Below are 72,089 nucleotides of genomic sequence, written 5' to 3'. Positions count from 1 at the left end.
AAAATTTTCTGTGTAACAAAACACATAATCAAAGTGTAATGAAAAGCACAGGCAAGTTAATAAAAAGATGGCTACAGTATGTGAACAGAAACTCAAGGGACTAGGAAACCCAAATTATTAATAAACACAGGAAAAATGTTCAACTTTATAGATAACTAGGGAAAAAAACTATTAAAATAACAATGTGATACCATGTGTTACCAGTTGAGGGTTAGCATGAAAGTTGGAGAAAGGTAAATGTCTTAAATTATTAGTTTGAATATAAACAACTGTACTCACTTTTAAAAAATCTGGAAATATCTTGTAAAATTTTAACAACTGCTAGGTTTGTAAGAACTCTTTTATACATTCTCAAAAAGGCACATACATAGATGCTCATGGTCACATCATTAGTAACACACACAAAAAAAAGAAGAAAGAAGACATTAGACATTGGGAGAATTGAGACCATTTCTGTAAATGGAAAAGACATCAAACATATTGTATGCTTAACATTTTTACATAAAAATGGTCATTTATAATATTTATGCAAAAGTATAAAATAATTAGCTGGAAAGACACGATTTCATAGCTGGCCTCTAAACTACCCCCAATGACTCCTGCCTCCTGTCTGTATGCCCTTGTATTATCTCCTTCCTTTTGATTCTGGCCTGGATTTTTCAACTTGATGGTATGAACAGAAGTGACAGGGTATCACTTCCAAGTTTAGGTGTAAAAAACTGTTGGCTCTGGTTCTTCTAGCTATGAAGAAATAAGCGGACATGCTTTGGGCTGCTCTATGCAGACACCGCTGTGACAAAGAACTGAGGGTAGCCTCTAGCCAAGATCCAGTGAGGAACTGAAGCCCTCAGTCCAACGACTCTTGAGGAATTGAATCCTGCCCACAACCACTGAATGAGCTTGGAAGCAGATTCTGCTGCCAGTTGAACCTACAGATGACCGAAGCCCTGGCCCCCACCTTGACCTTAACTGACCTTAACTTCCCAAAGACACTTACCCAGAGAATCCAGCTACTCAGATGCCTGATTCACAGAAGCTGTGAGATAACAAATGTTTTGGTCTTAAGTCACCAAGTTTTGGCACAATATGTTACACAGCAATAGATACTAATATTTATACCAAATTATGAGTGCTGTGGTCTGGATTGGGAAGGAGCAGGAGCGAATGGGATTAGAGGAAAGATGAAGAGGAATTTAAAAAATTATTTGTATAAAAAAATGTTTTATTTGTTTGTTTGTTTGTTTATTTTTGAGACAGAGTCTTGCTTTGTTGCCCTAGGTAGAGAACTATAAGTTCACAGCAATCTCAAAACAAACTTCTGGGCTCAAGCGATCCCACCCGAGTCAGCCACCCAAGTAACTGGGATTATAGGCATGGACCACTAATTTTTCTATTTTTTCGTAGAGACAGGGGTCTTGCTCTTGCTCAGGCTTGTCTCCATCTCCTGACCTCAAGGCATCTTCCTGCCTAGGACTCCCGAGGTGTTAGGATTACAGGCATGAGCCACAAATCCTGGCCCCTGGCATATTCTTCAAATTACTATTTCACTTATTCTCTATATAGGTAGTTGCAGGAGCTAATGAGAACAGAGTGAGGCCTTCAAATTCTAAATTCAAAAGGACCAGATTTTTAGGAATAATGACCCTATAGAGAGGCGGAATTAAAAAAGGAAGGAGAATTGATTTATTTTTGAAAATTATTTCATGCTGTTAAAAATATAAATTACTCAAGCACATGCCAAAGAGATGTAATGAGACAAATGTCACAATTATACTACAATTCAGACAAAATCTCTCCTCCATGAGGAAGCAGCTTTGGGCTACTTAGATTTTTGGTTCTTTCTTCTTTTGACTGTAAGGTAAACCAACTTTAAAATATAGTTGCTTTTTTTTCCACAAGGATTATATATATATATATATTTTTTTTTTTTTGAGACAAAGTCTCATTATGTCACTCTCAGGAGAGTGCTGTGGCATCACAGCTCATAGCAACCTCAAACTCTTGGGCTTAAGCGATTCTCTTGCCTTAGCCTCCTGAGTAGCTGGAACTACAGGTGCCCACCACAATGCCCCGCTATTTTATCTTTTTATTGTCGTTGTCGTTGTTGTTTAGCAGGCCCGGGCAGGGCTCGAACCCACCAACCTCAGTGTATGTGGCTGGCACCATAACCACTAACCTATGGGCGCCGAGCCTCACAAGGATATATTTTAAAATTAATATATAATAAAGTAGCAACTTAAATTACTAGATATGTCATTTTTATTACATGTTGACCCTTAGTGGTCCTTGAGTTCCTCAGGCACTGGGGTGATAGGCAGTACATCACTAATCACCCATAGTCCTCTGGGTCTATCAAAAAAGATATTACTTGTGATCATTTTTAAATTATGCAAATTCAAATGTTAGGATTTAATTTTAAGCTCATTTCCACATAGTTTTATTCCTTTTCTATGGATTAGCCATTTTATGAGGGCCATCTTGATTTCCTCTTAGACAAAATCCAGTATAACAGCATTTCTTTCATTTCATAATGAATGGTACAATTAAGATTTAATTAGAAGCACACTAGTAAGGGAATTGACAACGACTCAGAACCTGTAAATGCAATGTTACACTTTAAAATTGCTCACATGTTGCAATTCACAGTGCTTAAAAAGCTACCATATGTAAGCTTCATTTGAATTGGAGCTTTATAAAATAATATGATTACTTGTTACATTGAACCTCTTCCTTGTCATGGGCCCACCAAAAAAGCTCATCTCGTCTAAAGAAGACTCACAGATGCTTCAAGGAAGAAAAGGAGAATTTTCAGTACATTTGCTTTACATAGAACATCTGTGCAAGCATTTATGGGTGAAGGGAAAAAGATGCTACTCTTCATTAACGTATGTCCTAACCACTTCTCTGCCCTCTTTTACACAGCCTCACAAAGAAGCACATTTGGGAAGTGACTTGTCCCCATCCCACATGAATTGAATTTTTTTTTTTTTTTGAGACAGAATCTCACTCTGTCACCCTGGATAGACACCAATTATGGTGTCATCATAGTTGACAGCAACCTCAAATCTTGGGCTTAAGAGATCCTCTTGCCTCAGGCTCCCAAGTAGCTGGTACTACAGGCACCTGCCACAATGCCTGGCTAGTTTTCTATTTTTTTTTTTTTTTTTTTTTGAGACAGAGTCTCATTATGTTGCCCTCGGTAGAGTGCTATGGTGTCACAGCTCATAGCAACCTCCAACTCTTGGGTTCAAGTGATTCTCTTGCCTTAGCCTCTCAAGTAGCTGGGACTACAGGCATCTGCCACAACGCTTGGCTAATTTTTTTGTAGTTGTCATTGTTGTTTGGCAGGCCCGTTGAACCTGCCAGCTCTGGTGTATGTGGCTGGAGCCCTAGCTGCTAAGCTACAGGTGCCGAGCCCTTTTTCTTTCTTTCTTTTTTTTTTTTTTGGTAGAGATAGGGGTCTCACTCATGCTCAGGCCGGTCTCAAACTCCTGAGCTCAAGCAATCAACCCACCTCGGCCTCCCAGAGTGCTAGGATTACAGGTGTGAACCATCACACCTGGCAGACATGAATTGATTTTGAATAAATTTGTAGCTGTGTATTTAAATGATGTTTTTAAACAACTAATACTTATTTGAATTTGGGTCTTCGTTATCGCTTCTAATCCCATTAACTTTTTCTGAAATTTGGCTATATCATTTCCCCAAGACTAAAGTAGAGGGTACATTTAAAGGTGATTTGCAATTATAGGCCTCTCATTTGAATTTGGATTAATTACTTTCCAGAAAGGTGGATTGGAATAGCAATTTAGGGCAGAGCTGTGAGCCTTGGTGAGGTAATAAGGAAGAGTTCAAGGTTGCTGAAAGTGACCTTTTGACATCACTTTGCTATAGGAAGAAGGAGTAGCTTTGCTCGAAAGTAAATTTCAGACAATTATGTATACAACTGACTAGGGGTTGAAAGGTTTCTAACCACTGGGACTGTAAGTAGGGAATTAGTATCTTAGAAATATTTCCTACCCATTTTGTTCTGAGCTGAGTCCAGAGGGTCTAATCTTGGGATGCAACAGAGAAATATACAAGTGTTGTGACCATTGTGGAGGAATTGCAGGAAATCCTCAACATCTAAAGTTTTGACATTCAATACCAGGTGTTGGGGTGGGGACCTATAATCCCAGCTACTTGGGAGGCGGAGGCAAGAGAATCACTTGAACCCAAGAGTTTGAGGTTGTTGTGAGCTATGACGCCATGGCACTCTACCCAGGATCACGTGAGAACCTGTCTCAAAAAAAGTTTTTTTTAATTAAAAAAAAAAGATTTTAAAGTTTTGACATTCACAAAAGATGACCCAGAATTTACTGTCTGCTCTAATTCTGGAAACAACTTATTATCCACAGGTCTCTGTCATTAAGACAATGTATTATCCTAATCAGTACGACTTCTAATAATGGGGTAGATGACATTTTTAATATATTTTAAGAATAAAGTGGAAGGATGTTCCACAGGTAATTATTTTAGAGAGATGGCTAATTATCTCACGTTTAAAGACTCCAGGAAATATGACTTCAGTAACCTTAAGCCTTAAATTTTTTTTCTATAGTCTTCAGAATACAATCTGAATAATAGTGGCCATGTGTAATTTCTCCTAGAATGGCATGAAATCACATTTCTTCCAGAATAACATACAGTTGCCCAGAATTTAAAACCAAGGATATATGCGTGTGTGTATGTGTGTGTAAGTATACCCCAAGGGCCATTCAGACCACAGGGAATATTGAAGAGACACAGAGAGTAGAACAAGGGCAGAGAGACTATCTGGTGCAGACTTCCAGTCTCATCCTGAGACACGGACTTGGCTTCATCTTTGTATTTCCTACTTTCTGCTTAAGTTAACTTCTTAAAACCAAGAGAGCCTTCATTTATAAGTGACATATGTTTGTAATTTCCTTTTTATAATAATATATTTTCTCCAATTTTAATATCAGGTGTACCCAGATCAAGTAGAATGATTTTGAAGTATTTCTTCTTTTTCTATTGTCTATAAGATTTGGCATGATCTGTTTTTTGAAATTATCTTTTACTTTTATTTATAAATATTAGTTGTCTATTTTTTGAGACTTAAAAATAATAGTAAGAAGTTAACTGATGACTCCATACTGAATTTCAGAGTCAAAGCATTTTCTAATAGACATACTCCTATTTGGCAATGTGAATGTTACTTTCTTTGCATCATCATCATCATTATTATTATTGCTTAATATTTCGATGTAGCAATTGTCTGATTCCTTTTCTGATTGTATTTATGTTCGTTCGTTCTTTACGAGGTTTTTGTTTCTAGTCCTTATTTAGACATTGTTATTGTTATTAAATTTTAAGCCTTTTTAATTTTGTGAAGGCAAAAAAATGGAAACCTAATAAATACATGTATATGTAAAAATATAAAAATAAAATAAAAAAGCTCATTAATTTCCAAATCAAGGTGATTAACTTTTGCATTGTGAGGAAACAAAGAATCTATTACAGGGCGGCACCTGTGGCTCAGTCGGTAGGGCGCCGGCCCCATATACCCAGGGTGGTAGGTTCAAGCCTGGCCCTGGCCAAACTGCAACCAAAAAATAGCCGGGCGTTGTGGCGGGTGCCTGTAGTCCCAGCTACTTGGGAGGCTGAGGCAAGAGAATCGCTTAAGCCCAGGAGTTGGAGGTTGCTGTGACCTGTGTGAGACCACGGCACTCTACAGAGGGCCATAAAGTGAGACTCTGTCTCTACAAAAAAAAAAAAAGAATCTATTACAAAAAAGAAAAGTAATAATGTCTGTAGAGTTTCTCAGGGACCATTTTAATTTCTAAGAGCATGAACTAATATTCAGATATTCCAAAGTACAGTTGTCCCTCAGTATCTGTGGGAGGTTTCAGTACTTCATGAGGACATCAAAAACCACAGATGCCCAAGTCCCTGATATATAATGCTGTAATATTTGCATATAATCTCAGCACATCCTCCACTATACTTTAAGTTATCTCTAGATTACCTGTAACACCAAATTAAAAACAAAAAACAAGAGATCTGACAGACAGGTTGTCTTGATGAAATTCCCAGAGTCTCATTATTGCCTCTACCAAATCAGCCAGTAGTTATCCTCAAATGCACAGAGAATCCAGTCTCTGAAAACTTTCGAATGTAAACAAGGTACTTCAGGAGAGTCCAAATGAGATCTGGGTTTACATCTGACTAGTTTAAGATTACATAAATGTAGACATGTGTACCTATTTCTTTGCTATAAAACCAAACAATTAGTTTGAATAGATGTCATAGTCTTTAAAATGTCAGCAGACTAATAAAAGGGAATTGATAGGCAACCATCCCCTCCACCTCCCCATGGTATGCAGAACAGTAGAATGATTTTGAGGAATATTCATTTCTCTATTTTTTCTGGGGAGGGGAGAGAAAACCGGCCCTGTTAGTACTCTTATTCTTCGAGTACATAAAGCATAGTTTTCAATTGCATGAAGAGCTCAGATGACCCCAGCTGGAAAGAACTAGATAAATTAAAATATCAAGTAGAAGAGGGGAGATTAAGTGACTTTATTTGAATAGAGCAATTGGGCAGAATTAGAATTGAAAGGAAAATAAAATAGCTTAGAAAGAAGTAAACATGTTAACCCTGCCCCAGTCTTCAAGTAAGCATAGGATAAGGATGATAACAAGTGGTACTTCTCCAAATGTTGCCATAGGTAAGTTCAGGAGCATCCACTTATCTGGGACATAGCCTTTGTATTATATACTTCATCTTGTCTGCAACAATTGCTTCCTACTGCTTCTGTCGTGTATATAGCGAATATGGAATACGACTTATTTATAAAGAATATTTAAAATCTGACATATTTTTTTAAAGAATACTATATAGAAATAGCATCTTGTTGATTTTTCTAGTAATCTATATATCGTAGGAAATTAAATGGATAGTAAGCAATAAACAATAATATACTTTGAAACTATCAAAAGATACATAAAATCCATATGTGGTATTAATAACCATTGAACAATTAATAAGATTTTAAATAGTGCAATCATTTTTTCCATTTATAATTAAGGTCTTGTTATGTATTCAGGCAGGGTTTTCCAGAGATACAGAACCAATAGGAGATATATATATATATATTATATTATATATATATATATATAATTGGCACACATGATTATGGTCACAATCAGCAAGCTGGAGACCCAGGAGAACCGGTGTGTAGTTCTAATCCCAGTCCAAAGGCCTGAGAACCATGAGAGTTGAAAAGAAAAGTTCTAGTCTGAAAGGCAGCAGGTTAGAGACCAGAAGGAGTCAATGTTTCAGTTCTAGTACTAACGCTGAAAAAAAACTAAGTCCAGCTCAAGCTGCCAGGCAAGAGGATTTCCTTCTTATTCAGCCTTTTTGTTCTATTCAGGTCTTCAAAGGATTGGATAAGTCCACTCATCCTTCTACCCATGCTAGGAAGTGCAATCTGCTTTACTTAGTTTACCAATTCTAATGTTCATTTCATCCAGAAACACTTTCACAGATACACCCAGAATAATGTTTGACCAAATAATTAAACATTATAAGTTTAGTCCTTATTAACTTGGCACCTATATGTATCTCCAATTAAAGACAAGATCATAATTCCACCCAATAGGATACGACTATCTTCATACAACTGAAAATGCACTAACCCCTGGTCCTGAAGAGAGATGAAGTCCCTGAGTGATGTTTACCCATCACAGCTCACAGCAACTCAATATCCCATGACTTAAATTGTATGATATAAAATTAACAATACTGCTCACGCCTGTAATCCTAGCACTCTGGGAGGAGGCCGAGGCGGGTGGATTGCTTGAGCTAAGCCTAAGCAAAAGCAAGACCCGGTCTCTAAAAGAAGTTGTGGGATATTGTGGCAGGCACCTGTAGTCCCAGCTACTCAGGAGGCTGAGGCAAGAGAATCGCTTGAGCCCAAGAGTTTGAGGTTGCTGTGATGTCATGGCCCTCTACCAAGGGCATCAAAGTGAGATTCTGTCTCAAAAAAAAAAAAAAAGAAAATAGAAAAAAAGAAAATTTAAATGTTAAATATTACAAAGTCATTCTACTTAGGTATGCAAAGTTTATGGATATCAGGAGTTAACTTATGGTGTTTTTTTGCCTATTAAAGAATTAGAAAAATAAAAATATGTTTTCTCTGATATAGTAATGTAAAAAGCCCTTAAAGCAGATGTGTATTTGCATTACATAAATTCAATGCAACGAATGTACTGAGTGCCTTCTATATGCAAAACAGAAGGCCAAGTACTTTTGAGTATACAAATATAAATAGGACACAGTCCACATTCTCTGTGAGATTATCATCTCATGGCTGGAGGGAGCATAAAATACACATTCTAACTGTTTTTCTTTTTTTTGAGACAGAGTCTCACTATGCCGCCCCGGGTACAGTGCTGTGGCATCACAGCGCACAGCAACCTCAAACTCTTGGGCTTAAGTGATTCTCTTGCCTCAGCCTCCTAAGTAGCTGGGACTATAGGTGCCCGCCACAACACCTGGCTATTTTTTTGGTTGTAGTTGTCATTGTTTGGCAGGCCTGGGCTGGATTCAAACCTGCCAGCTCCGGTGTATGTGGCTGGCACCCTAGCCGCTGAGCAACAGGCGCCAAGCCTACATTCTAACTGTAATAAAGAGTGAGGTAAAACATAGAGGAGAATGCTATTTAAGACAGCAGGTTGAATGCATGATTAGATCCGCTCCTTCCTGAAATCCCAGCAAAATGACAGTAAAAGGATTTTTTTTTTAAAAGACAGAGTCTCACTCTGTTGCCCAGAGTACTGTAATGTTAGCCTAGCTCACAGCAACCTCAAACTCTTGGGTTCAAGTGATCCTCCTGCCTCAGCCTCTCCAGCAGTTGGGACTATAGGCACTGGACATGACACCTGATTAAATTATATATTTTTAGTAGAGACTGGGTCTCCCTTTTGCTCAGGCTGGTCTTGAACTCCTGAGCTCAAAGGATCCTCCTGCCGTGGCCTCCCAGAGTGGTAGGACTACAGGATTGAACCACTGTGCCAGCCAGTAAAAGGAACTTTTTTTTTTTTTTTATAAAAAAGACACTTAAGGATATAGAAAATAGGAGAGGAGAAAAAAATAAAAATATTGGAAGCTGGTGAGCAGATGGACTACCAACTGACTTAGGAGAACCAGGAGAGCTGATTGCTAAGCTTGTAGTAGGAAAAAAGAAAAGCAACTGAATTATAGAACCCTCAGATGCCCCAGGAAGTGAGGGGGACATCAGGTACCTCTGAAAGTGCAGGTAAAGGAAGAACCAAAACAGAATGATTGAAGTCTGTTTACAATATCCCCTGAACAACTTTGTGTCCCACCTGGACTCCAGCAGAATACCACTGAAGTCCTGATCTCTGGAGAGACTGAAGCAGAGGGGTTCTGGACCAAGAGACACAAGCATATTTAAGGGCAGGATATTTTGCTTAAATTCAGCAGATTAAATAAAAGTTTATTTACTAAAGGTTGACTGCCAGCCTTTTTCTAGGGCCAGGATCTGAGATTACTGGTGGTCAGACAGTCCATTGGCATAATCTTCTCTGGAGAATATAACCTGCTCTAGAGGAAACTTTTTTTAACTTAGCAAGACCAAGTATAACAAAAGGTTATTTTTTTGGTCACTTTTTGGGGGATGGTTTGTTTCAGCCATAGTGTCAGGAACCCAACTTAGGCACATAAAACTCCCCAACCCTTGTCTTCCCTAGGGTGACGTTTCAGCAAAATGACCACTGTCCATCTGCCTTGCCCTAATTTTCATGGCAGATTATATATAAATAGTATGTATGGCATTATATGGAATGAACTTTAGTATTAGCAGATTTTGGTATCTGAGGGGTTCTGAAACCAATTGACCATGGATGTTGATGGACAACTGTGTATTTTAAGCCATGAGTTTGTGCTAGTTCTTTCTTTCTTTTTTTTTTTTTTTATGAGACAGAATCTCACTCTGGCACTCTGGGTAGCTCATCATAGCTCACAGCAACCTCAAACCCTTGGGCTAAGTAATTCTCTTGCCTTAGTCCCCCAGGTAGCTGGGACTACAGGTGTCTACCACTGTCTGTTCTATTTTTTATTTATTCATTTATTTATTTAGACTGGAGTCTCACTATATTGCTCTCGATCCGTGGCGTCACAGCTCACAGCAACCTCAAACTCTTGGGCTTAAGCGATTCTCTTGTTTCAGCCTCCCAAGTAGCTGGGACTATAGGCTCCCGCCACAATGTCTGGCTATTTTTTTGTTGTAGTTGTCATTGTTGTGTGGCAGACCATGGCCGGGTTTGAAACCACCAGCCTCAGTGTACGTGGCTGGTGCCGTGGCTGAGCTACAGCTGCCGAGCTGGTTTTTCTATTTTTATCTCACTCTTGCTGGGGCTGGTCTTGAGCTTGAGCTCAGGCAATCCACTCCATTGGACTCCCCAAGTGCTTGGATTACAGGCGTGAGCCACCTTGCCCAGCTGTGCTGGTATTTCTAATTCTAATACAACTTACAGGATTCATTTCTCTTTTCATATTTGCAATTCCCTTCACTAACAGAAATTCTTAAACCATTTGGGACCCAATACCCTGTAACAGGCTGATGCTGCTTCTCTCCCTCATATGAATGCCTTCTTCAGTTTACCTGTACTCTGACACCTCTCTCTGGGCTTCTGACATTCCACCACCACCAAACACAGATGCTTACCTTGCTCTACATGACCTTCAGGACTGACTTGTTCCAGGAAAGGAAGGGCAAAGGGTACATGATTTCTTTAATATGCCTTTTAAAGTCATCCTTTTACTATTACATATAATATTGCAATGAACAACTATATTTACACAAGGTTAGTGTATGTTTATGATATATTCCTAGAAATGAACTTCCTGGCTCAAAGAGAATGTTGAGCATTCTTGGTTCCACTACGATGGTTTCCACAGAGGTTTAACATCCACCGGCAACATATGATAGTGCCTGAAAGAACTTAAAAGAATGGCAATTCTAAAACCCAGAAAGACCTAAAAGTTATATAATGACATTTGCAAAAACTAAGACAATTTGCTTTCTTTTTGGAAATACATTTATTGTTACATGAAATTGTCTACCATTCAGTTCCTTGGTAACAAAAATGAAACAAAATTTAGCTATTACAAGCAAATTTAGGAATATAAGACAAACAAATTTAGTAACCAAACAGATGCTGTAAAAAGTAACTAATAGAACCCTCATGCTGGGCCTAGCAGTACACCCTTTGTAGTCCCAGCTACTCAAGAGCTTGGGGGCCAGGATGTCTGAGCCCAGAGTTCCGGGCCAACCTAGGGAAAATAGAGAGACCCAGTCTACAAACAAAAACACAGAGTTCATGAAGAACCATAAGAAACATAAATGAGGACCCTAAGCTAAACAGGATTAGTGCAGTAATTCTGCAATTTACAAGGCAAAAATAACCCCACAAAGCAGGATGACACAGAATGGCCATTAAGTAATTTTCTATCAAATTTGTCAGACACTTATCAGAAAACTGTTGTTCAGGTCATGAGCTCAAATTCTTTTTGCCAGTGACAGTGGTGTCAGGACTCTTGTTGGAGGAGTGTCCCCTACCATTGCCTTGGGCATGTCAGACTGGATGATGGGAAAAATTTAGCTATTACAAATGTAGCCGTTTGAAGGTGGGCAGTTTGTCCAGGGCTCTTAGCATTAGATGTGCTGCATCCCAGGTATTCCTTCAGTTCCAAACAAACTTGCACATTGGCCACCCTGGGACTAGGTCTGTGTCCAGTGCAGTTGTCACCAGCCAGCTGTGCCTATTTTTTTTTTTTTTAAAGACAGAGCCAGGCCACTCTGTTGCCTGACTAGAGTGCCAATGGTGTCATAAGAGCTCACTTCAACTTCAGACTGCTGGGCTCAAGGGATCCTCTTGACTCAGCCTCTGGAGTAGCTGGGACTATGGGAGCCCTCCACCATGTCCACCTACTTTTCTATTTTTAGTAGGGGCAGATGGGTGTCTTAGTCTTGCTCAGGCTGGTCTCCAACTCCGGAGCGCAACAATCCTCCATCCTTGGTCTCCCAGAGTGCTGAGATCACAGGCCTAAGCCACAGAACCTGGCCTTAAATAAAATAAAATTAAAAATTCAGTTCTTCAGTTGCAATAGTCACTTTGTAAGAGCTCAACAGCCGCATGTGGCCAATGGCTACCCTTTTAACACAGATGCAGAATATTTTCATCATGGCAGAACGTTCTATCCCAAGGCATTGACACAACAGGGTTAAAATCCAAAAAAACCAAGTAATTGACTAAACAAAAAAATCCCAAATCAAAAAAAGGCTTGGGGCTTGGTGCCCGTAGTTCAGGGGCTAGGGTGCAGGCCACATACACCAGGGCTGGCGGGTTTGAACCCGGCCCAGGTCTGCCAAAAAATAAAAAATATAGCCCGGCGTTGTGGCGGGCGCCTGTAGTCCCAGCTACTTAGGAGGCTGAGGCACGAGAATCGCTCAAGCTCAGGAGTTGGAGGTTGCGGCCGAGGGCGACACAGTGAGACTCTGTTTCAAAAAAACAAGGGCGGTGTCTATGGCTCAAAGAGGGCGCCGGCCCCATATGCCGGAAGAGGTGGGTTCAAACCCAGCCCCGGCCAAAAACTGCAAAAAAAAAAAAAAAAGTTTGGAAGCCAGTAGGCTCCATCACCAGTAACAACCAAGGGACGTTATTACTCTCTCCAAATAGGATCAGAGAAAAAAAATCATACAAAGAAGTATCACTAAAAAAACCAGCCGAGGCACCTGCCGGCGGGTCGTCTCGAGGAAGCACTCGACCTAATTTCCGCAGCCGAGGCCGTCGGTCGCGCGACGTGAAGAAACGCCACAGACGTCAGGAGCAGGGACCTCCCAAAGAGGGGGGCGTTCGAGGGCCGCAACCCCGGAGGCGTAATTGTTCCAACTGGCGAACGCTGAGCCCCCCAGCCCACCAGCTTCCGCCTGGCCCGAGCGCGTCCCCTATCCCCAGCCCCCGACGCAGGCTCGGAGCGCGAGGCCGTCGCGCGCTCCCGCACACGCGCCGGCCTGCGGCGCTAGGGCTCCCGGCAGCTCATGGGGCGGGGCGCCGCGCGCGGGGGTGGACCCGTGACGCGCCCGCCGCCTGACCCGGCTCTCGGCCCGCGCTCGCGGAAGCCGGAAGCGGCAGCTGTCGGCTGTGCCGGCTGTAGGCGCAGGAGTGGCGACGAGTGCCCGGGAGTTCCTGGACCCCGTGATGGATCCGGACCCGATAGTCGCGCCGCGAAGGTCGTCGCTGCTGTTGTGGCTACTCCTGGCGCAGCTGCTGTGGTCGCGGCTGGCGCTGGGCGCGCTCCCTTTCGGTAGCAGTACGCACAGGGTCTTCCACGACCTCCTGTCGGAGCAGCAGTTGGTGGAGGTGGAGGACTTGTCCCTGTCCCTGCTGCAGGGGGGAGGGCTGGGACCACTGTTGCTACCCCCGGACTTGCCAGATCTGGATCCCGAGTGTCGAGAGCTTCTACTGGACTTCGCCAACAGCAGCGCAGAGCTGACAGGGTGTCTAGTGCGCAGTGCCCGGCCGGTGCGCCTGTGTCAGACCTGCTACCCCCTCTTCCAACAGGTCGTCAGCAAGATGGACAACATCAGCCGAGCCGTGGGGGTGGGTAACGGAGCACACCCAGGACCTATGGCGTGGGAGGGTTGCAAAAGGAGGAAAATGTACTGAGGGTCAATTCTGGCGGCCTCGGGTTCCCTAACTGTAAGAAAAAGGGGTTGGACTGGGTCTCTGGATTATGGGGCATCAGAAAAAGGGGGTGGCATTATGGGGTTTGTAGTTTGGATTTTTGCCTCCATGAATGCTATTGGACATCTTGGTACACATTTGCAGTTAGGTATGGTTGGATTGGGGGGACTCTTGCTATCTAAACTCTGTCATCCTCCCCTCACTCCACCACAGCTTCTTCTCCTCTGCACCTGGAGTTTCCAGAAAGGACCCTTTTCTGAAACCAGCAGTGGAGTGGAGAAACTGGGTAGTGGTTAGGAGCTGGAGCTTTGCAGCCAGAAATGCTCAAATCCAACACTCTCCCCTGTATTAATTATCTTTTCAGAGCTTTAGTTTCATTTTCTATAAAATGGGAGAGAAAAAAGCTGTTTAAGATGGCTGTTAGGATTAAAAGAGAAACTGTGAGTTCATCTTAGTGATTTAGACAGACTGGAGATAGTTGGCCAGAGTCCAGTTCCACTCTGCTCATTAGCAGTATACTCTGGGCATGTTACTTATATTCTCAATGCTTATTTTCTCTTCTGTAAAATGATGATAAAGGAGGTCTTGGAAGACTATTGACACATGGTAATAGTTCTCTGTAAATGGAGCTAAAATTGTAGGAAATGATAAGTCTGCTCTTCATTTTGGTATATTCATGCAGCAGGCAATATGAGGGACTTCATTAAAAAATAAAAAAGGAAGACACACTCTCTCTTCCTAAGTGCTTATAGACTAGGAAAGGATTAGAGTGTCAAGGCTGGTGGGAGTCATGAGATGAGGGCTGGATATACTTGTTAATGGAAAAACTTGAGGAATAACTTTGGGATTGGGAGGGGTAAAGTTCCTCTTGTCTTGGTGGAACAGCAAGTAGTCTCCTGAAAATGTGATTAGAATTATTTCATAAATCATAGTGGATTTGATTAAAACACAGTTGCATCCTGCTTGAAGTCAGCCTGATATTACTTAACATAAATCTATTATTTTACATAAAAGGGGGATTTATTTGCATTAAGTAAATTCTGTGATTGAGGTAGTTTTCCAAGTAGTTTAAATAAATTTAAGCTTACATGCAGTATTTTCCAGGCATACTTCCATGGCATATAACAAGATATACAGAAGGTGCCAAAAATATATATACATGTTTTAACAGAGGAAAAAATAACTGTACTAAATTTGTAATACTCAAGTCAGATTTGACTTCTGCATGTATAGGAGGCGCTCCACGTGACTTGTATTCATCTTTTGTTATCAGTATATGTTGAGTATTACAGTTTTTGTTCAGTTCTTTCATTTCTTAAAATGCATATACATTTTTTGGCACCCTCTGTGTCTGTATATGTGTTATTATATATCTTGTGTCTTTAAAGTACCCAAGACTTATTCCTACCAACTGTTGCAGGGTATGATGTGGCCTTATATTCAGTTTTGAGCAGTTAGGTGACTTATTTTTAGGGTGCCGTTTATTCTGAAGAACAAGTTACTGTTGTGGGTAAAATGACTATGAATCATGATGCAAAGGTTGGATCTTTTGAGCTTTTCTCATTTGTATAGATATTGTGAAATTGAGGAGAAAAATACTACCTCACAATCTAGTGTTCAGTACTATGGGCACATCACTCAATCTGTGTATGAATTTCCACATGACTCCTTCACAGCCTAGGGGAGGTGTCCCATTGTCAGGGTTGCAGAAACTTCATTCCTCTCCCTCAGATTTCACCAGTAACCTGAGCATCCAGCTAATCTCACCCTTGTATGAAAGGAAGAGGGTAAAGGGGGTGAAAAGAGGCAAGAAAATCCTTTCCCCAATCTGGATTTCCTCTCCACCTCATAGTAGACCCTGTTCTCTGTTTTTCTTTCCCCAGTAGAGGATATAACGTTCATTAGCTCAAAAGCAGGATTTCCACAGTTCCGAGATACTTTGTGGGTTTAAAAGGCTTTTATGCATTGGTTTAGGAATTGAACCATCATGTATAAAAATGTGTCTTGAGTTTCTTATGAGTGAACTTGAAGGAATATGTTGTCTTTTGGGGGAATTTTATTTCTCCAGAGTATTGTATTTTTTGTTGTTGTTATTGTTGATCTCTTAGATGCGGCTTTTTATTTAAATAAGTTTAACTAGCAAGCACCTACCATTCTTGAATTTTGGGCTGCTAAAAGGATATAGAAGGAAAAGGAGGATAAGGTTCAGGCCTCAAACTATCCATGCAGTTCAGGAAATAAGTGTTAGAGAAAAAGACAAAAGGAAAATATTAGTGTGTTATAAATTATATATAAATTAATAGTAATTTAGAAAATAAGGGAGGTCATTAAAGAGGAATGTGGGACTTAGGGATTTTCTTTCATTTCTTTCTGTTTCTTTGTTCCTCTGTTCCTCTTTCTCCTCTTTCCTAAGATGGGAAAGAGCTGAACATGTTTATTATTATTATCTTTTGTAGAGTTGAGGTCAGCTATGTTGTTTGCTCCTGCCTCAGCCTCCCAAAGTGCTGGAATTATAGGTGTGAGCCACCATGCCTGTCCAGAGCTTAACACAGTGGTTCTCAACCTTCCTAATGCCACGAACCTTTAATACATTCCAAAGGGGTGACGACTCACAGGTTGAGAACCGCTGGCTTAACATGATTAGACTTTGAAGAGAAAGATCCTATAGAGAAGGTGAATAATCCTGTAGGAGGAAGTAGGGAAATAGACAAGGCCATTTTCTATTTACCCATCTTCTGGAGAAAGTAGGGTAGATGGGATCTAGGGCATCCGGGGAGAAATGGGCCTTTCATTGATAGGGGCAGGCACTTTCTCCACTGTGATGTGAAGGTAAAAGGAGAGGTTGGGTATGTAGGTAGGGAGGTCAAAGTTTCAGCTCCATGGCTTCTGTTTTCACTACCAGCTAGGAGACTAGGTCTCTCTCTTTCTGTTTTTTTCTTTTTAAATAAACAGAGTCTTGTTCTGTCACCCTAGGCTGGAGTGCAGTGTTGAGATCATAACTCATTGAAGCCTTGAACTCTCCAAGTAATCCTCTTGCCTTAGCCTCTCAAGTAACTAGGGCTCTACAGTCACGCACTACCAACTTTTTTTTTTTTTTTTTAATTTTTTGTAGAGACAGGTGTTTGCTGTTCTGCTCAGGCTGATCTCAAACTCCTGGCCCGCCTCACCCTCTCAAAGTGGCGGGATTACAGGTTTGAGCTATAGCATGAGACTAGATCTTCTCTTGAGTGGAAGAGTAGGAGGGAGATCAGAGTTTCAGGGAGAGTGAGGGAAGATTTAAAATAATGGTTGTAAATGGATGTAGAAGAGAATGACAAGCAGGAAAGTGAGGAATGTAGTTTGGGTTGATAGCTTTATTGTAGGAACAATCTGTTATCTGTTTTTTTTTTTTTTATTGTTGGGGATTTATTGAGGGTACAATAAGCCAGGTTACACTGATTGCAATTGTTAGGTAAAGTCCCTCTTGCAATCATGTCTTGCCCCCATAAAGTATGACACACACCAAGGCCCCACCCCCCTCCCTCTGTCCCTCTTTCTGCTTTTCCTCCCCCCCATAACCTTAATTGTCATTAATTGTCCTCATATCAAAATTGAGTACATAGGATTCATGCTTCTCCATTCTTGTGATGCTTTACTAAGAATAATGTCTTCTTGCCAACAGCTCGCAGCTTCCTGGGGGTAGGGGTGAGAAAAGTGGATAGTTGGGTTCACAATGTTTAGGGTTCTGCCAAGTGATTATAATAGATTTCATATTGTCCCACTTTATTATTCTAATTTATTTATTAATTACTAACAATTTATTAATTTCTTTAAAGACAGGGTCTTGCTCTATTGCCCATGTGCTCATTGCAGCCTCAAAACCCTAGGCACAAACAATCCTCCTGCCTCAGCCTCCTGAGGATCTGGGACCACAGGGTGTACACTACCATGTCCAGCTCATTTATTATTTTTTTGTAGAGACGGGTTTCACTGTTTTACTGGCATCAAGCAATCCTTTCACCTCAGCTTCTCGAGTAGCTGGATTATAAGTCGGAGTTAATCGTGCCTGGCTATCAGCAATATTTTAAAGCAAGAATTCTTCCTTGAAGCCTGCTTTCCCTCTTTTCTCACCCAACATGGCTCTTCAGTCCTTTCCTGGAATTACCACTCTCTAATTACTCATTTCACTGTAGAACTCCTTATCTGTGTATCTGTAGGGGAAGTTCTTAAAGCCTCAGTTTTGATGACATTCTTTTACACTTTATTTTTTGTTTTTTAAAATTTTTATTTTTTCTTTTATACTTTTTATATCCTTAGAACTCTAGGATTCCTATGGTACCTGGTAAATGGTAGAAGTTAAGTACCTTTGAAAGCATGAAGGGCCAACAGGACTTAGTTCCTTGCTTGGGGTACAAGGAAAAAGGAAATAGAAAAAAGAAAAAGGAAATAGATAAGGATCAAATAATTTAGGAACTTGGATTTATTATTTGCATAGAATGAGTTTCTTTTGTTATTAAAATTATCTGTGGAAAGTAAGTTTTTCAATCTGAGATAATGCTATTTGGGTACAATCTGGATGCCTCACATTTTCTTGTGGATTATAAGACTTTGAACCAAAATTGCCCAAAAGATGAAATCTAATGGTTTTATGGGTTTACTTACCAAATTAAAAAAAATATATTGGCTCGGCACCCATGACTCAGTGAGTAGGGCACCAGCCACATATACTGAAGGTGGCGGGTTCAAGCCCAGCCTGGGCCTGCTAAACAATGACAACTGCAACCAAAAAAAAAAAAAAGGAAAAAAAATATAAATATGTTCATTGTAGAAATATTTTGACAATATAAGAGAAGCAAAAGTGAAATGAAAATCACATTTCCATTATCCAGAGATAACCACTGCTACATTTTTGTGAATAGCGATCCAGAATTTTTTCCTATGCATAAAAAGTGAGAAATATGACACATAGGCAATTTGAACCTAAATACAATAGAAGTTATATAGTTAGCACCTCCCTACACTGACCACCTCCTCAATTTGACCTAATTTCATAAACAGGACAAGTACCACATGTACTTAATGGAAGACTGACCTCTATATGTTGACCACCTCCATTAAGTTGTATCTTAACTGCTTGGACTATAGCACACAATATTAATTTATCCTCTGTAACTTGACCAGGAGTCAAGGAGTAGAAGGTGTGGGCTTTGTTTTTTATTTGTATTATTTTTTCTTTAGTATAAGTTCTTTTTCCATGTTTTGTTATTACCACATGTTGAATTAGGCCAACATCCTATTTATCATATGTTGTGGAAGATTTTTTTCAACAGGAAGGACTGGTTTGAATTGTAAGTACACCCTACAATTACTGAAAAATTTTATAGTTAATCAAGAGATGATGGTCCTAAGGAAAGAGCTGACATTGAAGGAAAAGGCATTTTCCGGAAAGCAGCAGCCAAAGAAAGACTATACTTAGCAACGTCCAAAAACAAACATGAACACTCAGAGAGAGATAGTAAGGAAAGTGAGACCTACAGTGGAGAGGGAGGAAAATTTCCTTCGATGAAGTCAATGAAGCTGCGTTATGCTGGTTCAAACACGGCGGTGCCCATAGCTCAGTCTGCAAAGCGCCAGCCACATACACCAAGTGTGGCAGATTCGAACCCGACCCCGGCCAGCTAAAAAAAAAAAACAAAGCTGGTTCAAACAAATGAGAGCGGTTAACGGTGAATCTCATGGTCCATGATCTAAGCAGTTGTTAAAAAATTCACATAGGACAGAAATTTTGGGTGGTAGATTTCCAAGCATCATGTGGTTCATTTTTTAAATGTAAACTGCAACACAAGATCTCCCAGAAAGTCTGATGAATCCACTGAAATTTCAGTAGAAGTTGTGGAAGGGTTCATCAAAAAGTTCACCAGAGGCTTCAAAGATGATGACATCTTTAATGCTGACAAATGTGGACTCTGTTTTCAAGGTGATGCCTTGAGAGGAGCTTTTTCATGAAGGGTGGCAAATAAAAGAGTGAAAAACTTTCCAAAGAATGTTTCACAGTTCTGCTTTGCGCCAGCTCACCCAGAGAGAACTTAAAGCCCTTGGTGATTGGTAAATTGTCAAAGCCATGCGCATTCTAGAACCTGAAGCATGAAGACCTCCCTTGGAGAACAGACAGATGTGCATGGATGACTGGCACTCTATCTGAGGAGTGGGTAAGTGGTGTCAACTGAGAAATAAAGAAGAAATGGTTTGTTCATTCTGACAGACAACTGTCCTGGCCACCTGGATGTGAATCATCTCACAACTGAGACAATGAAATTTCTGCCTCCAAACACGACTTCAAAAATTCAACCTCTGGACTAAGGCATCGTAGGAGCGTTTAAAATTCACTACTGAGCCCAGCTTCTGTAGTGGGTCATTACTAAAACATAAATTGTTATCTGCCTATGGAAGCAACTTCATCCGCTGCATCAGTTGATGCTCTAAATGCTGTCCCCTGGATCAGTTCTGCATGGGATAAAGTTCAGCCAGGAATGATACAGAAGTGCCTCAAGGTAGTTGGATTTGTTGCAACCCAAGAGCATGGTATTTTGGCTCCATCAGATAGTCCATCTCCCATGGCAGAATTTGGAAGGAGTGGATTTTGGAGGTTTTGTTACAGTGGATGATGAGGTGGCAACCTGTAATAAATCTGACCCAGGAACAATTTACTTTTCTTTTTTCTTTCTTTCTTTTTTTTTTTTTTTTTGAGACAGAGCCTCAAGCTGTCACCCTGGGTAGAGTGCTGTAGTGTCACAGCTCACAGCAACCTTCAACTCTTGGGCTTAAGCAATTCTTTTGCCTCAGCCTCCCAAGTAGCTGGGACTACAGGTGCCCTCCACAATGCCTGGCTATTTTTTTTTTTTTTTTGGTTGTAGTTGTCATTATTGTTTGGCAGGCCCAGGTTGGATTCGAACCCTCCAGCTCTGGTGTATGTGACTGGTGCCTTAGCCACTTGAGCTACAGACCCCGAGCCAGGAACAGTTTTCTAAGTGGTACTGACTGGCATAAAAGTGCATGAAGCATCTGACAAAGTAGAGGGAGCAAATGAGGAAGACACAGAAATTGTAGACTCCCAAAGAAGAGGATGTCAGGCATCTAATGATACAGTTGAAGTCATTTGGAAAAATGCCCAGGTATGCTGAGTGGTGTAGCCAGCATTGACAGGGCTTACTCCACTTAAGTTTGTAATAAGAATAAGAAACAGACCAAGATTAATTCTTTTTTTTTGGAAAGAATGATTAAACCATGAGAAAAAATTAGATGTATTGATCTTGTATGATACCGCGTATATACGATTTTACTGTGTTTTGATTATGATTTTGTATTCTCTAATAAAATCCATACAAGAAAGTAAAGTAGATGTACATATTGGTATAATAGGGCTACTTCCTTATGTTGACTAGTTTGTTACAGTCCCTTGGGCAGTAAACTTGCAGAGGTTCTACTACAGTTGAGATTATACTATACATTGTAGAAGCAAATACTTATTTGAGAAGCAAAGCTTTTCTTGCCTTGCAAGTGTACCGGGTCCCAGTAAATATTAGCTGCTAACAGTTTTATTACCCTTGTTATTAAGGGTATCATTACCTCATACTATCAAACAAAATGTTCAAAGATTTATAATAAATATTTTAATTATTTTTATAATTTTTTTATTGTTCTTATTTGTTTTTATAATGTTCTTGCCTGAAGTAGGTGTTTGGAAAATCTAAAAATACTCAGATTGTATTTTTGTATTCTTTTTTGTTTCAGAACACTTCAGAGAGTCACAGTTGTGCCAGAAGTCTCTTAATGGCAGATAGAATTCAAGTAGTTGTGGTACTCTCTGAGTTTTTTAATACTACATGGAAGGAAGCAAATTGTGCAAGTAAGTAATTTCATTTTCATTTTGCATTCATGGTTCAGTAGTATGGATGTCAGATTTATTTTAGTGAATTTTGGAATCTTCGAAGCTGGATAATACTTTTTATTTCCAAGTTTACACGAATAGTTATTTGTGAATAACTATTTTGAAAATTTGAGAATTCAGTGAAATAAATTATATGAAGCACTTAGCTCGATACCTGACATACAGTTAATGTTTAAGAAATGTTAACTGTTTAGGGGCTGGGCGTGGTGGCTCATGCCTATAATCCTAGCACTCTGGGAGACCAAAGCAGGTGGATCGCCTGAGCTCATAGGTTCAAGACCAGCCTGAGGCAGAGGGAGACCTCATCTCTGAAAAAAATAGCTAGGTATTGTGGCGGACGCCTGTAGTCCCAGCTACTTGGGAGGCTGAAGCAAGAGAATCACCTGAGCTCAAGAATTTGGGGTTGCTGTGATCTATGATGCCACGGCACTGTACCAAGGGCAATGAAGTGAGACACTGTCTCAAAAAAAAAGAAAAAAAGAAATGTTAACTGTTTAGTGTAATAATGTTTATAATAAACTGTCAAATGTTGTTGAGGGGGTGGGGATGAGAAACATCTGTACTACCAGCTTTGCAGGTTTGTGCAGAATTATGTAATAAAATAACATCTATTTTTTGATATTGTCTGGAAAAGTTAAAATCACCATTCCAATTCAGATGTGTTTTTTTTTGTTTGTTTGTTTTTTGAGACAGAGTCTCACTATGTTGCCCTCGGTAGAGTGGTGCGACATCACAGCTCACAGCAACCTCAAACTCTTGGGCTTAAGTGATTCTCTTGTGTCAGCCTCTCAAGTAGCTGGGACTACAGATGCCCGTCACAATGCCCAGCTATCTTTTTTTGTTACTGTTGCAGTTGTCATTGTTGTTTAGCAGGCCTGGGCTGGGCTCAAACCCGCCAGCCTTGGTGTATGTGGACGGTGCCCTAATCACTAAGCTATGGGCATTGAGCCTCGGATGTGTTTTGAATATAAACTATATACTAGGCAGTTTTTATCTTCTAAGTCTTATAATTTAGTGAGAGAAAAAGATAATATTTATAAATTCAGCGTGTCTATGAAGTTCATGTGCAATTTAAATTGAAGGATATAACCTAGGGCAGACAAATAAATGCTTTAGTAAAGTTATAGAGTGCTTAGAGGAAGTAGAAAATAGGCCTTTACAATTGGGCATGATTTCAATAAGTAGAGATGAGAGAAAGACACTGCAGATAGAAAGGCATCATGGGCAGACGCAGAGGGCTGGAGCACAACAGGAGATGAACTTGGCAAGGGAAGAAGAACTTTGACTGATACAGTAGTTTATTATTTGGGTCAACGTTTTCCTTCCTTTCTTTTTTTTTTTTTTTTTGAGACAGAGTCTCACTTTGTCACCCTTGGTAGACTGCCATGGCGTCACAGCTCAGGGCAACCTCCGACTCCTGGGCTTAGGCGATTGCCTCAGCCTCCCCGGCAGCTGGGACTATAGGCGCCACCAGAAGGCCCGACTATTTTTTGTTGCAGTTTGACCAGGGCCGGGTTCCAACCCACCATCCTCGGTATATGGGGCCGGCGCCCTACCCACTGAGCCACAGGCACCACCCATCAACATTTTTCTTACTGTTTAGAATACTAGTGTATTATTAAGAAAGTGTTATACAGTGGGTCCTCCTTATCTGCGGTTTGCTTGCAGTTACCCTCAAGCAACTCTAGTTCAAAATTTTTTAATGGAAAATTCCAGAAGTAAACAATTCATAAGTTTTAAATGGCATGTTGTTCTAGTAGTGTGATAACTTCTCTTGCCATCGTGCCAGGTGGGTGTGAATCATCCCTTTGTCTAGCACATCTCTACCATATGTGCTCTCTGCTTGTTAGTCACTTAGGAGCCCTCTTGGTTATTTACATTGACTGCACAGTATCACAGTGCTTGTGTTCAAGTAACCCTTATTTCACTCAATAATACTTTACTAATAATAAGTTAATTATTAGTCATTGTTGTCAATATTTTTACTGCACCTGATTTATAAATTAAATTTTATCATGGGTATGTACGTATAGGAATAATTATAGTGTATATATAGGGTTCAGTACTATACTTTGTTTCAGGCATCTGCTAAGGGACTTAGAATGTATCCCTCAAAGATAAATGGGGAGTGCTACATACTGTAATACCTTGGGCATTTACAATGCATCTGGAATATTAAAGGCAGTGAGGATTACACTAAAAATAGGTGTTTTAAACATTATTTAGCCTAGCACTTTCCAAGCTTTTTAAAAAAAAAACTACAAAGACCCTTTTTTCATGGAACCCCATTAGAATAGAAAGAGAATCTATTATAATAGTTTAGGTAAGAAACAAAGAAAATGTGAGGTAGGGCAGGGGCCTTAGACATGGAAAGGACAGGCTGGCTTAAAAATCCATGGACCTAAGTTATAAAGCAGCCTAACTTTTCTAAGGACTTCTCTTTTTCACTGTCTTGAAAATATTCCTTCCATTGAATTTCTGAGGAACAAATAAAAGGCTAAGCATTTAGGTTTGAGGTATTCAAGAGACTCTTATTTCCTAATTAAAATTAATTTGGCCAAGACATAGTTCATATGAAGAAAAACCATAAATGAGAAAAATAGTCCCTGCCAGAGTTTTTTTTTCCCTCCAATATCAGTATAACATTGACTCTTCTAATTTTGTCTCTATTAATTCAAATTTTCCAATAATTTAAACAGAAGCTTGGCAGACACAATTTTTTTAGCATAACCTTTACTTTCTTGAAGTACAATTTTCTAGTATAAATATGATTGAAGAGAATTTAACATACATAGACCTATTTTTTTTTTAATTGTCGGGGATTCATTGAGGGTACAAGAAACCAGGTTACACTGATTGCATTTGTTAGGTGAAGTCCCTTACAATTGTGTCTTGCCCCCAAAAGGTGTGTCACACACCAAGACCCCATCCCCTTCCCCCTTCCCTCTCTCTGCTCTTCCTTTCCCCAACCCTCCCTCCTTCTTTCTCTTTGCTTTCCCTTCCCCCACCCACACTCCCACCATGTCATTAATTGTCATTAATTGTCCTCATATCGAAATTGAGTACATAGAATGCTTCTCCATTCTTGTGATGCTTTACTAAGAATAATGTGTTCCACTTCCATCCAGGTTAATACAAAGGCTATAAAGTCTCCTTTTTTTAAATGGCTGAATAGTATTCCATGGTGTACATATACCACAGCTTGTTAATCCATTCCTGGGTTGGTGGGCATTTAGGCTGTTTCCACATTTTGGCAATTGTAAATTGAGCTGTGATAAACAGTCTAGTGCAAATGTCTTTATGATAAAAGGATTTTTTTCCTTTTGGGTATATGCCTAGTAGGAAATGGGATTGCAGGATCAAATGGGAGGTCTAGCTTGGGTTCTTTGAGATTTCTCCATATTTCCTTCCAAAAAGGTTGTATTAGTTTGCAGTCCCACCAGCAGTGTAAAAGTGTTCCCTTCTCTCCACATCCACGCCAGAATCTGCAGTTTTGAGATTTTGTGATGTGGGCCATTCTTGCTGGGGTTAGATGGTATCTCATGGTGGTTTTGATTTGCATTTCTCTAATAGATAGGGATAATGAGCATTTTTTTCATGTTTTTAGCCATTCATCTGTCTTCTTTAGAAAAGGTTCTATTCATGTCTCTTGCCCATTGATACATGGGATTCTTGGCTTTTTTCATGTGGATTGAGTTCTCTATAGATCATAGTTATCAAGCTTTTGTCTGATTGAAAATATGCAAATATCCTTTCCCATTGTGTAGGTTGTCTGTTTGCCTTGGTTGTTGTCTCCTTAGCTGTACAGAAGCTTTTCAGTTTAATGAAGTCCCATTTGTTTATTTTTGTTGTTGTTGCAATTGCCATGGCAGTCTTCTTCATGAAGTCTTTCCCCAGGCCAATATCTTCCAGTGTTTTTCCTATGCTTTCTTTGAGGATTTTTATTGTTTCATGCCTTAAATTTAAGTTCTTTATTCATCTTGAATCAATTTTTGTGAGTAGAAAAATGTGTGGGTCCAGTTTCAGTCTTTTACATGTGGATATCCAGTTCTATAGATCTATTTTTAAGTATTATGAAGGCTTTTAGAGAAATCCATTAATATAACTGTGCACAGTAGCTCATGTCTATGATCTTAGTACTTTGGAAGGCTGAGGTGAGAAGATCACTTGAGCCCAGGAGTTTGAGACCAAAAAAATTTAAGTTAGCCAGTCTTGGTAGTGCAAGCCTATAGTTCTAGCTACTTAGGAGGCTGAGATAGAAGGATTGCTTGAGCCCAGGATTTTGAGGTTGCAGTGAGCTGTGATGACACCACTCCACTCCAGCCTGAGCAACAGAATGAGACCTTGTCTCCCCACACCTGAAAGCTATTAATATAGAAAAATATGTTGATTATAAATAATTTTAAATCAGTTAACTAGAATAAGTGCGTATATATTGAGGTTCATTTCTTTCGACTATTGTGATTTAATTTATATAGTTGAGGGATAAAACGTCTTTCCTTTAAAAGGTATTTTGTAATGACCTTTCCACTAACTCAAAGTATGTAGCTTTCTTCCCCAGTTAGTTAAAAAAGAAAACATTGCATCACATATTTACCCAGTATTGCATGTAATTTCTTAGGGCACCTTTGTTCTTCTGTGAGGCATCCTGTCGTGAAAATATTCCTTAACGTTGGACTTCCCTGAAGAACAAATAAAAGACTAAGCAATTAGATATGAGTTATTCAAGAGACTCTTACTTCCTAATTAAAATTAATTTGGCCAAGACACACAGTCTCAGGTGAAAGAAGCAAAGGTGCAGAGAAATGTGGTACCTTTTGTCCTAAAAGTACGTATGTATTTTGGGGGGAGGAGGAATGCGCTATGGAGTGGGCAGGAGAGGAAGGAAGAGCTGGTTTTCACTGTATTGACGTTTGTTGTACCTTTTGGATTTTATGCCAGATGCATTTTATACCTATTCAAAAATATATAGAAATTTAAAAAAATCAACAGTCTCCAAATCTGTGATGAATATTTCTATGTTAGATATGGTCAGAGAGATTAACTTAACTGTTTTTCTAGGATTATCCATTTAAAAATTAACTTTTATTCATTGTTGCATTCACATTTTAAAATTTCATCAGTTTATATTCTATATTTTATTTATTCATTTATTTACTTATTTCGAGACAGAGTTTTACTATATCACCCTTGGTAGAGTGCAATGACATCACAGCTCGCAGCAACCTCAAACTCTTGGGCTTAAGTGATTCTCTTGCCTCAGCGTCCCACTAGCTAGGACTACAGGCGCCTGCCACAGCACCCAGCTATCTTTTGTTGTTGTTATTGTTTTAGCAGGCCCTGGCCAGGTTTGAACCCATCGGCCCCAGGGCATGTGGCTGGCACCCTAACCACTGAGCTACGGGCGCCAAGCCTATATTCTGTATTTTAAATGCAAATAAAGTAGTTCCATAAATTTGAACTCCTTAGATTTCTCAGCTGTTTTCTCTTGATTCAATGCTGGGCATGCTAAAATCACTTTAACTAGAGTCTTTACCAGATTACTGGAAAGTACTTGTAATTATGCTCTGTGCATAGGTATTTAATGAAGACAAAGCAATTTTTTTGAAAAATTTGAATAATTGTTCAAATAATTTAAAAATATTACCAAAATTCAATAAAGTATTCTTATTTAAGCAACATAGTCTTTTACAATGTAGTGAGAGATTTGGAATGTGAGAAAAGGAATGTGAGAGGAAATGATTGCTAGCTAAGCAAGGCAACAAGTCAGCAATTGAGTTAAATACCGTTTCTCATGATGCATTTCTTTCATTGCCCTTGTCTTAGTTGAGCTTCACAATAAGTCCTGTGAAGAACAATCAAGGCTCAGAAGGTAAATGAACTACAGATAGAGTCTAGAACTGGGCAGTTGTGATGCTCAAACTGTAATCTCAGCATGGGTGTCCTGGATCCTCCTTTGAAACTATTTTGCCCTGAAGGCTCTGGCATTACATTTTCATGTAATGAAAGTGACAGCCTAAATCACAAGTGTTTCCCTGAGTTCTGTGAGCTGCTCTAGCAAATTAATTGAATCAAAAGAGGATGTCATGGGAACCCCAACTTGAAGCCAGTTGGTTAGAAGTTCTGGAACCCTGGGCTGGCAACTACTATCTGAAGTGGGGGCAGTCTTGAGGGACTGAGCCTTCAACCTATGGAATATGATGTCTTTTCCAGATTTATAGTAGAATATGATGTTTTCTCCAGAAATGAATTGGAGGACACCCAGCTAATATCCACTGCAGAATTTATTGCTTATTTGGTGTGTGTAACCCTCACACACGTTTGATCATAGAAGTCTTCTGTGTTGATTGTTGTGGTACCAGAACAGATTGTGGGTTTGTTTTTTTTTCCCTAGTCATTCTCCCATTATCTTAATGAATAGTATCTGGCTTCCTTCCATCTATACTAATCTCTGTAAATAACCACTTGACTACACTGTTGATTTTCTCCCCTTTCTTATTTACATGGCCAGGCTGAGAATTTTTCAAATCTACATGTTTTGTTTCCCTTTTGATTGTAAATTACATTTTTAATTTGTTACTCTCTTATTGTATTTTACTATAAGCAGTTAGTAGAAGCCATATAATACACTGACCACTTTGTTGAGAGATTTCTTCCACCATTTATTCTAGTTCATTGCTCTTAAATTCTATCTTCTACAAAGCAGAACACTGGGACACGGACACATTTCAGCCAAGTTCTTAGCCACTTTGCAGTAAGGATGTTCTTTCCTTCAGTTCAATAAGATAGTCCTTATTTCCAAGACTACATTGAAATTTCCTTTACTGTCCATATTTCTAACAACATTCTGATCACAACCACTTAGATAATCTCGAAGACGGAGGCTTTTTCTATAGCTTTCCTCTTCTTCTGAGCTCTCACCAGAATCATCCTTAATGCTCCATTCACGGGAATGCAGGTTTTTTTCCAGCATTTACTTCAGCACTGTTCCAAATTTTACACCAGTTCTAGAGCTGTTTCCATATTTTTAGGTATAGCACAATCCCACTTCCCCGGTGCCAATTTCTGTTTTAGTCCATTTGTGCTACTGTAACACAATGCCACAGACTGGATAATTAATAAATAATAGAAATTTATTTTTCACAGTTCTGGAGGTTGAGAAGTCCAAGGTCAGGGTACCAACAGGTTTGGTGTCTAGGAAGACCTGTTCCTCATAGATGGTGTCATACAGTGCTCCTTGGATTGTTTAAGGGACAGAAGGGCAAAAGGGGATGAATCTTGTGTTCTCATATGACAAAAAAGCAGAAGACCCAAAAGGGACCAAATCCTAAGTGAAGACTCTTTTGTAAGGGCCTTAATCCAGTCCGTGAGGGAGAGACCTCATACCTAATCACTTCCCAGAGGCCCAACCTCTAGGTACTATCATGTTGGCCATTAAATTTCAACACATGAATTTTAAAAGACACGTTTACACCATAGCAGGGGCTGGTAAAACTTTTGTAAAATAATATTAAAAATATAAAATATTATGAGAATGAATATTATTAAAATTAATATACCTCCCCAAACCATCTTTCTGTTCTGCTTGACTTAAAATAGAGTTGACATTTAGTCTCCAGTTATTACTTGATGAAAAGTAGGCGAGAAAGCCACTATAGGAAAGACTACAATCTTTGTACCTCTCCCATCTCTTTTTTCTTTAGAATTCCTATGTCTTTTATATTAAGTTTGGTAGAAGATGAGTTATTGGAAATTTAAGCAAAGTCAAAAGAAGCAAGACCCTGTCTCACAAAAAAAAGTGTTCAGAGCTCAACTCTTTCTACTGAGAGTACAAAGAACACAGAAATTAGTTCTTCCTTGTGGATGATGACTGCTAAGAAGTAGAGAAAGTCTACTAAATATTTTTCAGTATTTTAAAGCTGTTAGCTGAAGTGTATTGTTGACACAAGGGTAGCCTTGTTATTGAAACCCTTCTTGGTTATCTTGTGCCTACAACAGTAAATAATTAGCAGAGTGACCAGATTTGCTGAGACTATTTTATGGTGAATTTGGTTCTTTGGTAAGCAGTATCCAGTATGAAATATAATAAAATGGGCCCTCAAATTATCCGTTCAGATTATTTGTTCTCACATACTGCACCCCCCACCCCCATAGCTCATAGCTACAGTGACCTGGGGGATAATTTATGAGCACACTGATGCTACTGAACCATTGTATGATCCTGATGTACATTCTGATTTTTGAAAGGAAAATTAACTTTCAATTAAACATATATGTCTCAATGCTTTTAAAATCAATAATATAGCTTAATGGTTAATCAGAAGGCCAATTAACTCATACCCTTCTTTCCCATATTTTATCTAGGTGGAAATATATTAAATATTAGACTCATATTATAGTAGAACCTCTGTTAAGTTGACCACCCAAGGGAATGTAATAAACTGGTCAACATATGGAGGTGGTTAAAATAAGGAACTTATATTGAGTACATGTGGTGCATGTTTGGTATATGAAAATTAGGTTAACTTAGGGAGGTGGTCAACTATGGAGGTTCTACTGTATTTGTATTTGTATTTGTATTCGCCCTCAGTAGAGTGCTGTGATGTCATAGCTCACAGCAACCTCAAACTCTTGGGTTTAAGTGATTCTCTCTTGCCTCAGCTTGCCAAGTAGCTGGGACTATAGGTGCCTGCCACAATGCCGGGCTGTTTTTTTGTTGGGTTGTCATTGTTGTTTAGCAGGCCCAGGCTGGGTTCGAGCCTGCCAGCTTCAGTGTATGTGGCCGGCATCCTAACCACTGAGCTACGGGCACTGAGCCATGTATTTGTATCTTATTATTTAAAATGTCTTAGTTTTCATAATTTATTAAACTTAGCTCATTTAGGAACAAAGTTTTCCCAGTTTATTGTACATATATATGTATATGTTTTAGTTTTTTGAATAGCCTCTGTTGCTTAGGCTAGCGTACGGTAGCATTCTAATAGCTCATAGCAACCTCAAACTCTTGGCCTCAAGTGATCCTGTTTCCTTAGCCTCTTGCGTAGCTGCAATTATAGGCACAAGCCAGGATTCCCAGCTAGTTTTTCTATTTTTTTGTAGAGACGAGGTCTCACTCTTGTTCAGGTTGGTCTATAACTCATAGCCTCAAGCAGTTTTCCTGCCTCAGCTTCCCAAAGTGCTAGGATTATAGGCTTGAGCCACCATGCCTGCCCTTATTTCATATTTCCTGAAAATTTTTCAGAAATTGGTGATTGTCTCTATCTTATATAAAACTAGGTTTGAAAAACAATAGAGGCTCGGCGCCTTGTGGCTCAAGCGCCTAAGGCGCTAGCCACATACACTTGAGCTGGTGGGTTCGAATTCAGCCTGGGCCTGCCAAACAACAATGACAGCTGCGCCTATAGTCCCAGCTACTTGGGAGGCGGAGGTAGGAGAATCACTTGAACCCCGGAGTTGGAGGTTGCTGTGAGCTGTGGCACTCTACCCAGGGTGACAGCTTGAGGCTCTGTCTCCAAAAAAAAAAAAAAAGAGATCTTTGTACAAACTCATAATAGATGTTAAATACTTTACTGAAAAATACATAAGTCCTGTCATGACAATTTAGTAGGTTTCTACATGAGGTCCCAATTTGAATCCTTAACACCTTTAAGAATGCCTCTTGAGCTATGCCTGAGCCCTCACTGAGGAAGAAGCTATGCTAATCTGTCCTTGATGAGGCTTCATTGATTATCTGAGATGGAGAAAATTCATAATGACCACTTCACTTAGTACTTATGGGAAGCTTTATTATTACTAATATTCTTTAACTCGCTAATTTTTAAAATGTATAATTTCTCACTGTTTATAACCTTAAGTTCACAATTCCTACAAAGGGACAAAAGAAAAATTTACTGGAGTTCCTTTGTTTTGAGTCAGCAAGTCAGGGCTCTTTACTAACCCCATTATTTAAATAAACTCCTTTGTGATTTATGATATCACTGTCTAATGATCATTGAAAAAAAATTGATGGCACTGCATTAATGCAGTCCTTAACAAGATGACCAGTCTATATAGCATTGATTTTAATTTTCAAGTTATTTTAAGTGAAAAATAAATGGCTGTCATTAAAATAGGAAAAGATTAGCTTTCTTTGTTCTTCAGATAATCTTTATAAATTACATTTTTATAAAGAAATTATTTAAATTATGTATTTGCATAGAAGAAATTGCTGTTGCTCTCTCATAGTCATGCTACTTTTACAGGTAATGTGGGGACACACTCCCCTCCCCCTTTCCTATGTTGTGTGTGTCAGTTGTCATGACACGGCTCATAACATAGGTGTGCAATTGCTATGGATGAAATTGTGCCCTTTCAGCTTCCCTGCAAAACATCAACTACAAAAACCGAAAACCTGTTCAATCTTATTAGCTTAGTATATGAATATTCTCCAAATGTATAATTGTGTTTGCTTTTTTTTTTTTTTGGCTTGAATATTTATTATTTTTATGTACAAAAAACTCAACAGTGTACGTTTAGCCCAGTTTAGTGGCAAGTTCTTTAGCCTTTGCCTTTTCCAGCTTGGCAATGTGAGCCACAGACTTCGAACCCAGGACGTTGCCTCCCCAGTGACAGCGGATCTCATCGTATCTGTCGTTGTAATTGGTCCTGATGGCTTCCACCAGCTTAGCTAGAGCTCCTTTGTCTTCCGAGTTAACCTGCGTGAAGGCCACAGTGGTGCAGGTCTTCCTATGGACCAGACGCCCCAGCCTGGCCTTCTCCTTGATAATGCAGTAAGGGACCCCCATCTTCCGACATAGGGCAGGCAGGAAGACAACCAACTCAGTGGGATCCACATCATGTGCAATCACCACCAGCTGGGCCTTCTTGTTCTCCACCAACGTGGTGACAGTGTTAACTCCTGCTCTAAGGACAGGTGGTCTCTTAGTGGAGACATCTGCTTTGCCCGCAGCTTTCTTCTCAGCCCGGGCCAACAGTCGCTGCTGCTTCTCTTGCTTTGTCTCTGGTCTGTACTTGCCGGCCAGCTTAAGCAGCTGAGTAGCTGTTTGGCAGTCCAAGGTCTGGGTGAACTGATTAATGGCCCGAGGCACTTTCAGCCACTTGTAGAGGATGGCTCTTTGCCGCTGCGACCGGATGTAGCGGGGCCATTTGACAAAGCGGGTGAGGTCCCTCTTGGGCTGGATGTCCTGCCCAATGCCGAAGTTCTTCTGCCTTTTTTTTGTTTGTTTGTTTTTTTTTGTAGAGACAGAGTCTCACTGTACCGCCCTCGGGTAGAGTGCCGTGGCCTCACACAGCTCACAGCAACCTCCAACTCCTGGGCTTAAGCGATTCTCTTGCCTCAGCCTCCCGAGCAGCTGGGACTACAGGCGCCCGCCACAACGCCCGGCTATTTTTTTCTTCTGCCTTTTCTCAAACAGAGGATTCACTGCCTTCTTGGCCTCCTGCTTCTTCACCACGGCGGGGGGCCGGGGCCATCTTCTTCCCCTTGGCCTTCTTCCCTTTTGGCCCTGGGCGGAAAAAGTAGCCCTGTGCGGCCGCGCCCGAAGAAGGATGGCAGCGGATAGAGCTGCAACTTGGCGCCGATACTGCTCAAATAAAAACCAATTGTGTTTGCTTTTACTTATATCAACTCTGCCTCATCCTTAAAAGAATGTAGGGCTACTTCATGATGTTGTTAAACCAGCATGAAGAGGGGCTATGTTACAGTTTTTAGAAAATGAATTTAGTATTTGAACTTTGTGAAAGCTGACAGATGGAGTAACATATTTAAATGGTAAAGAAAAAAATGGTATAATTAAGGGAGTACTTAATTAGGAATCTAGAAAGCTTGTTTTGTATCTCATTTCCTTATTAACTTACTGTGTGATCCTCACTCAGTACATCACCTATTTCTCTGCTTAGTTTCCTAAATTGTAAAGGGATCCCTCAGATTATTAAGTCATAGAGTGAATGGTTAGAATGAGACTCAAATTTCTGAGAAGATAAAGCTGCAGAGGATATAAAGTACAAAAAAAAAGAATGTAAAGTACGTAATTTCAGAGGGGAAGAATCTAGGAATGGGTTCACCAAGTGGGCCTCACTTGGGGCTCAGAAAGGGCCCTGAAGAAGGGGCCTGTGTGAGAGGATGAATAGGACTGAATTCCAACTTGGCTTGTGGAGGCAGAAGTCCCTTTTGTAATTCATCCCACCCAGTGGGAATGTCTTTTTCTAATTTGCACAAAGGAGTCTCACTGAAATGCCACCCAGTTCAGATTTCTTCTCAGATGCCAGTTGTTGGTGACTGCCTCAACCCCGTGTGGTGTAAGGTATCTGTGGGTAGTGCTGGGAGTAGGAGGAGGCACGTGCTTGTTGATTCTGAGTCTTGAACTTCTTAATGGTTTTAACGTAGCTGTGAGTATGTTAGTTATTTTGCAGTGTTTGAGAGTGCAGGCTGGAGAATCAGAGTGAGCTCACGCCTATAATCCCAGCACTCTGAGAGGCCAAGGCAGGTGGATTGCTTGAGCTCAGGAGTTTGAGACCACCCTGAATAAGAGGAGATCCTGTCTCTACTAAAAATAGAAAAACTAGCTGGGTATAGTGGCACATGCCTGTAATCCCAGCTACTTGGGAGGCAGAGGCAAGAGGATTGCTCAAGCCCAGGAGTTTGAGGTTGCTGTGAGCTTTGATGCTAGAACACTATACTCAGGGAGACAGAGTTTCACTCTGTCTCAAAAAAAAAAAAATGAGATTGAGTAGAATTTTCAGCTTTTCACTTATCAGTTTTGTGACTTTGGGAAACTCTTAATTTCTCTAAACCTCTGTTTCTTATTTATAAAATGGAGATAATGATAGTTCTTGCCTCAGAATCTTTGCAAGAATTAAATGAGCAAATATGTTCAAAGCACAAGATAGACATAGTGCTTAGAACATAGCAAGTACTCAGTCAGTGTTAGTTTTCATGGAGTGATTGTTCTTTATCATAGTCCATGAATGTTCCTTAGAGTGTCGTATCCTAGTGTCCATCTATTCAGCCTCTTCTCCACTGAATTCTGTTTGTATTGCTGCCTTTCTCCTGGATTATTGCAGTAGCTCCCTATGCTGTCTTTCCACTCCCAGTTGAGAGAAATCCTATTAGATGGTGCTAAATTTCTGAATAAGGTAGGTATAATATAAAGCTGTCTGCTTGAGGCTGGACGCAGTGGCTCATGCCTGTAATTCTAGCACTCTGGGAGGCCACAGCAGGTGGATTGCCTGAGCTCACGAGTTCAAGACCAGCCTAGGCAAAAGCGAGACCCCCATCTCTACTAAAAATAGAAAAACTGAGGCAAGAGAATCGCTTGAGTCCGAGTTGGAGGTTGCTGTGAGGTATGACGCCATGGCACCCTACCAAAGGTGACAAAGTGAGGCTCTGTCTCCAAAAATAATCTGTCTGTTTGAATTAAGGGGGACTAGAAAATAGAAAACATTTGGAACACCCTATGCAGCAATTAGTAGGGCATCTACAAGTATTATTTCATGAGATCAGAAAACATGGATTTGAATTGGGTCCCTTCATTATAATTCTGGAATTTTCTACAATAGTATTCTATAACCAGAATTGGGAGTATACAAAGCAGATAGAGGCTTTCCGGGGTTGAAAATGTTTGTGACTGTGTGCAAGGTAAAGGGGACTCCAGGAGAATGAGATGAAATGGCTGACCACGAGTTCCAGCATCTAAAACCAGGCAGTTTAACTTGGTTTGGAGATTGCGAGCTGAGAACACAAGGAGAGGTAAACACAAAGTGACCATAAGAAATAGGTTCTCTGAAGAAGGGAGAAAGGATAAATAAATTGGGGTATATTCATACATAGAAAACAATGAAAAGGAATGAATGAACTTGAGCTAATTCTAAGCAAGAAGAGCAAGTTGCAGAAGAGTATCATTTATGGAAGGTTTTTAAAAAACGTATAAAACAGTTCTCTTTATTTCCAGACTTTATTTGAAGCCTGTATGTCAGTATTTTAGGCAAAATTCTCACAAGTTTGTTTCTCTCAACTCCCAACTCATGATAGATTAGAGCAAATTTTAAAAGTTACCATGACAAGTACATTAAATGGCCCATTGGTGAAGTTGGAAGAGACACAGAATTACTAAATTTGACATAAAACATGACAAAAGACATGAATTTAGGTAAAATTAATGCCAGGTAAGCAGTCTTATACCTAAATAGCACTCTCACGGCAGCGTTTGATAGCTGATGTTCATGATCATGACCTTGAGCTATCAAAAGTCAATTTAAAAATTTTTGGTATGTTGTTTTTATTTTAAAAAGTATTTGGTTATTTTAAGATTTTCATAAAAATGGCTTTTTATGTCATAACTTTAAAAACATCTTTTAGAAACTAAAAGAAGTAAGATTTATATATTTTGAAAATTCTCTTATGTGGAATACTTTGTGCTTGTTTAAATAAATAATTACTGTAGTGAGAAACAAAAGATGATGGCTTGAGAGATAAATGACGATGCATAATTGCTGCTTGAATTATATTGATACTCTTTTTGGTGGTGTTTTCCTACAGATTGTTTAACGAACAACAGTGAAGAATTATCAAACAGCACAGTGTATTTCCTCAGTCTATTTAATCACACCTTGACCTGCTTTGAGCAAAACCTTCAGGTATTTTATATATGATAGTTGAAATTAAAATGCTGCCTTATACAAATGAATAATGTGTAGTTTCAGGTTTTATTTTCTAGTTTTAAAAACTTTAATTCTACATGTGGAATGTAGAATGGATATTTGGAAAATGTTTTCAACAAGGTCACCACAGTGCATGAAATAGTGCCTACTGGGTTATGAATTAGCACAGTCTTCACCTCCATCTTCCCATTTATAAATCCTAAATTGTGGGGGGAACTTTTTTGCTTTTTCATTTTACAAATGATTGCTCAACACAGAAATACACCAAAAGAAGAAAATATAGTCTTTTTATACCTAGGGAAGAAGCTACCACTCTTAAAATGATCACTTCAAGGTAACAGACATCCAAATTGATGTGGTTTTCTTTGAAAACTCATCAGTAAATCATTTCTTGCACAGTAGGGTCAGCGTTAACCCTGCATTTAGGATAGGTAGTGTTTGGAGGGCTGACTGCTACATACCAATGTCAGTATCAAGTTCTTCCTCAGGAATTAGAGACTGTCCCCAATATCAAGCAGGACAACACATTGTTTGGCTGGTGTTGACCCCAGGTCTGGATTAGGCAGTGGCTGATTCCTGCTTTCCAGCCCCACTGGTCTAATGAGGCCGGGAGGCATTAGGGTGCAAAACATCCAGTTCCAATCCAAGTTTTTATAGTGGCATTAATTGTTTTTTTTTTTTTTTGTAGAGTCTCACTGTACCGCCCTCAGGTAGAGTGCCATGACATCACATGGCTCACAGCAACCTCTTAACTCTTGGGCTTACGCGATTCTCCTGCCTCAGTCTCCCAAGCAGCTGGGACTACAGGCGCGCGCCACAACACCCGGCTATTTTTTGGTTGCAATTTGGCCGGGGCTGGGTTTGAACCTGCCACCCTCGGTATATGGGGCCAGCGCCCTCCTCACTGAGCCACAGGCACCACGCAGTGGCATTAATTGTTGATATTTACTTGTACCCATGATGTAGAGGAGTTAGTAGACCTGGATTTCTCCTCATAAGTTCTTACATTTAAAAATCATTAAAAACTTCAGTTCTCTCATTTATAAAGTAGAAAAAGTAATATTTACCCTGCCCATCTTTAAGAATTTTGTAATGAAGATCTGGTGAATGTGAAACCATTAGTGGAGTCATGTGATTGTTTAATTAAAACACAATGTTGTTCAGGGTGCCGCCTGTGGCTCCAGGAGTAGGGCGCCAGTCCCATATGCCAGAGGTGATGGGTTCAAACCCAGCCCCGGCCAAAAACCACAAAAAAAAAAAAAAAAAAAAACCACAATGTTGTTCAATCTGGCAGTAGTTTACCTTGACTTTGTTTATGTAATAATAAGGTAAGTATATTCTTTGCCTCACTATTTGCTTAAATATATTTATCTACTCTGAAAGGCATTGTTTAGTAAGGTAACCTTGAATTTGGAATTATGATATAATAGGTAGCCTTTAAGAATCTTACTTTGTAGATTTTTGTTATCTCCATTTCTGACTCTTGAATTTTGGTTTTGGAACTTGCCTGTGGTAATGAAGGATAAAATTGGAACTCTAGTAAAACTGTAGCTTTGAAACTTACATAATAAGTAAGTAAGCCTCACAAGGAGAAGTAAACATGTTTAGGCTATAAGCATATATGGTTTCTTCTTTAATAAATGTGATGACACAGAAAGTTGACCACTCAAGGAACTGTAACAAAATGGTCAACATACAGAGGCAGTCAACTGGTGAGTACATGTGGTGCATGTCTGGTCTATGAAAATAGGTTAACTTAAGAAGGTGGTCAATGTAGGGAGATGGTCAACTACGGATGTTCTACTGTAATGAAAATGAAGTGAACATTTTCCCAGAATGTGTTTTCCAGCATGTTACTAGGTGACCTGTCAAAAAGAGGGTTTAGTACTCTATTAAGACTGGGAAATGCTTTACTATAGGACTTCAGAACCTTTAGTGGACTAATGTGTTGTAAAATTCAAATGGTAATTTTTGTATACAGTAGTCACTCCTTATCCATGCTTTCCCTTTCTACGGTTTCAGTTACCCATGGTCAACTGCAGTTAGAAAATATTAAGTGGAAAATTCTGCAAATACAAACAATTCATAAGTTTTGAATTGAGTGCCACAGACAGCCTTTTTTCATGTAACTTGGAGTATTATATGAGTTTGGTGAATTCCCAGAAGTATAATTGCTGTATTGTCAAATTAAGAAAAAGATACCAGAGAAAATTATCTCCAACATCCTGAGTTTACATGGGAATGACAAATGAGGATTATAATTTGGAATGTGTTTGCAAGTCACCAGAGCATTCAATGAAGGAAGGGCAAAGGAAAATTTTTATTAGCAAAAAGGGAGAGGTTCACATAAGCTGCTTAGAAACAGAGTTCGTTGGCTCCAGAAACTCAAAACCAGAGTTGTCTTCAGTTCATTGGTGGAGATTACTGGGCCAGTGCTCTTTCAAACTAATCTTATCTGAATTACTGTAATTCTAAGGAATGTGAGTGATAAACCTTGTCAAAGCAGGATATTTGAAGGAGGACATGAAAGGGTTTCTCTTGGGAGGGTTTTAGTAAATCCTTGGAAACTGTTCTTATCTTAGACATGTAAGTGTGAACCTCTTCTTCTGTGCCTGGGTATCTTCGGCATTCACTTTATCAAAAGATATGTGCATTTTAATTTTAATAAAAATGGGCAAATTACCCTCCATCAAAATGATGTGCTCAGTTTTGTCTTTAGGTAAATGCACGGTGGTTCTGTGAAGAACAGACAATGGGCTATTTTTTGGAGCAGACTAAAGGGAGACTTAGTTTTTCTAATAGATGGTGAGGATAACATTGTAGGGGCTACATCAGTTTAATTACTTTGATTTTCTTCTTTTCTCTTGCATTTCAACATTCAGTTACTGTTCTTTTCCAGGCTATAAAGTAAGGAATAAAAGAAATAGAAAGCAAAGGTGAGAACTGACAGTTCAGAAAACTTGTTCTTAGAAAGACAAGTGTCAGACCAGATGTGGAAAAGATTGAGATTTACTAGTCAATATTTTATATGCTATCTCCACTGTCCTTATTTTAGGTTAGTTACATAGTTCTTTGGTATTTGCCCCTTTTCATTGACTAGAAAGGCTGGATTTCTGAACCTTGTGATTGGAGAATTGACTGGGGATGTCAGATTCAATAGTTTGGTGCCTTTTCCTTTCCCATTTAAAAAGTCTAGTCTCAGTAAGGCAAACTATGGTATTGAAGTTCCTTTGTAGGCAGGAACATATTTTATTTATTCAGTGAGAGTAGGGTAGATAAGTGCAAATATTTATTGACAAGATAGTTTAGGAAATTGGGCATTTAGTACCCAGCAATTTGGCATATGAGCTAGTGTTATCCTGCAACATTGGCTGGTGCAGTGGTTTTCAAAATTTAGGGACAGCTGGGCGTGGTGGCTCACGCCTGTAATCCTAGTGCTCTGGGAGGCTGAGGCAGGTGGATTGCGTAAGCTTACAAGTTCAAGACCAGCCTGAGCAAAAGCGAGACCCTGTCTCTCTACTAAAAATAGAAAAAACTGAGGCAAAAAAAAAAAGAAAAAACTGAGGCAAGAGGATCCCTTGAGCCCAAGTTTGAGGTTGCTGTGAGCTATGATGCCACAGCTCTCTACCCAGGGTGACAGTTTGAGATTCTGTCTCAAAAAAAAAAATACAACAACAAAATTTAGGGACACCTAGAAAATGCTAATTATTTTGCCATGTGATTCAGATACCAGGTTTCTAATCCTTTGATGTATACTACTACCTCTAATACTGGTAGACGTAGACCTAGTCTATACATGATAAAAGTGAGACTCAGTGATTTATTAACCTGTCCAACATCACAGTTTAGTGCTTTAGCCCAGGACACTGTTGCCTGTCCTCTAGGAGGGCAAATAGCTTACGTCAAAGTGAGATACCATGCGTGATGTTTACTGTGTGGCTCACATGTGTCTTTCTCATTGTAGGGGAGTGCACACAGTCTTCTACAGACAAAAAATTACTCAGAAGTATGCAAAAACTGTCTTGAAGCATATAAAACTCTGAGTAGTCTGTACTATGAAATGCAGAAAATGAATGAACTTGAGAATAAGGCTGAACCTGGAACACATTTATGCATTGATGTGGAAGATGCAGTAAGTACTTTGCTTCTTTTATGACATATTTTGCAGTGTTGTCGAATGTACCGTCAGTATTATTATCCTTCTTGGAATTATGTTGTAACTGCATATTTTATCTTCAACAAGAAATAACTAGTTATAAAATAGTAAAATTTTAATATATCCTAGTCTGTCAAACTAAAATGGAAATTAATCAGGCACTTCTTAAGTGATTTGGTACATTTAATTTTTTTTATTTGAAAATGTGTGGCCTTTTCAGAGGTGTGGGCATTGTTAGGTGTTATATTTCAGTTTCTTGTGTACTTGTTGCTGATTTAAGAAGTTTCTAAATTTTACTACAGTGTGTTTCAGAGGCCAATCACTTCTATTGCTTCATGTCTTTATATTTATTACCATCTGAAAGTATTTATTTATAGTCTGTCTTCCCTCGCTAAAATTTAAGCCACATGAGGACAAGGACCTGGGCTTTCTTGTTTACCACTCAGTATTTAGGACAGTTCCTAGAAATAATGGCCTTGGTAAATATGTATTTATGATTGAATAATTAACAAAAACTATTTTTCTTTGTATAGCCTGCCTTTACATGGGGTACCACTAAATGGCAATCATGTCTTTTTAGGCAATATGATAGCTGGGTATTGTGTGTGTTTGTGGTAACTGACATTGGCACAAAGTAGAGAACTTGAGGTCAAAATTGGCAAGCTTAATGGTTGAGAATAATGAGTGTGAATTATCACAGCAGCTCAGTGGGCTAATAATATTCAGGATGGTAAAAAGCACTAAAAATTGATGCACTATAAGGATTTTTTTTGTTTTTACTGCTCCATTCCAATTGCCTAGAATAGTACCTGGGTTTTAGTATGCTCTCAGTAAATAATAAATAGGCTGGGCGCCCGTAGCTCAGTGGTTAGGGCACCGACCACATGCTCTGGGGCTGGTGAGTTTGAACCCAGCCCGGGCCTGCTAAACCAACCAACCAACAAACAAAAAGCCCCATGTTGTAGCAGTCACCTATAGTCCCAGCTACTCTGGAGGCTGAAGCAAGAGAATCGCTTAAGCCCAAGAGTTGGAGGTTGCTGTGAGCTGTGTCGTCACGGCACTCTACGTAGGGTGACAAAGTGAAACTCTGTCTCAATAAAAATAAATAAATAAATAAATAATATTCTTTAATGAATGAAACAGGGTCTAAGTATATTCATATTGACACAAGAAATGATTGACATTCTAGAATATCTTGGTCAATATTATGAATTTAGAAATTTCTGTATGGATGTAAATTTATATAATGACTAATGGTGAACCAGTTTATTTCACTAGCAGAAGAGATTGTCTTTGAACTGTCAATAGATTTTCAGGGGTGTTTATTTACTTTAAATTCTAGGTATCTGTTTATATATTGACAAAATAATGATAAGAAATTAAAGACAAGTTAAATATAAAATAGAATAATATTATTTGTTCATGTTCCAGATGAACATTACTCGAAAACTGTGGAGTCGCACTTTCAACTGTTCGGTCTCTTGCAGTGACACAGTACCCGTAATCGCTGTTTCTGTGTTCATTCTCTTTCTACCTGTTGTCTTTTACCTTAGTAGCTTTCTTCACTCAGAGCAAAAGAAACGCAAGCTCATTCTACGTAAGTTTCTTTTTATAGTTATTTATTTAGATAAAAGCCTATACTTTTAAAATGGCTGTCTGCTTTCAGTTTTACAGTTATACTTACTGATAAAAGAGAGGTATGAGAATTTTATAAGTACAGATAATAAAAAAGTCAGAAGACAGTGTCGTTCAGATGATTGCATTGAGAAAACTAGATTACCCTGGGAATAAGGTTGGCAAAAACAGAGGAATAGCAACTGAGGCTGCGCACTTCTGACATGGCAACAGTGGGGAGATATGGACGGCTTGTAGGCCCAAGAATCCAGAGCTGACATGCAGTAACTACATAATAGTAGGTGGGACACTACTTATAAGAATGTTACTTGGCATGTGGTACATATTCAGTGCTGATGCAGGAGCCCCTTAACTACTTGGGAACTCTACTTCCATTAATTTTTTTTTTTTTTTTGGAATATAAAAGTATAAGTTTATTTCATATTGAAGAAAGGGAAGAGAGTGGGGGGAAGAGATGAGAGAGAGGGACGAGAAGAGGAGTGAGGGGGGGGTAGAGGAGATGGGGACGAGAAAAAGAGCAAGAGAATGGCGTGGTATCCCAAAGAAAGAAAGGGAGAATGCCAGCCTGCTTCCATTTCTTGATCTACTAAAAGTCATATACCATATAGTATGGCTAAAGTAATTTTTTTTTTGAGGCAGTCTCACTATGTCACCCTGGGTGGAGTGCAGTGGCATCACAGCTCACAGCAACCTCAAATTCTTGGGCTTAAGCGATTCTCTTGCTTCAGCCTCCCAAGTTGCTGGGACTACAGGCGCCCACCACAATGCCTGGCTATTTTTTGTTACAGTTGCCATTGTTTAGCTGTCCTGGGCGGAGTTCATACCTGCCAACCTCTATGTATGTGGCTGGCGCCGTAACCACTGTGATATGGGCGCTGAGCCTAAAGTAATTTTTTAAACACAAATAATTTTACCGTGTTTCTTTCTCACTTGAAATCCTTCATTTATATCTAGAATAAATCCAAGCTTACTTCCAGGGTGGTCTGCTCTTTGGCTTTGATCCACCTTTCTAAACTTACCACATCTCCTCTTCTCCTTGCTCATGGTGCTCTGGGCGCCTGGCTCTCTTCTGTTCCTCTCAGATACCAAGCTCATTGCTAAGGCCTTTCCCACTTTCCTAATCTAGCTCCTTGCCATCCAGGTCTTAACTCAAAGGTTACTTGCTCAAAGAGACCTTTTATGATGGCCCAATCTAAACATAACACCTTTCCTTGCATTCCTGTGCTGGGAAAGAATACATCATCTTTCTTTAATGGCACTTAATCACTAATTTAAATTAACTAATATAAGTTATTCAAATTAAGTCCTTCATTTATTTTCTGCCTTGTTTGTCTTCCTGGATTGTAAGCTTCATCAAAACAAGAACTTGTTTTATCTTTTTTTTTTTGAGATAGTCTCAAGCTGTCACCCTGGGTAGAGTGCTGTGGTGTCACAGCTCACAGCAACCTCAAACTCTTGGGCTTCAGCAATTCTCTTGCCTCAGCCTCCCAAGTAGCTGAGACTACCGGTGCCCACCACAACGTCTGGCTATTTTTTATATTGCAGTTGCTTTTTTTTTTTTTTTTTTTTAGCTGGCCCAGGCCAGGTTTGAACCTGCCACCCTCGGTGTATGTGGCCGGCGCCCTACCCATTGAGCAACGAGAGTGCTGCCCAATTTTATCTTTGTTCATCACTGTATCGCCAACATCTGGAAAGTTCCTGGCCCATTGTAGGCACTCAAAAATATTTGTTAAATAAAAAGAACATTATACATAATGTTAGCATTTCCCAGAATATGTTCCTCAAAATACTAGTCCAGTGAAATTCTCTGTGAAAAAAAATTTACGGATATTAAAGATTGGGAAATGCTTCAGATCATGTCCTATTAGTGTTTCACAGAAACATTTGGTTACAAAACTCACTTGAGGAAACTAGTACTGTAAAGCAAACAGTTCTGTGCTGGTACTTCTTAGACATTTTCATTCACTTTTCCTTATGCTACTATTCTTCAGGTAGTTACTGAATGCCCGGGAAATGCTAGCACTGTCACAGGTATTAGGCATTAAAAAATGGAACATCAGCCATCCTCTCAAAGAACACACTGACCGTAATCTAATTATCACAACCCATCTAGTAGACGTGTATAGAGTATGGTTGGGCCATAGAGGAGGGTAAGACCAGCTCTGCATTAGGGGTATTGGAATTCAGGGGTCCTCAAACTACGGCCTGTGGGCCACATGAGGCAGTGTGATTGTATTTGTTCCCATTTTGTTTTTTTACTTCAAAAGAAGATATGTGCAGTGTGCAAAGGAATTTGTTCATAGTTTTTTTTTTTTAACTAAAGGCTGCCCCTCCAAGGGTCTGAGGGACAGTGAACTGGCTCCCTGTTTAAAAAGTTTGAGGACCCCTGAAATTCACCATTAGATGATCCCTGAGGCAGAATTTTAAAGAATGGATTTGTCAGGTAGAGAAGAAAGAGACGAGGAAGTTGTACTTGTGTGTACTTTGGTATTGCTGCCTAGTCTGTTTATTAAGTAATTCAACAATTAGTTAAAAAGCTAGATTGCTGGGGCAGCGCCTGTGGCTCAGTGAGTAGGGCGCCGGCCCCATATGACGAGGGTGGCGGGTTCAAACCCAGCCCTGGCCAAACTGCAACAACAACAACAAAAATAGCCGGGCGTTGTGGCGGGCACCTGTAGTCCCAGCTGCTGGGGAGGCTGAGGCAAGAGAATCGCGTAAGCCCAAGAGTTAGAGGTTGCTGTGAGCCGTGTGACGCCACGGCACTCTACCGAGGGCAGTACAGTGAGACTCTGTCTCTACAAAAAAAAAAAAAAAAAAACAAAGTAATTTTAAAAGCCCAAAACTATTGATTTGGTTTGCTTCCTAAATCTAGTGAATACTTAAGAACTAAACTTTTAATTTAGGCTTTTTTTTTTTTTTTTTTTTTTAGTTTAAGTTTGCCCTGTGGTTTAGACTCCAGCAGTGCTCTGGTCCAAGAAGTCATTTTGTCATTTTGCACTTACAGTTGGGGTCAAGGGAGACCCTGACAGAAACCAGAGCAGTGGTTCTCATCCTTGTCTACATTTCAGAATTATTTTGTAGAGCTTTCAAAAAAAAAAAACAAAACAGGTGCCTGAGTCCTATGGTAGACCTTCCAAATTATAACCCCTACTTCATTGTCATTACCCTCTGAAGTAGGGAGATTCCAGGTTAGCTAGTGTAAGATGCTCTCACTCTCTTTTTTGAGACAGAGTCTCACTATGTCGCCCTGGGTCTCTGCTGTGGCATCATAGCTCACAGCAGCCTCAAACTCTTGGGCTTAAGCGATTTTCCTGCCTTAGCCTCCCAAGTAGCTGGGACTACAGGTGCCCACCACAAAGCCCAGCTATTTTTTTTTTGGTTGTAGTCATCATTGTTGTTTGGCAGGCCCAGGCTGGGTTTGAACCTGCTCAGCTCCAGTGTATGTGGCTGGCGCCCCTAAGCTGCTGAGCTACAGGCGCCGAGCCACAGTTGTTTTTCATTTCTAGAACATAAGTATAAAACATGTTACCAAACAGCCATAATGTGTTTTAACCCTAATCTCTCAGTCCTATAAGCATCAAATTAAAATTGATTGTTAACAGTTTGTTAGCAGCCACATATTTGTGTGTGAATGTAATATACAATTCATTTTTCTTTAATAGTCATTTAAATTTTTTACATTACAGAGTTCTTTCACTGAATTTTTTTTTTATGTGATACTAGAACTTGTTTTAATTTCTTTCTTTCCAATATATAGGATGTCCACAAAGTTCATGTGCAATAAACTATGTTAAACTATTTTAAATTGTGTACGAACTTTATGGCTACCCTGTATATACCTTTCCTTTTCTTTATTGTGCTGGTTAAATTGGTGGCATGATGTTGAATAAGACCAGGTGTGCCTGACTGGTTCCAGATCTTAGGTGGAAATCATTCATCAGAATCATCACAAAAATTCTTTCACAGTCAAGCATAATAAGCACTGTAGAATCATTGGATCCTTTATCAGATTGAGTATGTTTTCACTGAATTCTTTTAGGAGAAATTTAGATTTGGATTTCTAACTTAGACTTTTAAATGTACAATTTTGTTATTCATTATAACACTTGGATTTTTTAAGTAGATTACTTTTTACCTACATTGCATGCTTAAGACTGTGATGTTCTAGAAATGATGTTGTCTTATTTGGTACTGGTTCTAACAAAGTTATGTTTTCTAAGGTTGGTAGTAAAAATAACACTTAGGTTTTAATTCTTAGAAGATGGAATCTATGCAGGTTCAAACATAGAATTAATGAACAAATAGTTTACATTAAAATAATAAATAATCATGTGTAGAGAATTACATTTAAAGTTAAAATATAATATTTTTGATTTCTCTAGCCAAACGTCTCAAGTCCAATACCAGTTTTGCGAACATTCAAGAAAATTCAAACTGAAACCTACAGAATGGAGAATTGACATGGTATCACACAGATGAGTGATGGAAGATACAACTTGGTCAGAAAGAAGATAAACTGTGATTTGACAAGTCGTGTTCTTAAGAAATTGCAAGGACTTCGGGTTTATTTTTAAATAAGAATTTTCCATTTTTCTTTCCTTTTCAACCCCCTTTTTAAGGATATTAAATTAAGGTATTTTTAATTTCCAGCCATAGTAATGTTATCTATTTTAAAGTGTATTTGTTACAGTAACAGAAAATGTAAGAACAATCTTTGTTTTATTTTGTAGGCATATTATTACTATTGGAGACTTCTGGTATCTCCTTATTAACATAAGCATCTCAAGAAGAAACGTTTTTGAAAATTAACATTTAAAAATTAATCAATTACAGCAAAGACTTCAAAAAAGAAATATACTTGCCAAAAAAGTAGCAGGTCCAAAGATTAATTTAAATTACTCCTCATTGCAGTATTATTGTTACATATATATTTAATATCTCACATGTTACAATAATAAATAATTCAATCTCTTGTTTCCCTAAAGTAATTTTTGAAACCACTAACTATAAACCTCCCTAATGATTTTTAGAAGTGGCACACTGCATTACATTTATCTTTGTAAAAAGATTTATGGTAACTGGTTTCTTACTTGACTTTTATAAATAGTGTTTTGTGTCTTATTTTTGCCTTTTTTTCATAGTAGTAATTTGAAATCACTGGACTGCTTTATTATATTCAGGGCAAGATGGATTCTTTTTATACCAGGGTTTTCCATTGTGAATTACATTAAGTTATTTGACAGTTTATAATTTATTAAATCAAAGGTAGCATTATCACACTGCATTTACGTTGTGATTTTTTTAAATGAAATTTTTCTCTTGGGAATATATAGGGATTTGGGGGAGAGAAAGGAGGAGTAAAAAAGAGCTTAAGGTTCAGAAATTAGGCAGGAACCTGAAGTATAAAACTGTTGAGAGGTTCATAATGGAGGCATGGATCAGAAAGATAGTCTCATACAGAAAGCAGGTAGGTTAAGATGATTTTTATTTTTTCTAAATTATTTAAATCGGATAAAAGTGATATTGAAGTGAAGCCACAATTTCACTCTCACAAATCTATTTTGGAATGTTTTATTTGCCTTTAAAAAAATTTCAGAATTGTTCACAACTTTATTCCTCAGGTTTTAAAAGTTTAGGATTTTACTTAACAATTCCTTCCTGCTTTTTTGGTGGAAATAGGCTTCACTTAAAACATTAAGAATATAAAGCCTCCTCTATATGGAAACAAGAATCTGGTTAAATAGTAAGAGAATTTGAATCCCTTCAAATTCTATAGAGAGACAAGAAAGTGTTTTTATTTTTTTATGTTTACTATATATATCTATGCAGAATGAAAGAGAAAGCTCATTCTTAGATGTGTAACATATGCAAAAGCTGTTACAGGCCAGGTTTGGTGGCTCATGCCTGTAATCCTAGCACTCTGGAAGGCTGAGGCAGGTGGATTGCTTGAGCTCAGGAGTTTGAGATCAGCCTCAGCAAGAGCAAGATCCTGTGTCTACTAAAAATAGAAAAACTAGTCAGGCATTGTGGTGGACGCCTGTAATCCCAGCTACTTGTGAGGCTGAGGCAGGAGGATCCCTTGAGCCCAAGAGTTTGAGGTTGCTGTGAGCTATGAAACCATCGTACTCTAACCAGGGTGACACTGTCTCAAAAAAAAAAAAAAAAGAAAAAGCTGTTAATAATTTCTCTGGTCTGCTGTGACCCATTTAAATTGTTTTGGAGTTTGTTCATGCTGCTGGTACTTACACACTATCTTAATTTGAAGCATGTGATTGAGAGCCTTGGAGGGCAGTCTTTATTAACACAAATAAAACCAGTGTACACGTGCAAAGTTAGAGAATGACATGTTTAATTCTGTAAGTAGTGACTTTTTGAATACCTTTCAATATTATGTATTTGTAAAAACCATTGTTTTTGAATATAAGGCTAATAGCACTTTAAAAACGAAAAGGCAGCCTTTACTCTTTCTGGTTGGGTCATTGTTCTTTAGAAGTAGCATCAATGATAGAGTTCAAAAGTAAGCATTACTCGCTACACTAAAGTATGTAAATTTTGTGGTCATATTGAAAAATTCTTTGCATAGTTCTGAATTGTGAGATATACACCTTATATGTTTGCCCAAGCCTATCTTTAAGTTTTTGACACTATAAAATAAAGGAAATAACTTAAGGAAATTGTGGTGCTTTATTTGGATTTTTAAATGCATTTCAAAATCTTCAGATGTCATTTAACATCGCATTTCAGCTTTTCATGTGTTGAGTTTAAATGCCTACTTTAAAAGTACTGTCTATCTTAAAATTTGCTGCAAATATAAATGTACATTTGGAATCATTTATTTTTTGATGGATTTGAGAGGTAACAAAATAACATCACATATTTTACAGTGTTATCTCTAAATGCATGAATACCAGGTTTGGGGTGATAAATGTTACTTCTTTTGGGACTAGTATTTTCTAATGTTTCACGGATGGGCTCTACTTTTTACTACAGTGTACTCCTTATAAAGCAAAATGTTTTCCCAGAACATCATTGTAGTTAGGATTGATTCCTGATCAAACACTTGATATCACATAAGTAATAAACATCACCAGCAATAAATATTGAAAGTAAAACATACTGTTAACCTATGTGTCCAATTAAAATGGAAAAAAATTATATTCTAAGTATCTGTATTTTCTGAGCTAGAAGAAGCCGTGGAGCTTTGGGTGGATCTCTAGCGAGCACTAATCTGACCTTCTACCCACTGCCTGGATTCCTCTAAAAAGTGTGTCACTTATTTCCTTCTTAACTAAAGAAGCAGAACATCACAGAGCTCTTTCTTTTTTTTTTTTTTTTTTTTTTTTGTAGAGACAGAGTCTTACTTCATGGCCCTCGGTAGAGTGCCGTGGCCTCACACAGCTCACAGCAACCTCCAACTCCTGGGCTTAAGCGATTCTCTTGCCTCAGCCTCCCGAGTAGCTGGGACTACAGGCGTCCGCCACAACGCCCGGCTATTTTTTGGTTGCAGTTTGGCCGGGGCCAGGTTTGAACCCGCCACCCTCGGTATATGGGGCCGGTGCCTTACCGACTGAGCCACAGGCGCCGCCCCACAGAGCTCTTTCTAACAGCATTCTTTGATAGTCAGCTCTCAAGGTGAGACTTGAGATGCACAGTCAAATGTTTTTTCTACGGTACTACTCGGCTTATTTTGTTAAAGTTCCATAAAATGGTTAGGTTGGTTATAAAAGAGGGCTTTGCCCTATGCTGAATTACACGTAGCACCTAAAAGTTACAACTGTAATGAATTTGCTTGTTCTAAATCATCAGCAATAGTAAATATTAGACATACAAATAAATGTGTTTAATGTTCACTAACTTTGTCTTTTTGGAATTAAAGAGGGCCTTGGAAAGATAATTTGACTGATCCGTGCTTTTCAAAGTGTACAGATTTTCAAACTGATTTTTAAAATCTGTTTTTCTTATAATAAACAGAAGTATTTTAAAAAGCCCATCCCCGTACCCCAAATGCAATCAAAGTATTTCAGACTTTTAAAAGGATAGGCCTCTTTTAGCTAGATATTGCGGTAACTCTTCTCTGTTCTACTTAAATACTCAGGATTGTATTCAAAAGATTTTCTAAATAGCAAGGGAAGTGAAAAATAATTCAACTGTGTTCTGGGATAATTGTATACAACTAGAGTACAGGTAGGCAGGATTGAAAATTATTGCTTGTCCTGTTTTGACTTCTGAAACAGAAAAGTGCTTAGGAGAAGATAGCAGAAGGCTTCTGTCACTTGTATAACTTTAGAGGCAAATCCTCATAACAGAAAGCCTTGCTGCCATCCCTTTTCTAGAGAGGACCAAAGTTACTTCTGCCCCTTTTCCTCTCTCCTATTAGTGCCTCATTTTCTACATTCATTTGTAGCGCCATTGCCAGTAAAGAGGAGCTGAGATACAGCTCCTTTGCTTTTTTTTTTTTTTTTCAATTTATTTAGGAGATTTTATTGCTCAGAACCTTCCCTCCTTGAGCAATAGCAGGAGCTTTGGAAACCAGCCCTTGGGGACAGAACCAAAGGGACTGGGCAGAAAAAAGAGAACATGGCATACTTGGTCCATTGTCTTGTGTTTGGGTCTCCTAGCTGGAGGAGGGGGGTATCTAGTAAGCCTTCTAGCGACCTGCTTGAGCAAGGCTCATACGCCAAAGCAAAGGAGACAAAGTCAGCTTTGCCTGACTTTGTGAGGGCTCAGTGCCCCTTAACTTTGTCCTGGGGTTCTCGGACCTTCTGGAAACTTAGCAACATCAGGCCCACATTGATGGTGATGCAAACGATGCAGAAATCATAGAGCAGGAAGACCAGGATCCAGGCCAGATAGACAGAGCCAGCCAGAGACACCAGGGAACTCAACACCAGCAGGCCAGGCCCAGCGTGTCCGTAGGCAACCTAACAACAGCTGCAGTGTGTAGAAGATACAACCGTATATACTGTTGATTGATTGAGGATATTGTCCGGTCCCAGCACGTGCTCTACCAGCCCGAAGCCCTGGCCCCACCTGGAGGAGAAGACCCGCGAACAGCCGATGGCTGTGCCCACGTCGCAAAGCGCGCGATAATCTCGGTCCCGGGCGCCTGCCGCCTTCACGTGCAGCGCGTAGAGAGAAAGCCCTGAGCCTGCCAAGCAGAGCGCGAGCCGCACCCATCCGGGGCTCCCCCAAGAGGTGCTCATATCTACAGTCCGGCCCGAGGCGCCAGCTAGGAGGGTGCCTGACACAGTGAAGAGGACCTTGGCTTTTTGAAATCCTCTTTATATCTTGTCTGTCTTCCACTAAATAAGGCATGTTGTTTATTTGCATAACCCAGAGACTCTTTTGAGTTGAAATCCAACATCCACATCCACAATCATATTCTCTCTTACGGCTTTCTCCCATGTGGTTGGAGAATTAATAACTGTGGTCAAACAACGAGCTTAAGGATAGCATATGGGAGGTGAGTAAGTAGAATCTCCAGATTGAATTTCCATGTCTCCCTCCTCATTTATCCATCCTGTGATTGCTGAGTGTATGTAAGAGGGACCTAGAGGTGGCAATCTGAATGGAAAAAGGGAGTTGAGGGTCACTTGTCTTGAAGCTGTGTGTACATAGCAGATTCATTGTGTGTTACTAGGTTGTGTACGCGGTTGGACAGTCAAGTTCATGTAGAAAGAGTGCTACATAGTTCACTTCTGAATATCACTACTCAGATGGCCAAGGGGAGTACTTCGAAGGTGACTGTAGTGATATTCAGCAGTGAGGTATAGCACTTTTTGTAGGATGAGCTTGAGTACTTAATTGTCTGACCTCACATTTATGACAAAAGCTTTTGGGAAATGATGGAGATTATGGAAAGGACTAAAGTTCTGCTTGATCATGCCCTGCTTGGCATCCTTGTCCACTGTCCATTCAGGACTTACTTGTTCCATCCAACATCTCAAATAGGAGCAGCATGAAATGCGCGCCTAGTGTCCAGCTGATTCAGCTCCTCCTCCTGGGTTTGTGTCCTCTGCATCAGGAGATTCTTTGTTTACTTTTTCCTTTCTTTTTCTTGATATCTCAATAGATGAAGTCATAGGAAATATCCTTTGTCATTTGGCTATTCTCACTGAATCTGCATCAGACACAGGGTGACATGCTTGGATGGGCACTACAATTTTGCTTTTAACCAACCCCGCCATTCTGGAAGAGAGTGCAGTCTCTGACAATGGTCAGGCTATGGAGAACCCATTTTGGCTTATTAGTGGTCTGATTTCAAAAAACATAGAACCCATAAAACCCTGGTCTGGCTCTCAAGTTCACCCCAGTACCTTGTACCTGAGCCCTTGGCAAGGTACATTAACTCTTGGCAAGTGACCTGATATGACTGTGGCAAAATCTAAGTTTTCTAATACTTGAAAGATACTACTCCAGGGCAGCGCCTGTGGCTCAAGGAATAGGGCACTGGCCCCATATACCAGAGGTGGCAGGTTCAAACCTGGCCCCAGCCAAAAACTGCAAAAAAAAAAAGAAATTACTCCATTGTCTTCTGGCTTGCAAAGTTTCTGATGAGAGTTCTGCTATAATTCTTAATTTTGTTTACACGTAATGTATTTGGTTTTGTATTTTTATCACTCTGAGATTTTAGCAGACTCTGCAGACTAGTACCACCAGTGGGATCTCTCTCTCACTCTGAGATTTTAGCAGACTCTGCAGACTGGTACCACCAGTGAGATCTTTCTCTCCATGCTTCTGTCCCTCCTTCAGCTACAGAGATCTGTTGCTTATTACTTTGTGCAAGAGTAGGGCAGAAAAGGTTTCTCCTGCTCCAACCTTAGTCTCATGCAGGCCTTAGGTGTCTGAACTTCAAGGATAGGTCCTCCTTGCCCAGGGGCACTCAGACCCTATTTTGTAATTGTGGGGTTCTCAGATGAGAGTGAGTTTCCTGCCCACTTCTTCCCTGATAATAAACCTCTACTTTATGTCCATGCAAGACCTGGTCACAAGTGGGTTTCCTGTCCCCCTTGAACAGCAGATGCTTTTGCTTCAACTTCTCCCCCTCTATAGCCAACCTTTTCCTGAGACCAGGAGATAGAATCACTCTTGTGGTGGCAGGTAGCTTTGTCTTTGTATGAAGAAGGACCTGGGTTTCATGTCTCTCCTACCATGGTAGCTGGCTGTTGTGTGCATGCCTGTGTCACGAAAGGGAGGCTCTTTCAGTTATACCCTGTCTCCCGTCTTTCTTATGAACACCCGGTGGAGGCCATGGAAAAGAGCTGGCAAGTGGGGCTGGACTCTCCTTGTATCTGTGTCTCCCAGGGATTCTAAGTGTCTTAGTCTTTTTGTGTGGCTATAAAAGAATAACCATGGCTGGGTAATTTATAAAAGAAAGAGGTTTGTTTGGCTTACAGTTCTGCAGGCTATACAAGAAGCATGATGCCACATCTGCATCTGGTGAGAGACGCAGGCTGCTTCCACTCGTGGTGGAAGGTGAAAGGGAGCCAGCATGTGCAGAGATCACATGGTGGGACAGGAAGCAAGAGAGAGAGGAGGGAAGGGTTGGGCTATGTTTAACTACCAGCTCTCCTGGGAACCAATAGACCGAAAACTCACTGCTCCCCAGGGAGGCATTGCTCTATTTACTCTATCTATCCTCCTTATGACCCAAACACCTCTCATTAGTCCCTATCTCTAACATTGGGGATAAAATTTGAACATGAAATTTGGAGTAGTCAAACATCCAAACGACAGTACTCATCTGTCACACTAATCCACACTGACTCCTTAAACATCTGTTAAAATTTCTGTTGGTTTTCTCTTTTCTATTTTATTTTCATTCTTTAAATTTATTTTTTGGTTGCTACTCTTACCCCCATACTCTCCTCGAAACAAAACAGTTTGTGGGAGCAGTGTTTCTTGGTTCTTTATATCTTAAGGGGAACCAGAACTCACGGATTGCCTTAGTATTGTCAGTTCTTTTAGTTTTTACTTTGATAGAAAATTGCTCTGAAGCTGGGCGCAGCGGCTTGTGCCTGTAATCTCAGCACTCTGGGAGGCCAAGGCAGGTAGATTGCCTGAGCTCATGAGTTGGAGAGCCTTAGCCAGAGAGAGATCCCATCTCCCCAAACAGCTGGGCATTGTGGCAGACGCTTATAGTCCCAGCTACCTGGGAGGCTGAGGCAAGAGGATCACTTGAGCCCAAGAGTTTGAGGCTTCTGTGAACTGTGACATCACAGCATTCTACTGAGGGCAACCAAGTGAGACTCTGTCTAAAAAAAAAAGGAAAGAAGGAAAGGAAGAAAGAAAATTGCTCTGAGATTTGTTTAATAGGTTGAAAGAGAGAAAACCAGAAACAAGACTGTTAATCGTAGACTATAAAAAAGAACCAAAACCAAAAATGTAGTAGCTAAAATTAAGAACTCAATGGAAAGATTTTATAGCAAATAAGCCATTGTTGAAAAGATAATTAAGAATGGATTAGGCCAGGCACAATAGCTTACACCTGTAACCCTAGCATTTTGGGAAGGGGTGACAGGAGGATTGCTTGAGGTCAAGAATTCAAGACCATCCTGAGCACGGGCAAGACCCCATCTCTACCAAAAATAGAAAAATTAGCCAGCTGTGGTAGTGTACCTGTAGTGCCACCCATATACAGGGTGGTCATAAAGTTTGTGCACAGTTTAAAATAGTGTGTTCCTGTGGCTAAGACAGGAGGATTGCTTGAGCCCAGGAGTTTGAGCCTACAGTTTGAGTTATGATGACATCACTGCATTCTAGTCCAGGCAATAGGTCAATAATGTATTAGCTGAGCATGGTGGAATGTGCCTGTAATATCAGGCGAAGGCTGGAGGATCACATGAGCCCAGGAGTTTGAGATCATCCTGGGAAACCCTATCTCCCTGGCCACCTCCCCCCGCCAAAAGAATACATTTGAAGAACATGTCCAGAAGGAAACAATGGAGAGAAAAAAGGTTAGAAATGTAGACAAGAGGGTAAGAGACACAGGGAACACAGAAGATTTAATGTAAATGTATTTAGAGTCCTTGAAACAGAGGAGAGAGAAAATGCAACAGAAGTAATCTTTAATAAGATAATGGCAGATTGCTTGAACTCAGGAGTTCAAGACCAGCCTGATGAGCAAGAGTGACTCTGTCTCTACTAAAAATAGAAAAATTAGTGGGCATTGTGGTGGGGACCTGTAGTCCCAGTTACTCTGGAGGCTGAGGCAGTTGAATCACCTGAGCCCAAGAGTTTGAAGTTGCTGTGAGCTATTACACTATGGCACTCTACCCAGGACAACAGAGTGAGACTCTTGTCTCAAAAAAATATGAAGGGAAAAATTTATATACAATATTTGTGGACTCATTTCATCAGTGTGCTAAAAGAATAGCACACTTTGAAAAAGTTAGAGTTTATTCTAGGAATTCAAGTTACTAAGAAGTCAATGTAACTGGAGTGTCCTTTAATTCTATAGCCATATGCTGTGACCTTGTTGGAGCCCCGATTCTGCACAAATGCAGAATTGTTGGTGGTCTTTGAGAATACTCAGAAGTTATACCAATCTTCCCTGGTTGTCCCTTCACCTGAGCTAACATTTCTGGAAAGCTATCTCCTCTCTGAAGGTTACTTCTCATTATGATCATATTCCTGGGATGCCACTGCAGAAATCATAAAGAAAAAGGAACTTAAAAAGATTCATAGATTCATTTGCATAAAAATAAAATACGTTATTTTTTTTAAAAAGAATAATCTACTGGAAAAAGAAATATGCAGCATATAAGACAAAGAATTAATAAAATTTAATTTATAAAGTATTATGATAAATTAATGGGAAATTAAAATTAAATTGAAAGTAAAAATAGATGTGTATAAATGTCTCATAGAAAAATCAGCAAAGGAAAAGGCACAGAGAATTCTTAAACAAAAAAGTTAGCCAGTGAGGATATGAATAGGTGTTCAAACTACCTATTAAAAATCCCAAATTAGGGCAGCGCCTATGGCTCAAGGAGTAGGGCGCTGGTCCCATATGCCGGAGGTGGCGGGTTCAAACCTAGCCCCGGCCAAAAAAAACCCCAAATTATAGGCTGGCGCGGTGGCTCACAACTGTAATCGTAGCACTCTGGGAGACTAAAGTGGGTGGTTTACCTGAGCCCAGGAGTTTGAGACCAGGCTGAGCAAGAGTGAGACCCCGTCTCTACTAAAATAATGGAAAAACTAACCTGGTGTTGTGGTGGGTGCCTGTAGTCCCGATTACTCAGAAAGCTGAGGCAAGAGGCTTGCTTAAGCCCAAGAGTTTGAGGTTGCTGTGAGTTATGACGCCATGGCACTCTACTGAGGGTGACAGTGAGATTCTGTCTTAAAAAAAAAAAAAAATAGAGACAAATTATAGCTATATAGTGATACTGTATCCCATTGAATGGATTGGCAAATATTAAAAAAAGAATGGTAATATCTGGTATTGGAATGAACGTAATGAATTTATATAACTCATGGCAAGAATGCAAGTGGTTACAAACTTGCAAATTTTCTTAATAATTCTTTAGGCTTAGTTCCTAGAGCAGGGGTCCTCAAACTTTTTAAACAGGGGGCCAGTTCACTGTCCCTCAGACCGTTGGAGGGCCGGACTATAGTTTTAAAAAAAACAACTATGAACAAATTCCTATGCACACTGCACATTTGAAGTAAAAAAACAAAACGGGAACAAATACAATCACACTGCCGCATGTGGCCTGCGGGCTATAGTTTGGGGACCCCTGTCCTAGAGGCACAACTGACTGTCAAAATAGGTTGCACTGGTCAAGATTTCTGCTGCTTTTAAGTTGGATGCAGGTGCTCTGACTCAGATCCAATTTCACTCCTTCCATGACATTTTATAGGATTTTCTTTCTTAAAAAACAAACAAACAAACCTAGAGACAAGGTCTCAGTGTGTTTGCCCAATCTGGTCTCAAACTCCTGAGCTCAAGTGATCCCCCCACCTCGGCCTCCCATCGTGCTGGGGTGACTGGCGTGAGCCACTGTGCTTGGCCTTTTTTACATGATTTTCTTCTGTTCTTGATGCTTCATTTTTTGTTCTGTAGGATATGAAAGTATAAATTTATTTTATATTTGAGAAAGAGAAGAGAGTGGGGGAGGAGATGAGAAACGGAGAAGAGAGCAGAGAGCGGGGAGTTGATGTTTTGTGTTTATTAAGGAAACAATTTGCTGTAAAAAAAAAAAATCAAAGACTTTGAAATCAGACCTTGGTTTAAACCTCTGCTCTTCCCCTTACTTGAACAAGTAGCTTAGGGGTCTGAGCCTCAGTTTCCACACCCATAAAATGGGAGATAGTAATACTTGCCTCACAGGATTATTGTGCAAATTAAAGGAGATTAAGTATACAAAGCATCTCCCCACAACGCCCAGCACCTCGTACTCCATTCTGCTCCATCTTCTCCCCTGTGCTGCCCTGTGCACAAATTGCAGGTGATTCAGCACTCACTTATACACCCGCTTACATGGTTTCCTGGGTTTTTTATATTTATGATTATTATTCCTCCTCTCCCAACTAGATTATATTCTTCTCTAGTTCAGGGGAAATATGTCCTTTGTCTTTTGTACCTGTAGTTCAATGAATGTTTTTTCTGAGGAAGGATAACAAAATACATTCCTGCTGGGTGTGGTGGTTCATGCCTGTAATTCTAGCACTTTGGGAGGCTGAGGCAGGAGGATTGCTTGGGGCCAGGAGTTGGAGACCAACCTGAGCAAGAATGAGATCCCATCTCTACTAGAAAAAAAAAAAAAATAGAAAAATTAGCGGGTATGATAGCACATGCCTGTAGTCCCAGATTCTCAGGAGGCTTAGGCAGGAGGATTGCTTGAGCTCAGGAGTTTGAGGTTGCAGTGAGCCATGATGATGTCATTGCACTCTAGCCTCAGTGACAGAGTGATCCCCTTTCTCAAAAACAAAACAAAATAACACCCCCCCAAACCCATGTACATTCCAAATTACATTGTATTATGCTGGGAAGTGTCTTTGTAGTTTACATACAAAGATGTTTGAGACCTTGAAAAGTCCTTCAGCTGTACGTGAAAAGTATAAATGGTAAAAATATAAATATTGGCAAGTGAGAAGACCTACTTTACCATTCAGGAATCCTCCTATTTAAGCACTGAAGATTCCAAGCCAGAGCCAGTGTTGAGTATCATGAATTGCCCTTAAGACTAGCATTTTAAGTCATATATAATACCTTTTCTGGGCAGGAGTCCCATCTGCTTAATCTCTGCTAAATGAGTGTTTATTAGATATGACTGTTGAAAAGTACCAAGTTAAATCGGACAGTTAAAAAAATAAACATGATGCCCATAACTGGTTTAATTTATCTTTCCTCATCAGTAATCCCACACATTACCTACTTATTTGCTGTAATGAACATGCAATTCAACTAAAATGAGATTAACTGCTTAAACCATGGCATTACAGGCAGAGAACTTTAATGCCTCTTTGTGTTTCATTGTAAGGGTTCAGCAGTTAAACAATACGGTGTTGTCATTTCTTCCTTTGTAATCAAGACGGTTTCATTTAGGATTAGCGCTCCCCAGCCAATTCTCCCGATGGAACATTTGAAGCAGCAAACTTATATGTTTAGGTTACAGGCTGGCAGCAATAACAACCTTCCAAATCAAACCTGTTGGCTTCATCAGCATTCAAACTGCACTGTTCTTTGTGAAGCCCTTGTCTGTAGCCCTGCCACGCAGACTACAGACAGAAAATTGAAAGGGACTTGGGCATGCATCTGGAAAATATCACTGTGATGCCCCAGGTGGGTTCAGGGTTCAGAAAATTAACCCACGTTCCCCCACGTGAATGAACACTCGTCTGTTCTCTGTTACGGTCAAGTCCCACCTCATCAGTGATGCTTTCTGGACTGTTCCAGCCCCACTCCTCTCTCTTTTCTTTGAACTTTAATTACAATTACGCTTTTCTCTACATTACTTCAGGCTGATTGTTTATTGATTTATATGATTCATATTATCACTCCATCTAAGCTAATGTTGCTTCTTCAGTTAAACTGTAGGCTCTCAGAAGTCAGGGACTTCTCAGTACCCGTGCCTGGTCCTGGCACGTAGGAAGGGCCCCTAGGAAGCGCCTGGACTGAGGGAGCACTGTGACCTCTACGACTCTGCCGGGTCTGAGTAGGGAAGCTGAGTACCAAAGCCTCTCCCCTGGCCATACCATCTCTTTTGTGGAGTGTGTTTCACATTTGTGGTTCATCACATCTGGGACTGTAAGGAGCGTCAATAGGATGACCAACAGATCTGTCCAACCATTTGTTGATCTATTCATTCAATACTTACTAAGCACCTACTGTGTGTAAAGTCTTGTTTCTCAGGACTCTGAGAACTGAGAAACTCTTCACTGACCATTTTGGCAGAAATAGGGGAAAGCCTAAAACTTCGAAGCAAGAGCCAATATCTATAGAGCGTCTCTTTCCCTTGTGTTTATTCACCCCTCTTCCCATTCCCAGCCCTCCTCCTGCTTAAATCTCGTGTTCCTTGCCTGCCTTCCTGGCTGTGATAACAGCAGACTATTGAATTTTCCTGCATGAAACTGGTTTGTTCAGGTCCCCACTAGGCAGGCTGCACTTGCTGGGTTGGATGGGTTCCAGGCAAGCTCCTCGGGATGGGGTTTAGTTTAGGTCAGGATTCCTTTAGAGGGCAAGAAAAGATGAGGAGAAAAGGGAAGATTAGGCTGGTTCTTCCCACTCTGCCTAGACACAGGCGTCCTCAAACTGCGGCCCTCGGGCCACATGAAGCGGTGTGAATTGTATTTGTTCCTGTTTTGTTTTTTTACTTCAAAATAAGATACATGCAGCATGCATAGGAATTTGTTCATAGTTGTTGTTTTTTTTTTAAACTATAGTCCGACCCTCCAACGGTCTGAGGGACATGAATTGGCCCCCTGTTTAAAAAGTTTGAGGACACCTGGCCTAGAGGATTACATTAACCACTCAGCAAAACAAGATCTGCCTTGAGTTGCCCCAATTTGGCTTCGTCAAAGGCATGTCTCACCTCCTCCAGGGAAAAGCCAGAGCCTCAACAGCCCATGGGTGATATGACGCTGTTTTGGAGGGATTGGAACAGCTGCCCTGTAGAGGAATGGACACCATGCTTGCAAGGACAGTTACTGATTCTTATCACATTAAAAGGAAATGCTGAGAATAGAAAAGCCTCCTGGCACGCCTAGAGATGTTTTGTGACTTAGGGGCAAACCCCCAAGTAACTCAGTGCTCCAGAATGAGAGAAGATCAGTCACTCGTTAGTAAGCAGGTGTTAAACATTGATATTTAGTGCTTCTTCATGGGGGTTGTAGGGAAAGAACGTGAGGAAAGAGCACATGGCAATCCTTATGCGTGCAGCCCTTGTAGGTAATTACCTTAACTCTCCATACCTGTGTATAACCTTAATAAACAGCCGTTACGGAAGGGGCTCTGGGCTCTCCTGCACCTCTGATTAGCTCACCTCTTGCAAGCTAGCACTTCAATCTGTGTCCAGCCTGGTTCTTTCCTGCGGCACTGGGATGCATACCCTGGCAGCGGTGGAGGTGATACTGCCCTCCAGCCAGACTCCTTGGGAAACAGAGGCCACTCTCTTGACAACTGCGGATCCAATAGTGATGCCCCCTGATCCCTTGCTTGCTTCATTTTCCTGCTGGAAATAGGTCATGCTAGAATAATAGACTGTTAGAGCCAGGAGGGAACACAAATCTTACTCTATTAGAGGCCTCCTTATTTCTCAGGTATAGAAATTACGACCCAGTCACAGAGGCTTACCTAAGCAGGTGGTGATTAGTAACAGAGCCAGAACCATGACAAGACCCTCCGCTCCAAGGCTGAAGCCCTCTCACACACGGTGACATGTCCCGCTATTCCCTCCTCCATCACTCTATTCCCATCCTCCTTACACTGCCTCTCCATCTGTTCCTTCTCCCTGGGCTGACTCAACTCACTGTTCCTCTTAGAGTTTCATGAATAAAAACTATCCATGTAAGAAGGAAAACAAAAGAACAAAAAAGAGCAAAACTAGTTTCTGCAACATTCTTCTAAACACTTTAGATTTGTCCATAGTTTGCCAATAAATATTTGTTAGATACAATCTGCTTAAGCATTTTTTCCACAAATTTTCTGTGTCAGAAGTTAAGTCTATTTCTAATAGGAAGAGCATGAAACTTTTTTTTTTTAAAGTTCAGACCTGTTTTGATTACAAGCAACAGAAACCTGATTCAAGCTAGCCTCAGCATAAAGGATTTATTGGATCACGTGACTCTGAAGTGCAGAAAGTGATCTTGCTTCCACTTTGACTAGACTCAGAAACTTAGAGGAGGTTGCCATCTGCACTTCACTCACTTGTCCATGTGGCTTTGTTCTTTCCTACTGCACACAGATGTTCTCTGTGTGGTGAAAAAACACCTGCTGGCAGGCCCCATTCACATACTTCCAAAAGCAAGGCCTCTACTCCTCCAGCTCCCAGTGGAAAAGTCCCAAAAAAGGGCACTAATTGGCCTAGATCGGGGGAGCACGTTGCCATTTCCGGATCAATCACTGTGCCCAAGAGCATGAGGTCCTGTGATTAGCTGGGCTTGAGGTGCTGTGCTTAGCTGCTCCTACCACTGACACCCCCCACCTCTGTAGTCAGAGGGACAATCCTGCAATCGGCAGCCTTATTGAAATCATACAGAGTGAAAGAAAAGCCGTTTCCCAGAGAAAGAAATTCTGAAAAGACAAAATTAGCAAATTCCTATTTCAAACATCTTCTCACAGTCTCTCCTGAAAATAACCTACTTTTGAGTCCTTTGGAGTAGATCTCTATCTGTAACCTTTCTCTTCCCATGTGTAGGTCACTTGTCACTACTACTGACAGGGACCACCGCAGTATCTGCTCACTGGTATCATCTCCATTCTATCCCTTTCCCATTTACCTAATATTCTACCACGTTAATATTCTTAGACTACAACCATGATTGTACTGCTTATCTACTCAAAAATCTTTATTTTAATTTCAGATTAATATGAGGGTACATATTAGGGTACAATGTTTGCATTTGTTAGGTAAGGTCCCTGTTGTATATCCTTATACTGTGCCCGTTAGGTGGGAGCAAACCCATTCCCCTCCTTCCTGCCTCCTCCCCCGCCACTCCCCTCCCTCAACTTGAATTGAATCATTAGTCAAAACTCTTTAGTGATGCTCCAGTCTTTTGAATTATGGAGGCCAAGAAGCACTTGCTCAAGGCCACAGAATGGACTTGCCAGACAACTGCCATGGCTACTAGCCGAATCCAGGCCCTGAAGTTAAAGATAAACATCAGACAAGACTAGTCAAGCCAGGCTATCTCCCTCTCACAGACATGAAATGTGTTCTGTAATTCCAGTTACTGCCAGGGTCATATTTACCCAGGTTCGTATTGGGACAGCATGGTGTGCTCAGGCTGTGGCAACAGTCTAAGACAGGGAACACCGCTCACATCTGAAAATTGTGCTCTGAGGAGTTTGAGGTGAGGCCAAAGGAGACCAGCTGTCCAGTTTTCTTTTGATTCGACACCATACTATTTATGAGAGGCTGAAAACCACTTAAAAATGCCCTTTTCTACCATTGAAATAACATAGATTTTTAAAAACTCTCCCTTCCCTTTATTTTTCCTGTTAACTGTAGTGAGGGAGAAGGGGAATGGGGAAAGGAAGATGTTTCTGGCACCGTCTGCTAAGTGGCCCCCCTTATTCACCATATGCTTCTTATATACCCTGTTTCCCTGAAAGTAAGACAGTGTCTTATTTTAAGGTGTGCTCCCAAAGATGCGCTAGATCTTATTTTCAGGGGACGCCTTATCTTTTCTGTAAGTAGGTCTTATTTTCAGAGGATGTCTTATTTTCGGGGAAACAGGGTAGTTACAGAAATTTTAGTCGGGCATACAACTTCTCAGGAAAAAAAGACATTTTGTAGCCTCCCTTTAACTGGAGTGGCTATCTGACTGAGCTGTGCCCCATGGGCTCCTGAGCAGGGCAACTGTCAGGATCTTTGAAAGAGAGAACCGGGGTGGGTTATTTTTCTTTCTCCCCTCCCTTCATCCTGTGGCTTAGAATATAGCTGTGAGGGCTGGAGGCACCTTTTAAAAGAAAAGAGAAGGGCTGCACATGCACAGTGACAGGACAGAGGGAGTCTGGTCCTTGACACCATGGAGTCCCTTACCAGCCCTGACTGCCCACTCAGATTTTATGTGATAGACGAATAAACTTCCATTTATTTATTTGTTTGTTTATTTATTTATTTTTTGAGACAGAGTCTCACTTTGTCACCCTTGGTAGAGTGCCGTGGTGTCACAGATCACAGCAACCACAAACTCTTGGGCTCAAGCAATTCTCTTGCCTCAGCCTCCCAAGTAGCTGGGACTATAGGAGCCCACCACAATGCCTGGCTATTTTTAGTTGGAGTCTCTCGCTCTTGCTCAGGCTGGTCTTGAACTTGTGACCTCAGGCCATTCACCCACTTTGGCCTCCCAAAGTGCTAGGATCATAGACATGTACCACCGTGCCTAGCTAACCTTCCATTTAATTTATGCTACTATTATTTGGGGGTTTTGGTCATTCACAATTAAGCCTAACACCAACTGGCTCAATATATTTAAGGTGGAGCAGATGAGATGCAGAATTTTGTTTTGCACTAATGAACAAGGTAGTGTGTAATACAGCCCAGGATGCAGTGAATGTGTGATAGGGTGTGAGAGGGGTGACAAGTTAGATGTTAGTTTCGGGGGAGTTGGTAGGAGTAATGATATTTCCTAAAAATAACCTAGGCCAAGGCTTGCGATCCCTATTCTCTGTCTGCCATTGGTTGTTAATATACCAGTGCAAATTCCTTAAGCACCCCACATCCAAATTGGTGAAATAATATAATAATAAAGTTCTGTAATGTGTTTGGCTTTTAGTTTCACAAATAAGAAACATTGGGCTGGACACCGGGGCTCACGCCTGTAATCCTAGCACTCTGGGACGCCGAGGCAGGTGGATTGCTTGAGGTCAGGAGTTCGAGATCAGCCTGAGAAAGAGTGAGACCCTGTCTCTACTAAAATAGCCAGGCATTGTGGCAGACACCTGAAGTCCCAGCTACTCTGGAGGCTGAGGCAGGAGGGTCACTTGAACCCAGGAGTCTGAGGTTGCTGTGAGCTATGACACCAGGGCACTCAAACCCAGGGTAACAGAGTGAGACTCTGTCTCAAAAAAACAAAACAAAACAAACAAAAAACAAATAAGAAACACTGAAAAACTAATAGAAAAATAAGCATGCATTCTTAGAAAGTTTGAAATTGAGTTATACTGTAAGATGAAGAAAGGAAGAGTGCCAGGTAGTGAGGCTTCTGTGTTTTCAGCACTGTGCTGTCCTAAGTGCTTTGCCAACACTCTCATTAGATCCTAACTATAATCAAATGGGTTAGATACCATTTAATTTTTTTTTTTTTTTTTTTGAGACAGAGCCTGAAGCTGTCACTCTGGGTAGAGTGTTGTGGCATCACCTCTCACAGCAACCTCCAATTCCTGGGCTTAAGCAATTCTCTTCCCTCAGCCTCCCAAGTAGCTGGGATCACAGGCACCCACCACAACACCCAGCTATTTTTTGGTTGTAGTTGTCATTGTTGGTTGGCAGGCCCAGGCTGGATTTGAACCAATCCAACCCGGGCTGGATTTGAACCTGCCTCTGGTGTATGTGGCTGGCGCCTTCGATGCTTGAGCTACAGGCACCGAGCCTATTTAATATACATATATATTTATATAAATATAAATATATATATATAGTGCAGTTTTTGGCCGGGGCTGGGTTTGAACCCACCACCTCCGGCATATGGGGCCAGCACCCTACTCCTTTGAGCCACAGGCGCTGCCCCTTATTTAATATTTTTTAACTCCATTTTCTGGATGAGAAAACTTATGCTTAAGACCGTGGTTCTCAACCTTCCTAATGCCGCAATGTATTTTCATTGTTAAAAAGGGGTCGCGACCCACAGGTTGAGAACCACTGGCTTAAGAGAAAGGTTAAATGTACCTGGAATCATACCATTAATGAGAATGGATCTGCTGGGCGCGATAGCTCATGGGAGGCCAATGCAGGTGGATAACCTGAGCTCAGGAGTTCAAGACTAGCCTGAGCAAGAGTGAGACCTTGTCTCTAAAAATTAGCTAGGTGTTGTGGTGGGTGCCTATAGTCCCAACCACTTTGGAAATCGAGGCAAGAGGATTACTTGAGCCCAGGTGTGTGAGGTTGCTGTGAACTATGACGCCACAGCACTCTACCAAGGGGGACAATATGAGACTCTGTCTCAAAAAACAAACAAACAAAGAACAGATCTGCATGGCCCCAACGCCCGTGCTTCTAAACAATACTCAAACTGAAGTTGGGGAGAAATCCAGGATTTCTTTTCATAGTTCGTTTTGAAAATGAGTGTCAGCTGGTGTGTTAGTTATAGTCCTCTTAGAAAACAGAATTCATCCCATACAGAGACTTTTGTAAAGGGGCTACCTGCAGAGATGTGGGCAGAGTTAAGGGAATGAAGTGGGGATTCTGAAGGTGCCTCTCAGGAGGGAGGACAGCTCTTAGCACTCAGAATCTTATTCTGCTTTGGGGGGTATAACTAGCTTGATGGAATCTTCAGGACCACGTGGGCATGCATCCTGCAGTCCCACTGTGCTCTTCTCCTTGATGTTACCTCTGCAGTCATGTGTAGGCCTCAGCCGGTATTGCCATATACTCCTTCACGCTGCAAGGAGAAGATGCACCTGTCCAGGTACAGACGGGAGCAGACAATAATAAAATAAGAAGCTGTTTCAAAGACTGACAATGTATTTTTTACTTCAGCCTCGTGCAGTCCCTTTTTAAAAATCCATAAATATTATACCAACAGGAATGAGGAATTTAGTTTCAAACTGTGGTAGACACCTCTAAAAGACAAGCAGTGGGGCTGGTGCCGTGGCTTATTCTAGTAACCCCAGCACTGTGGATGGCCAAGGCCAGAGGATCACTTGAGCCCAGGAGTTTGAGAGCGGCCTGAGTAAGATAGTGTGATCCTGTCTCTACAAAAGATTTTTAAAAATTAGCCAGGTGTGGTGGTGGGCACCTGTAGTCCCAGCAACCTGGGAGGCTGAGGCAAGAGCTATGATTGCACCACTGCACTCCAGTCTGGGCGACAGAGTAAGACCTCATCTCACCAAAAAAAAAAAAAAAAAGGCAAGTCATGATGGGCCAAAGCCCATACTCTTGCTATCAGTTGTGTGCATCTCATATTATTCACAAATCTTTTGTTTAAAGCAGCGGTTCTCAACCTGTGGGTCGCAACCCGTAGGAACTGTATTAAAGGGCTATGGCATTAGGAAAGTTGGGAACCACTGGTTTAAAGGAAGAAAGAGAGGTGCAGGGAATTTGTGAGAAAATATTTTGAGGGAAATGAAGGATAAACAAACCAGTAATCTGTTGGTGTTTTTTTACTTCCTGGAAGGAAAAAAATCCCAACACTTGTAGATTACTCTCAGAGAATATTTCAGACATGGAACAATGAAAAAATGTTTCATTGCAAGGGAGAAGAGAAAGTACATTCTGATTATATAAGTTTCCCAGAAGGGTGAGTGACACTGCCCACCTAGAGTGCAATCTTTTTTTAATGAGAAAAAGTCTAAAAAAAGTGTTAACAGCCTACACAATCTAATGCAAGCTTACGTAGCAGATATTGCCACCTTTGAGGCCACTAGGAAATCAAATCAAATCCTTGGGCAAACTATAAAATGACATTCTTAGGAAATATGAAAATAACTCTTTCTACTTTTCAAATATATGATGGTGAAATTATGATATATCTTTTTTGGTGGTTGAGTTTAGTTTAAATGTATTTTTTAAAGTTATATTTGGAGCTGGGTGTGGTGGCTTACATCTATTATCCTACCACTTTGGGAGGCTGAGGTGGGAGGATGGCTTGAGCTCAGGAGTTCAAGACCAAACTGAGCAAGAGCTAGATGCTGTCTCTACTAAAAATAGAAAAATTAACTGGGCATTATGGGTAGTAGTAGTAGTCCCAGCTATTTGGGAGGCTGAGGCAAGAGGATTGATTGTCCAAGCTCAAGAGTTTGAGGTTACTGTAAGCTATGATACCAGGACAGTCTACCCAGCAGTATCAGGACAATAGAGTGAGACTCTGTTTCAAAAAAAAAAAGTTATGGGCAGCACCTGTGGCTCAGAGGAGTGGGGCGCCGGCCCCATGTGCCAGAGGTGGCAGTTTCAAACCTGGCCCCGGCCAAAAACTGCAAAAAAAAAAAAAAGTTATACCTTAGTAAAACTTTTTCTAACTTTATGTTCATTCAGAAAACATTTTTGTTATATTTTTCTGTTTGCAACGGTCACTGAAGGGCCATTTTATATATAAAAAAAAAAAGAATAATAAAATAAATCCCTGACTTCAATAGGCAAAAAAATAAAACTTAAGAGAAAAACTTATTTTCATCTTATATAGAAAAGTGTATTTATTTTAGGTCTTTAAACTTGCATTTTAGCTTTTGCCATGTCACACAAAAAGAAAAGGAGGGTGGGGCACAGTGACTTATGCCTGTAATCCTAAGATTTTGAGAGGCCGAGGCAGGAAGATCACTTAAGTCCAGGAGTTGAAGACCAGCATAAGCAATACAGTAAGAACCTGTCTCTCCAAAAAAAAAAAATATAGCCGGGTCTGGTGGCAGGTGCCTGTAGTCCCAGCTTCTCAGAAGGCTGAGGCAAGAGGATCACTTAAACCCAGGATTTTGAGGTTGCGGTGACCTATGATGACACCACTACACTCTAGCCTAAAAAAAAAAAAAAAGAAAAGAAAAAGTGAGGGGAAAGGTGTTGAAATCATGAGGAATTTCTTTAGCAAAAGAGTGCATCAGAGGAAGGTGGAATTACTCAGTAAGTCAGTATTTCCCAAAAAAGCTTCTGCAGAATTCTAGCCCGAAGAGCTTCCCCCCACCCAAACGTACATTCTCTTGGAGATTCATAATGTAAATATAATGTTAATATTAAAGACTGAGAATTACAATAAAAGACAGCTTAACACGTTCTTTATTCACTTATTTTTTCCTCCCACAAAACCCAATTAATCCCCCATGTAAGTTATTTAGAAAAAATTAAAAACATGCTTTGGGGAATGTGACCTTGAACTGAAGTTTCCTTCACTACAGCATAACACACTGTAAAGATTTTTGTCATCAAATCATTCTGAAAATTTTAAGCCATGCCAGGAGGGGTCTGACTTTAAGAATGGTTTTCTGGGGGAGCAAGGCTAATCTTTAAACTGGGTGACCTGCCCATATGTCCCATGACCAGAACCAGCAAGAAATATCCAGGACCCTTGTTTGTCCGAGTTCCTGAGAAGTTCTTGACCTTCTCTGCCTGAACTTTCTCCTTATCTTTTATTTTTGGCCTGACACAAATCCCCCAGAGGGAAAAAATTAAAACACAATGCATTTGATACTCCTCTGGGGTTGGCTCCTTTCCTCTGATTTTATTCACATTTACCCCTTAAATTCTATCTTCTTTCAGACTTCCCAGAAATAATCCAACCAGATTCAATTTATCCTAAAGCCCTGGTGCTGGATTGTGTCCACTCATTCATTCATTGAAGAAATATAACTGACCAGACGAAGTGGGCAGTGTTCCAGGCACTGGGGCTGCTGCATTGACCCAGACGGAAGTGGACTTGACCTCACAGAGCTTTGGCTCTAATGACAGTGCCAATGGGTGCTCTTGGACAGGACCCAGGCAGGGATTATTAATTATTAATAATTAGTGAGAATGCAACTTAATCTTACACAGACAATGATATTTTATCTAAAAATTTCAATTGTTTATCCTTTTTAATAGAGTGGTTATTGTTTCTTTGGCCATTTTAATAAAGAATTCAAATTTTACACAAAAAGCAAAGTTGGTTATAAAAGCATGATGATTTCCCTTCAGAGTAACTGATATCTAGGTAATATAAACCATGTTTACTTACTGGCTGCATAGTCTAATTTCAGTAAAATAAGTGGGGATCCATAAAAATCTTCTTTGGGGCTGGCGTTATAACTTGAAACACTTTGTATATAGGGAGACCAGGAATTCATTATGAAAAATATGTTTGGATACAAATTCTCTTGAACTGAGGATTATTATTTTTTTCAAATATGTATGGGTTTGGGAGAAACTTCTGTACTTGGATAACTTTGGAGAAGAGGAAGTTTCCTGAGAATTAGAGTTTAGAAAACCCAGCTCAGGGTAGCAAGTAATCTCTTTCTCTTTTTTATTTCTTTGCAAATATTTAATTCTACTAATTCCGGCTTCTTCTTCTCCCTCTCAGTGATTTTAAAAAGAATTGAGCTCACAATTCTTAGTTTGCAATTGCAGAGATGTGGAAACAACCCAAGCGCCCATCAACACATGAATTAATGTGATTAATGATTAATATACTGTGGTGTACGTATACCATGGGATACTATTTATTCTTTTTTTTTTTTTTTGTAGAGACAGAGTCTCACTTTATGGCCCTCGGTAGAGTGCCGTGGCCTCACACAGCTCACAGCAACCTCCAACTCCCGGGCTTAAGCGATTCTCTTGCCTCAGCCTCCTGAGTAGCTGGGACTACAGGTGCCCGCCACAACACCCGGCTATTTTTCGGTTGCAGTTTGGCCGGGGCTGGGTTTGAACCTGTCACCCTCGGTATATGGGGCCGGCGCCTTACCAACTGAGCCACAGGCGCCACCCGATACTATTTATTCTTAAAAAAGATGGAAAATTTCCATTCTTTGTAACAACCTGGATGGATTTGGAGAATATTCTCCTAAGTATCACAATATTGCAAAAACAAGCATCACATGTACTCAATACCAATCTGAAACGAGAAGATTAACAATCACGGAACCCACAAGGGAGAAAAATCTTAATTAAACTCAAGAAGGGGGCAGGAGGGAAGGGCATTCCGTAGCTTCCCACCCTATGGGTACCACACATGACTATAATGGCACACTGCCTGGATATAGGACACAACTATAGCTCTGATTTTTATCTGTCATGTGTAAATTATATAACCTCCTGGTTTGTAGCCTCATATTCATCTGAAATAAAGAATAATGAAAAAGAAAACAGATTTGAGCTCTTTTCCCAAGAACAGAGACTGGCAGCTTTTTGAAAGCTCCAGCTATCCCCTCCCTGAGGAACAGAGGGTGTGTCGGGAGGGAGGCGTTGCTTTGGGAGGAATTATGGAGTGAGGCAACCTTTGGGGTCCAGATGTAGTCAGCAACAACTGAGGGGAAATTCTCCACCAAACTTCATGTTACCAGAACAAATTTTTTAAAAAGAGAGAGAGAAAGAAGGAGAAGGAGGAAAAAGGAAAAAAAAAAAGGCAGGAAAGGGATCTAGACTAGCGAAGGTAGAGGAGAAGTGACCCTGACCTTCTTCCAGAGTCTGTGCCCATCTCCATAACAACAGGGTCCTTACACCCTTCTAACCTCCTCCACGGTCCACAGACAATCTCTGCTTCAAAACTGACAATCCCACTGCCTGCCAATCTGCCACTATCATTTCGCCCTATATGATTTTTGAGAGCTTTCTTCTTTGAGATGGCTCATATTACCCAGGAAGAGGTATAGTTTAATTTAGGAGGTGTTGCATATCAGATGATATGTCCAAAACTGAATTTTTTTTTTTTTTAGACAGAGCCTCAAGCTGTCTCCCTGGGTAGAGTGTTGTGGCGTCACAGCTCACAGCAGCCTCCAACTCTTAGGCTTAAGCAATTCTCTTCCCTTGGCCTCCCAAGTAGCTGGGACTACAGGCGCCCGCCACAACACCCAGCTATTTTTCTTAAGTTGCAGTTGTCATTGTTGTTTGGCAGGCCAGGGCTAGATTCGAACCTCCCAGTTCTGGTGTATGTGGCCGGCGCCCTAGCCACTTGAGCTATAAGCGTTAAGCCCGAAACTGAATTCTTAATTTTCTATCTCATTAAATGGGTACCAGTGCCTACCTGGTTGCTCAAACTAGAAACATCCTCTTTTTCCTCTGTGCATGATGTAGTCCATCACCCGTTCTCATCAGTTTTTCCTCCATCATACATCTGGCATCAATCTACTTCTCTCTTTTCACACTAACACCATCCTAGTCTGAGCCCATTTGCCACATCCTGTGAGTTCCCTCGGCTCCCCAGACTTACTGCTATTGCCATGTGTGTTGTTGATGTTTATTCGCCTGCCTCCTCCCACACTAGCTCATAGTTTGTTGACTAGAGGGAAGAATCTGAGTAAGACAGTATTCTAAGACACTGCTGGACCCAGGAGGTTGTGAATTCTATGGAGAAGGCTCAAAAAGCATGTTCTTTTCCTAGGTCTGGCCTCTGGACGCGGACAGAAAACCACAGATACATTTTTAAGGTCTGAAATGAATCCAAATCAGTTTACACAATAAAAGATAAGACTTGATTTAAAATCAAAAAACTTTTCTAAGCTTCACCCATCAAAATATCTTCAGAAAAATTATCTGTTGAAATCCCAGATGAAGCACACTGCAAAAGGTTTAAGACAGTGATTTTTTCAATTGGTATGCCGTGAGAGGATCTCAGGTGTCCTGCGAAAATTTGTAAAGATTATTAATTGTTTTCAAAAGAAGTTCAAAGCACAGTAAGTATATTCTTTTTATTTTTCACTTTTTTTAATTTTTGATCACCATAATTTAAGTGGGGCATGGAAGTTTAACTACAGGTTCAAGTGTGAGATAAATAAGGTTGAAATGCACAGATTTAAGAGAAGATTCTGGATAAATTAAACAAGCAGGATGCTTTTAAATTAAGGTTATTGGGAACACCCCATGCTTTGTAACCTTTTTGGACTTCGGGGCCAGACTATTGTCTTCACATCTGGATGACTTGTGGGCTCGCCACATAGGG

The 72,089-nt window shown here is 40.3% G+C and overlaps 1 protein-coding gene, 1 long non-coding RNA gene and 2 pseudogenes across 3 annotated transcripts; 1 reads left to right on the top strand and 3 right to left on the bottom strand.

Moving 5' to 3' along the window:
• The first annotated feature begins 13,189 nt into the window (after positions 1-13,189).
• OSTM1 (osteoclastogenesis associated transmembrane protein 1) lies at positions 13,190-48,815 on the top strand. The gene is made up of 6 exons (XM_053592122.1): positions 13,190-13,692; positions 21,547-21,661; positions 36,240-36,337; positions 40,326-40,493; positions 41,949-42,114; positions 46,535-48,815. Exons 1-6 carry the CDS (start codon positions 13,291-13,293, stop codon positions 46,588-46,590), a joined length of 1,005 nt encoding a protein of 334 aa, XP_053448097.1. The 5' UTR covers positions 13,190-13,290; the 3' UTR covers positions 46,591-48,815.
• Positions 32,174-36,188, bottom strand: LOC128586434 (60S ribosomal protein L7a-like; annotated as a pseudogene). Its single transcript, XR_008380237.1, has 4 exons — positions 36,140-36,188; positions 35,379-35,432; positions 33,104-33,285; positions 32,174-32,911 (listed from the first exon to the last, which is right to left on the bottom strand). The product of XR_008380237.1 is annotated as a 60S ribosomal protein L7a-like (transcript).
• LOC128586366 (uncharacterized) lies at positions 48,215-49,941 on the bottom strand. The gene is made up of 2 exons (XR_008380222.1): positions 49,743-49,941; positions 48,215-49,464 (listed from the first exon to the last, which is right to left on the bottom strand). It is a non-coding gene; the product is annotated as an uncharacterized LOC128586366 (long non-coding RNA).
• Positions 49,942-50,681: 740 nt separating this feature from the next.
• On the bottom strand, positions 50,682-51,387 carry LOC128586120 (vitamin K epoxide reductase complex subunit 1-like; annotated as a pseudogene).
• Between the last annotated feature and the right edge of the window lie 20,702 nt (positions 51,388-72,089).

The sequence above is a fragment of the Nycticebus coucang genome, chromosome 5, assembly GCF_027406575.1.
Source record: "Nycticebus coucang isolate mNycCou1 chromosome 5, mNycCou1.pri, whole genome shotgun sequence".
In the NCBI taxonomy this organism is placed as follows: Eukaryota; Metazoa; Chordata; class Mammalia; order Primates; family Lorisidae; genus Nycticebus; species Nycticebus coucang.
This window is presented reverse-complemented; position numbering and strand designations above follow the sequence as displayed.

Coding starts and splice junctions, on each gene's coding strand:
- OSTM1 (XM_053592122.1), top strand. CDS start 13,291: ATGGATCCGGACCCGATAGTCGCGCCGCGAAGGTCGTCGCTGCTGTTG. Junction 21,662..36,239: donor GAAGGAAGCAAATTGTGCAA/GTAAGTAATTTC, acceptor GTTTTCCTACAG/ATTGTTTAACGAACAACAGT. Junction 36,338..40,325: donor GCTTTGAGCAAAACCTTCAG/GTATTTTATATA, acceptor TTCTCATTGTAG/GGGAGTGCACACAGTCTTCT.